Genomic DNA, 60,948 nt, shown 5'->3' with positions numbered 1-60,948 from the left:
ATGTTATTTCTTACAGGTTCATGTGAATCCTCAGATATATCAAAATAAAAGGCTTAATTAACAAAAGAGAGAATATGAGGCAAATACAGCAAAATATTAACATCTGTTCTAATGGGTCTTGGAAATCTGTTCTATTTGTTCTATTATTTGTTTCATTATTTTCTCAATGTTTGAAATATCTAGTAAAAAAACACCCTCTGGAGTTGTGGGAGGAGGCACTCAGCTGTGGAGCTGACCCTGCTGAGTGCCACGCCTCTGACTTTTTACGTCCCTTGTTTAACCTGGGAAAGCATCTAGCGCCCCTAGAGGATGAGGACTTCCTACTCCCCGGTAGCTCCCGCTGTGCTCCATGGAACCTCTGGGATGTGCTAATGAAATGGGCAAAAGGACACAGCCACGTTGATTCTTGGCACACCTCTAGACTACAAGGACTGTTGCAAGGAAGGCTTGCTAGGATTCCCACTAGACTCCTTCAGTCTGGTGTACTATAAAAAAAAAGAGACCTCTATACCAGAATTCATTTATTATTACATCACTAAATCACAACTTTACAATACGTTTGAAAGGGACTAAATGAGACGTGCAGAATAGTTTGTGAGAATAGTAAATAATGTCTGAAAGATCAGATTGGAATATAATCTTGGTAATAACTAAGGGGTAAATAAAGCATTTGCAACTGGGCATCACAGGACAGGATGGGCCGTAGCAGGTCTATTCACATGGATTCTGAATGACGATCAGAAGATATTCCTTATCTGTGGAGAGAGACGGGCAAAGTTAATCCACTGGAAGAATTCAACTTACTAAGTGAATACTTTGGCTAATCTGCGTTTCTCTTCAAAACATCACTTGGACTCTCTGTAGACCAATGGTTTCCCACCCTGGTTGCACATCAGAATCACCTGCTGAGCTTTCAAAAACTACCATGACCCGGGACCCAGTTCCAGAGGTTCTGAGTTCACCGGCCTGGGGTAAGGCCTCTGGTATCAATAACTGTTTTTGTAAAGCTTTCCAAGTGCTTTTGATGTGTAGCAGGGTGAGAACACAGTATATGGGTAATTCTGATGTCATAGATGTTCTCTAGAGAAGTTTGTTCCAGACTAGATTTGGGAGCACGAGTCCTGTCTTACACAGACATTGGTGAACACTGTGAATGTAATTCCTTCAAGGAGAGGAGTGTTTCTATGGCTGCCGTCTTTAGGCAGGCCCGGTGAATGTGTTCTTTCGCGGGGAGGGTTTAAGACCCTACAGGGCTTTGATCCACTCCCTACATTATCCCTATTTTGATTACTGGTAATAAATGCAAATGGGAAAAATTCAGATTCTTCAAAGGTTAAATCTGTCGCTAATTTCACAAAATTTCCAGCTTGAGTTTTTCAGATTCCAACGTCTTTCATTTTGTAATTGGAGAACACTACGCGCCATATTGCAGGTTAAAATCTGTGTGTCCAGTTCCTTGAAATAGAGCTTTTATCCAGTAAAGGAGAAAGATGCTTTAAATATGAAGTGAAATGCCACATTACCTGGGGCTACCATGATTTCATGTTTCTTTGACCTGATCCTGAGAAAGGTGAGGTCATTCTGAGGATCAATGTCACGGACCGTGCTCTTGGCTTTCATTGTCAGCTGATGAAGAAGACCCGCGTACTGAACCGTCGTCGAGTTGTCCAAGGTTGTTCGGATAGGAATGCCTGTTACAAGAGTCACTTTTGGGTTAAAAGTTTTAACTGTCAAAGGAATGTGCACCCTGTGGATGTACCGGAAAATACGGATGATTTTAAAGAGGAAGAAAAAGTTATGGCTGACATCACTCACTGGCAACAATTTTAGTTTCTTTCCTTCCGGTCTTTTTGTGTGTACGTGGGTCTTAAAATGTAGTTGTGACAAACCATCATGACAAATCGGACTACTGCTTTTTTCTTCATTTAAGTGATAGCATACCCGAGCTGTTCTTGTCAGTGACACGGTCCTCAAATTATTTTTAACGGCTGTGCACTATTTTATAACATACCGTCATTTGACCAATCCCTTATTGTTAGACTGGTAGGTATTGTTTTTTGGGTTTCGTGCACACATTATTTGGAAGCTGTGCCCTGATTATTTCAGAACTGAGTTCACATATTAGTCTACCTAATGCCCTCCTCCAAGCAGTCGGTCTATAGCCATTTTGCTTTGAAATGCTTGGTCCGTGACGTGGTGCTAATGTCCTCCCCTGAGGCCAGCAACAGAAGGGGATATCATAGCACACGTTGAGGAGTGTGTCCAAAGGGGATTTTAAAAATTACGCTGTGGCTCCTCATATGGTATTTTGCAAACCTTACATTTTATATTAGAGAATCCAGCAGCAAAGAACTGTGGTTTTGCTGGGCATTCCCTGGTTTGCGCTCACTCTTGGCTTAAGCATTCTTAAATTTAGCTGCTCGTGTGCTCTATTGTTCCATTATGTGATTTTAAAACTGAACCTATTAATTTAACTGGGAAAATCTAGCCAGACAAATATGCAAGTATAATTCAATTCAGTTCAAATCAATCCAGCTCAATTCTGGTCACTCGGTGCTCAGCACTTACTTGTTAACAGGTGCCGTGCTGGGTATTTTACGTATATCGTGTCTCATCTGAGAGGGCTTTCGGATTATTGTGAGAACTAGCAGACAGCCAGGGAATTGCAAGGATTCCATTTGCACACGTGCCTTTAATTTAGGGGGACACGTGAAGGTGAATGTGGGGTGGCTGTCAGATCCCACAGGCACCTGAATGAAGGCCGATCAGTGGAAGAGGCCAACACAACTCTGGGTCGTCCCTCAGAGAATGCAATTCCAGAAGCTGTTAAACAAGAGGGGATTTCAGGAGTGGAACGCTCTTACAAACTAACGATTTTACCAGCTTTTCATGAAACTCTTTGAGGACCTCCATTCTGACCGTGAAACAGTCTTTTTAAAACAACCGTTCGTTGGGGCGCCTGGGTGGCGCAGTCGGTTAAGCGTCCGACTTCAGCCAGGTCACGATCTCCTGGTCCGTGAGTTCGAGCCCCGCGTCAGGCTCTGGGCTGATGGCTCAGAGCCTGGAGCCTGTTTCCGATTCTGTGTCTCCCTCTCTCTCTGCCCCTCCCCCGTTCATGCTCTGTCTCTCTCTGTCCCAAAAAATAAATAAACGTTGAAAAAATAAATAAATAAATAAAACAACCGTTCGCTCTGGAATAGGTCTTGCCAAACGATACAAGGACAATATTTACAGGAAAATCTGTTCAATAAACAAGGTTTTATATCAAGTTTGTTAATTTCTGTATTATTATTTCTTGGCCACTTTCCCCCGAAGTCAGTTATGTCTTTCACACCTGATGAGCCATCACAAGGCATGTGTCTTTAACGGGCAGGGAGCTGAGAGGTAGCAAGCACTCACCTTTTAAGGGCACTTTCTGAGGCCTGGTTTTATTTTGCATCCTGAATAGTGACTACCTCCAAAGTCTGCACCGCTCAGTGTCAAAACCAGAAATACAGCCAGAATAAATTATTTAAAATGTAGATGACAAGATTATGAATCCAATGCTCAGGCCTATTTAGTTAGTCTATTCACGATCCAAGTCAATAAATAAAACAGCTAGCCTTTCTGAATAATAAGTGCACACTGTGGAAGCTCTGGGAGGTTTTCATATCCATTACAGACCACTTGGAAAAAATCAATCGACAAACATTTATTGAGCTCTTGCTTGGTACCCTGCAAGGTAATTAAAAAATAATTTATTAAGGAGCGATTTTAGCACATGGTATAAAATTCACTCATGGCCCCTTCTGCGAGGTGACCACTGCTCCCAGTTTCTTTGGGAACCTTGCAGAGACATTCTAAGTGTGTTCAAGTATCTTTTTGTTTGTATTCTTTGTATTGTTTGTTCTCTATTCTGTAAAAAAAAAATTATTTTTCATGAAATACACTTGGAAACTCCTTGTATTCAGTACACATAGGGCTAAGGCTAGGCGTGTTAATGACTGCATCACATGACTGTCGAATGGCTGCCTTGTGATACACGTAACAAGTATATCCTCCTGGCGGGCATTTAGGCTGTTCCCAGGCTTTGACTTTAATAAGCAAGGCGATGGAATATGTCCGTGTGCATGCCATTTCACATTTGTGTGTATGTATGGTATAAATCCCCACGATGGAACTTCTAGAACAAAGAATATGAATTTGATATTGCTGAATTTATGGCACTACTTTAAAATATGACTCTTTATGATCCCAGTAAGCTGGTACTCTTCAACTGTGTATTTGTACTTTGGTTGATTGTATTTCAAAAATGTAAGGAACTGACTGGATGGCTGATAAAGTCTAATGAAATTCAAATGATTGATGGTTAGAAATGTCAAGAATACGTAAAATTAAGAGCCTCTGGAAATCAGGCTTATATACATAAAAATATGGGATAGTTATGACCGTCTGAGAAATAATATGTATTCACCAGTATCTAATTCAACAATCAGTGCTGCAATATTGTAAACTGTGAATGGTTGTATAAATGGGAAACCGATGTTAGCAAAGAATCTAGTCTAATAAAAACCTCTACTGCTCAGCAGTGGGCTAAATTGGGAAGTCTGCTTTATTGTCATGGACAGGGCGCCTTGGTTTCACTAACGGTGAAACCAAAGGACTCTGTTTAACATGCCATATGAGATCTAAATGTATACACATGGTAGAAGGCCCACTTCGCCACAAATAAAACCTGGAGATATGTTAAAATGATTTTGCTGAGAATTACACTAAACCCACTAGTGGTGTACAAGAACACGTGAACGCCATCTTAGTTAAATTTTTTTCAGCATTTACGTTCCTGGGTCTTCTGAAAGCTGCCGGGCTGCACCATAATAAATGGCACTTTCATCTAAAATTGAGTAGGCTGCTGAAATGGAATATTTTATTAATTCTGTTCACACAACTTATACCATATGCTATTAATAAACATGCTTGTCGTACACTCTGGTTATTAATAATCTGACCACAAAAATAAGACCCTCATTTATATTTTTAGGAAAATGGTTAATTTGGTGTTTGGAAGGGTGCCCCGAATCCTAACATAATCTTATCTTAGTAAGGGTTAATTAGAAGAAGTTAATGGGTTTTAAAAATCGTATTTTGCCGCCTTTGGATAAGAAAAATATTGAGAGACTTCAAGCAAGTAAAAGCAAAGTCAATCGTAATTCCAGCGCTCAGAGATGATCGCCGTAACATAGCCCTGTCCTTTCTTCCATATTTACTGTAAGTGTGTTTGTGTGGCTGGCTATGTTTATGATTAGAAAATGTTGGCTACTGCTTTGTTCCGTGCTTTTCATCTAATATTGTTTCCCATGACTCTAAATATCTTTCAACATTTTCAATAGACTAGTGGTTCACCAAATAAACATTACATAATGAATGAAAAATTTTCCGTACCGCTGGGATAGATTTATTTACTTATTTGTCTGTTTCTTCACTGCTTTTGTACATGATGCCTCAGTGGGTATCCTTTGCACCTAGATCTTTTTCTTTGTCACTCCTTAGGATAAATTCCTAGGAGTGAAATTGCAGGTCACAGGCTATGGACATTTTCAGACATATGATGCATATGGCTAGGATTATACACTTTTGACTAAGATCTTCCAAAGTGACTCGTAAGATGAGTTGTCCTGGGTTGAAAAGTATCTTTTCCCCCCAAATTCAAGTCTATCCTAAACCTTAGCATGTGAAATAGCATGTCTTTGCAGATGTAATTAGTTAAGATAAGGTCACACTAGATTAGGGTGGGCCTGAATCCGACGACTGCGGTCCTTACAAGGAGAGAAAACAGACGCAGGGAGGAGAACGCAATGGGACGATGGAAGCAGAAACTGGCCTGATGCCTCTACAAGCCAAGGAATGCAAGGACTTCCGGAAGCCACCAGAAGCTAAGAGAGCAGCAAGGAAGGATCCTGTAGAGCCTTCAAAGAACAGGCTGTCCTTACTGACACCCTCATTCCAACTCCCAGCCTGCAGACCCGAGAATAACTTTCTAATGTTTTAAGCCACCGAGTGTGTGGTACCTTCTTGCGGCAGCTGAAGGAAATGAATGCGTTACCTTTCTGAAGCCCCACACGTAGCCCGTTGTAGGGGGTGTGTGGACTTGATGAGCATGCCAGGAGCGAGACTCATTCCAGACAGAACAATGTGCTCGCGCTGCACCGCTTCCTGGAAATACTGGGCAGAACTCTTTCTTACCTATAAGGCTGATCTTAAATCCTTTCCCTCCTGATCACTCAAGCTGGGTGAATTTATTGATTTGGTGTTATTTTTCATTTTATTTTACTATTTGCAAAACACATCCAATGTTCTATTTACACATCAAATGTTGTCGCTGTACAAATCAATTAAAAATGTCCACATGCTGAGAACTATTTAATTATAATTCTGTTAAGTGTTGGGTACTGTGCTAGGCACCCAACAATTAACATTTCATCCAACTATCATAAACCCTCAGTGAAGTAGGTTGTGTTCTGTCTTTAACTGCTAAGGGATTGAAGTCTGAATGTAAACAGGCGGTAGTATGTAGTTGCTCAATAAATATTTGCTGATGGATTTGTGCCAAAAATAATGATTAGCTGTGAGATTCTGTTGCAAAGCACTCTGTGTGCCGTGGCAATTCACCAATTCTGTGGTTGCGCCGTGAGTTATGTGAAGTAGCTACTCTTATTTCCACTAATGCTCTGGGATTTGTGGTATTTCTTGCCTTTGCAAATGCCTGAATTAGCAATGAAACTAGCAGGATTGCCACCACAGCTGAGCATATAGCAGTGTGCCAGAGAAAAGGCTTTGTGGATTGTTAGCAGGGATTGTGGGACGAAAGAGAGCAAGTTTCTGGTGTAAGTTTACGGATCTCCTAGGTGGACATGCGTTGGCCCTTTTATACTATATCCACAAAGACTATACTGTAAGTCGTATTAAAATTTATTCTCAAATATTTTATTAAGTGTGGTAAAGGAACGATTTCACTTAAAAGGAAGACTGAAACTCTGCACCCTTTATAATGTTAAATAAAAACTAACTGCCAACAATGATATTCTCCCTATCTTCAATATGATACTTTCAATGGTATCCCTGAAGTATTAGAGGAGTTACCAAAGCTTTAAAAATTAGACATGTATAGTGTTTCTTAGCAATACAGAGATATTTTTAGACATGTTTTATTCATATTTATATCTTTAACTCTTAGCAGAGTGCTTGGTATATAGGAGTTACTCAATAGATATTTGGTGAGTACATGTTATAGCTACGACACAGAAAATAAACTTTACATTTCAAATTCTAAGGTGTCTTAGGCGAGGCACAGCCAACAGGTCCTTGTTTGGCTTGTGTGTATCTAGAAGGCATCCTGTGATATATTTACCTTCTGCATTCACGACCATAGTTCCCATCACCCCTTTATGGCTCTGGATCCTCTTTAGGGTTTCTTCCACCTCCGCCTGAAGAGATCAAGAAGGCAACTAACCAAAGGGGGTCTTGGCGGTAACCCTAATCCTAAAGTAAATGTTGAGAAAGACACCTACTCCCCCGTCCCCTTAACCTAAGGTACTGCATACTATGATCTCAGACCTTCGGAAGAGACCTTTGAAACTGCCAAGTCCTGTCTCCAAGCCTGCATTAGACTCCTGCATACAACGCTGACACATCTCTTGGTGTGAACTCTTCTAGAGAAGGAGAGCTTACTACCTCACAAGAGCTCACTCAATTTTTAATGTCTCTATTTGCTGGAAAAGCATTCTCTATATTGGACAGAAATCTGCTCCCATTCATGTTTTACTCATTGATCTTTCTGTATTCGTATGAAAAATTCCTTTTCTGTATTACACTTCTTTAAATAGGTACAGAGCTATTGTCATTATCTCCCTCTGTCTGAAAGTATCCCTTAGGGGTGCCTGGGTGGCTCAGTTGGTTAAGCATCCGGATCTTGATTTCTGCTCAGGTCATGATCTTATGGTTCGTGAGATCAAGACCCATGCTGGCCTCCGTGCTGACAGTGCACAGCCTTCTTGGGATTCTCTCTCTCTCTCTGCCCCTCTTCTGCTTGGGTGCTCTCTCAAAGTAAATAAATGTAGAAAAAAAAGTATCCCTTAATGAGAAATCTTATTCTCACTCCTAAATGTTACCTACTTGGGAGTTCAGATGATTAAATTCAGGATACTCTGTAAACACAACATATCCCAGGATTCTCTTGGTAACGTGCCTGGGTCTCAGTGCAAGCTGAATATTCACCCATGAATGATTATGTTGGAGCCCCACTGGGTTTTAAACTCAGCTTTCTGAATTAATCTTATGCACAGACTATCTTGTACCAGTTTTATTCCCTTCTACAAATGCTAAAATCACAGATAATCTTTTTCAGACCTGCATATGACTCCTGAGTAATCACTGGATATTCCGAATTCAAGCAGTATCCTGAAGAGTGTCTTGATGAGGGTTTGTTTTTTTCCCTTCTAACCTCAAATGGGTAAACATTATGCTACTTTAGTCAAAAGATAGTTTTCTTCCGGAATGGCTGGGTGGCCCAGCTGGTTGAGTGTCTGACTCTTGATCTCGGCTCAGGTCATGGTCTCACAGTTTGTGATTTCAGGCTCGGCACTGACAGTGTGGAGCCTGCTTTGGGATTCTCTCTCCCTCACTCTCTGCCCCTCCCCTGCTCACACACTCTCTCCAAATAAATAAATAAACATTTTTTTTTAAAAGATAGTTTCCTTTTGCCTTTGATGTGGGCAGGAACACTGATTTCCTCTTTTCCACAACTACAGCATGTGCTTGCTGAATTTCAGGCATTTGTGTACTGGAGTCACATTTTTGGCCATTACGAATATCATCTATATTATATACCTAGCATGTTCTTTAAATTATCTCACTACTAAAAGCTACTAAAAAACAAATGGATTTTTACAAGGAAACTACAACTACACATCACTACCACAAATGGAAAGCTGCTACTATTTGTCCGAGACAGAAATAACCGCAAGAACGAACAAAATGAAGAGAGTGCATATTATTAAATTCTACCCCAAAGAAAGGTCTGAGCCTGAGGTCTGATATTCAGGTGAAACATGGAAAATACCAAATGACAGTGGTACTAAGGACCTAACAGTGCCAGGAGCTTTCTTGGATACAGTCTCCAGGCTGGGGGGAAAAATGGGAGAGGAGTAACTTCCTCAGGTGTGATTCGCTCTGTGTGATTTGTTATTTCTGAGCTATTTTACATAGCAACTACTGTTTGCGTCTCACTTTGGGAAACACTGCACCAAAGCACAAGAGTGACACAGGGGATCCGGTATTACATTTTGGCCGTCTTTAACACAATGTGCATAGCTCCCTACAACCACTAACCCCCCTTTATCTTTTTTTTTTTTTTTTTTACTTCTTTCCCAAACGGCTCTTTCTGCTGTCAGCCTCTCCCTCTCTCCTTCCAGTTGTTTCTTCCGTGATTTCTGCACCCCTCCAATACAATCTCTTAATCCCCATCTCCAATCCCCTTTCACCTCTCTTGAAACACTCACCCTGCTCCTCTTCAAGCTATCCCCAGTCTCCGCTTTCTGTCTGTGTTTACTGATTTATTATCTCTCTCCTCCCTTTCCTCTTTATTTTCCTTTCTTCTTTCTCAGTATCGCCTCCTTCTCCCTTCTCCTCACCCCCCTGGTCTCCCTGGGGCACCTTTCTTCCTTCCCAGGATCTGACTTCTCTCCCTCTCGCCTCTTTCCTTTTCAAACTTCCCTCGCTCTGGAGATCTCTCACCCCCTCAAGATCTTTCATCCCCCAGTCTCTCTCTTCTCCTTCTCGGCATCCACACCCCGCAAGTTCCACTTGCCAGAGCCACCCCCCTTGATATCTATCCCTCAAGACAGCTTCCCCCATCTAGGCATCTTCTCCCCTCCAAGGTCGCCCTCTCCCTCCTTCAGGGTCTCCCCGTCGCCTCTCCAAGAATCTTCTAGAGCCCCCAGCCTTCGCCACGGCCCCCGGACGGGCTGGCGAGGGACGGCCTCGGGGGCAGGGCAGCGAAAGTCCCCCCCCCCTCCCCAGACGTCGGCTCCCCTGAAGCGCCGGGTCGCAGACGGAGGCTCCAGATTTACCATCGTGCGAAACGCGGCTCAGTCCGGCGTCACCGCTGCCCGGGAAGACAGCAACGCTTCCAGACGTTGCTAGGCGACGGGGGAGGAAGTGACCTCCCGGAAGTGCGGGTGCACGCGCCTGCGTGTCCGCGGGTCGGTCGGCAGCCTGGGGCGGCTCTTCCGCCCTGAAGTGGCGTTGACGCCTCCCGGCCGCCGTAGGCGGAGGTTGGGGGCCGGTGGCCCCGGGCGCCCACTTGGGTGCCCCCAGCCCCGCGGGGCCGTGGGCCTGAGGACGCTCGGCGGGCACAGGCCTGGTCATTCGTTCGTCCATTCATTCACTCACTCCTTGAGGTACGCCTTAAGGTAACAGCCACTTCCTCCCTCACGAGCGTTTTCTTGACCGCCTGCCACGTGCCGGGCGCTCTAGGCTCGAGTGCATTCTAGCTGGGGGAGACAGGCCAAATGCGACCGGCGAAGCAACACTTTCCAAGTGTGATACGTGCTGCGGAGCAAATAAGCAGGGGATGGGTCCGTCTGACTCCCGAGCTTGGGCCGCCTTAGAGATTTGGTGATAGGCTCAGCTGCTTGGCGAGGCCCAGTGTCCTCGCTTTCTCGGTGTCCTGTGCAGGCGGATACGTGTGTCACCCCCCCCCCCCCCGTCCCCCACCGATAGTTTTTTTCCGGAAAGAAAAACATGTTGCAGCATCGAATTGTACAATTATATATATATAATATATGTTATGTATATAATATTTATATTATGTATATAATATATATTATATATTATATATGTTATATATAATATATACTATATACATTATATATATTATAATATTTTATATTAATATATATTATATATATAATATACATTATGTGTATATATATTATATATATAATATATATATAATATTGTTGATGTATAACTCCTTACTCCTTACCCCCCAAACAGTAGGGTAAGCTACATCTTAGACTCTCATCAAGCGATAACATCCCCTTATCTGCTCCTTACTCAGTTGAAGAGTTTATACTCACCAGTGTATTTGTTGAATCCCTTAGGATCTTTCTTTTTTTTGGTCACTATCTGCTAGAAGTTCTGAGTTGCTGAAAAACCGCAGGTGGCAGTGCTGGAGGCTCCACAAATTGCCACAGAAGAGCATATGGCTTGGTATTGAAGGACCTGATGGAAGGAACCAGTTAAAGATCAATTAGGGATGGTCAGAAGTCACTCACTTTTGAAGGGCATTGATGATGTCTTTGCGGCCCGGGGAGGCAGAGACTGACTGTTTTGTGACGGGCAGCAGAACGGTGTGGTGGCTGGCGTCATGAAGTCCTGGGGTTTGAAGAGGGCAGACCCTGATCACTAGACACAAGGTATAGGATGGGAATTCCTCCCCCACAGGACCATGCTTTAACGACTCCCTGTACTACTGATGCGGTTTGTGCTTCCGTTTCCGGAAAGCGGTCTCCAGCCAGACATGGCATGCTTACTGCTAAGAATGTCAGCTAGAATCTGAATGGGCCCTCGTCAGGGATGCTCTGAACCAGTTTTGAAGTTGGTGGTTTTGGGGCTAATTGGTCCATTTCAACTTAGAGCCTGTCATTTCGTGACATTGTGGACAGAAATACTCTGAGAAGCTCTAGCCGTGCTTCCTTTTCTTGATGGTGGGGGAGGAGATTCTGGTCACTGGCAGTCTCTTCTTCTGCCTCCAAGAAACTTAATGCCTCTCCAAAATCCAGCTCACAATAGCTAAATGATCCCCCTTTTAACAAACCCCTGTAACTCCAACGGAGATTATTTGGAATGGACAGCTAAGATTGTAGGGGAGGGGTCAGGTGTGTGTGTGTGTGTGTGTGTGTGTGTGTGTAGCTGGCTCTTGACTCACTGCCCATATCTACCATTTTAAGTAAGCGTAGGTATTTCCAGTAATACTGGCTGAGCTGTATAAAGACTGATTCTTGCTCTCTCTGGGTGTTTCTGATCAAGGAGACTCTTCCTTGATTGTGTAGCCATTTGTTTTGCTTATAAAAATCAGTGGCAGTGCACCCTATCTGTTATGTCAATCAGCTTTAATGAAGGAGCCCACTGCATATGCATGCAGTGTGAATCCCCTCGCTTCTGGAGTCAGGGTGTCAAACTCGTTCGATAGCTGACAGCTGTGATTAGAGCCAAGCAAGACACCAGCATGAAAGGAACTGACAGGAGTACCCAAGTGCTGAAAAAGTAATAAGAAGTAGCCAAACTGACTTCTAACCAACAGTCAAGTTTGACTCACTGTGCATAGGAAATCAATGAGGAGAATATGAGCCATTTTCTCCTTATTGATTTTCACTTCTAATTATTCCTTGGAGGTAGCTTGGTTTAATTTTTATGCCCCCCCCCTTTTTTTTGGTGAATTATCCCTTTCCCTTCTCCCCCTCCCATCCCCTTACCCCTCCTTTTAACCTACAGTAAGTGCTAAATAACTTTGAACTTAAGTGAGAGAATTAATGTATATTCCTTTTTTCAAGTACTCTGAAGTGACCCCCAAATTTGTGGTACATACAAAGTCCACTGTTCTTCACAGAATTTTTGTCAAAGTGAGATGATTTTTTTCCCGAGGTCTCTCTTTCTCACTGGTGGTTTGCTAGTACTTTCTGCTTAGCCTGAAGAAATTTGGGTAATTTGATAATTTTGAGTTTTCTCTTGGAATTTTCTCTAGCACCCCATACATCTGTCTATCTTTGGCATTCATGCTAAGTTGGTAAATACTATAAACTGGACCATGGAATATACTTTGTGCCCATTTTCTCCTAAGATAAGGCATTCTTTGTCAAACAGAACGTCTAGTACTTTTTTCACTCCAGAAAGTGTAATATTAGATTCTTTCACTGGATTCTTTGAAAATGCCCCTTAGTAGTAAGGCAAAATTAGAGGATGTCAATGATCTCAAGAAGTATTCCACATAATACGACCCGATGCCATAGAATTGCAGAATTATAGGCTTAGGGTTTCAGAAGATCAACTATTTTCTACTTATTAGGACAAGGGCACCCTCTAGGGTAATTCTTTCCAGGACTCAAGTGTCACATAAGCATTTGCTTGCCATAAAGGAATTCTCCCTGTTGGAATTAAAGGGTTTCCTTGAGCCCAGAATTTGGAGTTGCGTGCAGCCAGGGTTGATGTTCCTAGGTGTGTTTCCTTGACTAAAATCTCAGAGCTTTCATTTCCTCATTTATAAAAGAGGAAAGATAATATATACCTTACAGAGTTGATATGAGATTTAAATCATGTGGGTAAATGCCTGGCTTCTACCAGATGCCCAGTAGGGATCATTTTGCCACATTTCTTTCTTGTGTCTTTTCCTTTCTTTAGTCCATCCTTCCTTTTTCTTTCCCTTCCTTTTCTCTCCTCTCTCCATCTCCTCTCTTTCTCTAACCTCTTCCTCCCTACTTCCCTCCCCTGTTGGTTTCCTCTCTCCTTCTCTTCACTCTCCTTTATTCAACCTCTTTTTCCTTCATGCCCTTCCTAGAAAAAAATATCCAGAATTCATATTGTTGAATTTCTCACTAAAAGACCTCTTTCCCTTTCTTCTCATTCCCTTCCTCCTGTCATTCACTTAGAATTGTCGTTCATTGACCTCTAATCTCATTTTTCCACAAGTCCCATTTTTATTTATTTATTTAGTTATTTGTTTGTTTGTTTGTTTGCTTTAAGTAATCTCCACACCCAAGTGGGGCTCGCACCCACGACCCCAAGATTAAGAGTCACGTAATCTACCAACTGAGTCAGCCAGGCGCCCCAACAAGTCTCATTTTTCAACTTCTGGCTCCAGTAAGCAGTTCCCACCTCAGTGAATTGCACTTAGTAGAAATTCTCAGTCTCTCAGGGTTGAGGACAAACTGTACATATTTCCCCATCTATTAATTTTGTTCAAAGAAGGTAGCACGGAAAGGAGCAATAAATCCCATGTACTTTATGTACCCCTTCTTTTTTCTGATAATCCATTCCCAAAGTCTCCCATCTATTTTTCAAGCTCTTGGATCTATTTAGTTTCAAAATGACTTTCATTGGTAGGTATCCCACACAAAAAGTTAGATGCACAAAACAAAAGTTAGGTTGGTGAGTTACTACAAAGTGAACTCTTATGTAATTCTCAACCAGGTGAAGCAATAGAACACTGTCTACATTCCAGAAATGTCCACATGGCCAATTCCAGTCATTAACTTCCATAGTACATGGTCTGAAAAGCCTAAAATATTTATCTGGCCCTTTACTGAAAAAATTTGCTAATCTCTGTAATAGCCTGTTCCTTCTCTCTTTAGTTTTCAAATGATAGTTGAAAACAACAACAAAAAATTATTGCTTCTCAGCCTTTTGGCTAAGATCAAGTGAAAACAAAAATAATTATAATATTATTCAGAGTTTTCAAAGTATATAAATATAATATGTAAAATAACTATCATAGAAAGTGGGGGAGGGTGAAGGGAATCTGTCTTAAGAGTGAAGATCTTATATTCCGCTTGAAGTACTTAAGTATTGATTCTATGTAGACTGAAAAATGAGGGATATAATCCCGAGAGCAAGCAATAAAAAAGGATACAAATATGTCAAAATAAAGTCCTAAAAATTGTTCAAATAATCTAAAAGAGAAAAAGGCAAACAGTAAAATGGAAAACAAGTAGAGCAATCAGAAAGCAAGTAGTATATGTGTAGCATTAAATCCTGATATATTGATGATCGCATTAAATGTAAACAGTCTAAATACATCAGTTAGAAGGCAGAGATTGTTATAATTAATTTTAAAAGATTATCAATGATTTTTGTTTCTGGAAATTTGGAGTAGATGTACTTTCCCCTGTTCCTCCTATTGAATATAACTAAAACCCCTAGAAATTATACCAACACAAGAAGACTCTGAAAGATAGAGAGAATCAGTCACACTGTCTAGCCACCTCGGGACCCAAGGAGTGACATGATTGTAAGTTACCTGGGTTTCCTTTTGCCTCATGTATTCTAGACTTGGAACTGAAGAAGCTGGTAACCCCAAAATCTGACAAACATGGAAATTTTAAAAAGCCCCAACAAATGCCTATTCTTTAGCCAAAGGACCAGGAAAAGGCCATTGAACAAGGCAGAAACTTGTAGAAAATAAACATTCTACTCCATCTAAATAGCACGCGCGTGCGTGCGTGCACACACACACACACACACACACACACACACAGACTAGAAAGGCCAGGGGGAGAGTATAGACTTCCACTCTCACCTTGTTATAACTGCCCCTCATCCTCTACCAGGATGATGTCAAAGAAGGCTCAGTAAGGAATCAGTTCTTTCATCCTGTTCAGAGTTAACTAATTAGGCACCTCCCCACCCTCTGCAGCAGTTTCAGTGAAGTCCATTGGGGGAGCCTGGACTTCCATCTCCACTCTAGCATATGAATAATTAAATATAAACAGCTAAAATATACCAATAAAAATGTATAGATAATTTGATTGTATTAAAAGAAACATGACAACTGTATGATGCCTGTAAGTAACTGACTTCAAATATGATAATATAGGCATATAGAAAATAAAAGGAGGGAAAAAGACATATCATGCAAACATTAATCCAAAGAAAGCATGAGTGGTTATATTAATATCAGATAGAGTTTAGACCAAAGAAATTCGCCAGGTACAGAGAGGACCATTATATAATGATAAAATGGTCACTTCACTAAGAAGATATAGCAAATCTAAAAATATATGCACCAAACAACAGAGCTGCACACTATAAAGCAAAAGTGACAGAACTGAGAGGAGTAGTAGGCATTTCCTCAGTGTTAGTTGAAGTTGAGAAGATCTTTCTCAATAGCTGATACAAGAATCGGGCAGAAAATCACCATGGATGGAAAAGTCAACATCATTAACCAATAGGAAATATTTGACATTTATAGAACAATCAATATCAGGAGAATCCATATTCTTTTCAAGTGCCTACAAAGCATGTACTAAGATAGACCACATCCTGGACCATAAGACACACCTCAACAAATTTAAAAGAATTGAAATCCTACAGGGTATGTTCTCTGACTACAGGTAGGCTAGACATCAGTAACAGAAAGATAATAGAAAAATATCCAAACACTTGGAAAATAACACTTTCTAAATAATCCACGAGTCACAGAGGAGATCTTAGTGGGAAGCCAACAAATGAGCAATGAATTAAATGAAAATGAAAATACAGCATATCAAAATTGGCTACAATTAAAGCAATGGTGAGAGCAAAGGTAGCAATACGTGCTTACATTAGGAAAGTAAAACATCTTAAATTAATAATGTGAGCTCTCACAGGAAGGGCGTAGAAAAGAAGAGCAAAATCAAAGTCAGCAGAAGAGTCTAAATCATAAAGATAAGAGCAGAAATCAATAAAATTTAAAACAAAAACAATAGATAAACAAGGAGTCGGTTTTTTGAAAAGATCAATACAATTGACAAGTCTCTAGCAAGATGGTCAAAGATAAAAATGGGAGAAAATACAAATTAGCATTATCAGGAATGAAACATGGAATTGCACTACGTACTCTACAGACATAAAAAGGACAGGGAATGCTGTAAATATCTCCACATACATACAGTTGAGGACTTAGATGAGGTGGACAAATTTCTTAAAACTGCCTACCACAAAATTTACCCAATATGAAATAGGTAATTTGAATAGCTCTATACTATTAAAGACATTGAATTCATAATTTGAAAATTCCCCAAAAGAAATCTTCACTGGAGATTCACTATACAATTCTGTGAAATGTTTGAAAAATAATTAATATGATATATACACAGTGTCTTTCAGAAAATGGAAGGGTTTGGAAAACTTCCTAATTCATTTTATGAAGTTAGCATTAATGCTGATACTAAAACCAGACATTGACAGTACACAAAAATTAATAAAGGGAAAGAAAGAAACTATGAGCCAATATCCTCTGTAAATGTACATGCAAAATCCTTCAGAAAATATTAGCTAATAGCATTAGCAATGTATAAAAAAATTATACACCATTACCAACTGGAGCTTTTCCCAGAGATGCAAAGCAGGTTCACCATTCAAAAGTCAGTCAGTGTAATCTGCTGTAACAGGCTAACAAGAAAAAAAACATAATGTGATTCTATCAATTGAGGCAGAAAAATAATTTGAGAAAATTTAATACTCATGATTTTAAAAAACACTTAGCACACTAGGAATGAAAGAGAACATCTATAACTTTACAAAGGCCATCCCCCCAAAAAGCTACAGATGACATACTTAATGTTGAAGGACTGAATCCTTTCCTCCTAAAACTGGGAGCAAGTCTTCTTTCATTACTGTGGTTTAACACGGGGCTGGAACTTTTAGCCAGTTCAAAAAGGCAATAAAGGGAAATAATAGGCAAACAGATGGAAATGAAGAAATAAAACTGTCCCTGTTTGGAGATAACACGATTGACTATGTAGAAAATGCCAAGGAACTTACAAACAAATAGAAATGAAATTCCCATGTATCAGTATAACAAAACATGAAGAAGACTTGCATGCTGAAAACTACAAACTTCTCATGAAAGAAAATGAAGAAGATCAAAATGAATGGGGGAGAGTATCAATTCTCTTCAAATTAATATACAGACTTACCACCATTTCTGCCCAAATCCCAGCAAGGTATTTTATAGATATAGAGAAGATCATTCTAATATATATATTGAAAAGCAAAGGAAATATAATGGGTAAAACGATTCTGAAAAGAAGAATCAAGTTGGAGGAATCATGGTACCCAATTTCAAGACCCATCACATAGTTACAGTAATCAAGAGTGTGTGGCATTGGTAGAGGGATAAACATACAGGTCAACGCAACAGATAGAGAACTCTGAAATAGTCCCACACAAATATGCCCAACTGATTTTTTGACAAAGGTGCAAAAGCATTCAGTGGAGGAAATACAGATTTTTCAATAAACGGTGCTGGAGAAATTCAATATCTGTAAACAAAACAAAATCCTTGACTTCAGGCTCACACCTTATATACAGATGAACTCAAAATGGATCACAGAGTTACATGTAAATGTAAAATTTTTATAGTTTAAGAAAAATAAAAAACGTAAGAGAAAATCTTTCTACTGCAGAGTGAGGCCAAGAGCTTATAGACTTAACCCCAGAAGTGCAATATGAAAAAGAAAAAATTGATAGGTTTAATCAAGGTTAGTAACTGTGAGAAGTCTTGTTAAGAGAATGAAAGACAAGCTACAGACTAAGAGTGAATATTTGCACATCATATATCTGATAAAGGTTTAGTATCTAAAGTAATTAAAGAACTCTCAAAACCCAACAGTGAAAAAATGGATGATCCAGTTAGAAAATGGGCAAAAGACATTTCATTGAATAGGATATACTGACGACAACTAAGCACATAAAAAGCTGTTCAACATCATTAGCCATTAGGGAAATGCAAATTAAAACCACAATGAGGTAGCACTATACATCTATCAGAATGGCTAAAATAAAAAATAGGGACAACACCAGTGAGGATGTGAAGAAACAATCACTAATACACTGAAGTTTCATTTTGTGTGGTTTTCTCTGTTTTTTTTGTTTTGTTTTGGCGTGTGTGTGTGTGTGTGTGTGTGTGTGTGTGTGTGGCTTTCTTTGTGTTTATCCCCCTAGGGGCTCGTTTTGCCTCGTGAAGCCTTGGCTTTATATCTTTTGTCAGTTTTAGAAAATTCTCATCCTGTGTTTTGCTAGTTTCCAGTAATTTAAAAAACCTTTTTTTTTTTTTTTGAATGGCCAAAGACTCTGAGATTTATGTAAGGGACCTGGCTGAAAAAAACATTTTTTTTTTAACGTTTATTTATTTTTGAGACAGAGGGAGACAGAGCATGAATGGGGGAGGGGCAGAGAGAGAGGGAGACACAGAATCGGAAGCAGGCTCCAGGCTCTGAGCCATCAGCCCAGAGCCCGACGCAGGGCTCGAACTCACGGACCGCGAGATCGTGACCTGAGCCGAAGTCGGCCGCTTAACCGACTGAGCCACCCAGGCGCCCCTGAAAAATGTTTACTTATGGTACTCAGCATGTATGTTCCTGTGTGCACAATTATGAGTATGAAAGTAAACAAAATAACACAACTATATATACTATTTCCCCTTTATTATACCCTAAATGATCTCTACTTGGTTCTTACTCTCAGTATCTACTGATTATCACTTCATGTATGTTAGGCTAATTTGGCTAGAAGTTCTATCTTCCAACTAAACCTAAGTCAGGATGTTAGCAGTGAAATATTCTGTTCAGATCTTTAAAAATTGAGGATAATGGCTATGGGATGATGGGGCAGTCTGTGGTCGTTCTGTTAACATTAATAATCTCTCCTTTTTTGTTGGGTGGGCGTAGTTTTCTAAGCACTTTGTCAGGGCCTGTCTCAGTTGCCCTCGCAATGACCCCTTGAGCCTGGCCGGTTTACTTCCATTTTGCGGATGTAGTCTCAGGCGAAACACATGACAGAAAAGGATCCAGAGTGGTAAATATGTTATTTCATCACAGTCTGGAACTTCCCAGGATGGTTCTGACTCTGTATTTGGGTGCCACACTATACTCTTCAGGTTACCTAGATGGCCCTATGCTGTTCTAGTTCTGGAATATCATAGTCCTTCCATGGACACAATAAGTAGTTGAACCAGAAACAAAGGTGAACTTCCTTGTTTTCCTTCTGTGCTGTTATGTCAACCGCATACAGTAGAGCATAGGACTTTGTTACCTGCTTGGAAAGACGAGCCGGGGGGGGGTGGGGTCTCATCTTCCTCCCAGTTGACTCTCGCTTCATTAGAGCTCACCAGACGTCCCAGAAAGATCCCTACTGTAAATATTTTGGTTGGCCGCTTCTCTTGCAGCTGACTCAGGAATAGAGATGGGTTGTCTGCGGATCCTAGAACAAGTTCTGGAGATGGTGAACAGATGGCCAAGCAGAATTGCCATAATCCTCGATAGCAAGAGGCAGCTTACCTTGTGGAAACTTGGGCCTCTCTTCTGACGACTGTAGGGATTAAGAGAACAAGGTAAGTGAGGAAGAAAACCAGTGGGTATTGAGGCCCATGTTTTTGGAAGGCAAAGAAATGCAGGCTGTGTGCCTAACATCAGAGTCCTCCCCAACATAAATCATACTTATATAGGGTGATCATTCCTTGATGGAGGCTTTGAGCTGAGACTATGGGGATGCAGGGAATACAACTGTGAATAAGATAGAAATCCCCCCAGCTTTGATGGCATCTGCAGCCTAATGGGGGACATAGTTAATAAACAAGTAATTACATCAAGCTTCCTCATGGGAGCAGTATGGGATGCAGTTGAGGCACGTAGGAGGTCATCTTGACCCAGTGTAAGGGAGTCCTGGAAGGGTTCCTGGAGTTAGTGATATCTGAGCTAAGTCACCAATGAGAACCAGACACTTACGAAGTGAATAGGTATGGAGGTAGAAGAGAGGGAAAAGCCTGTGCAAGAACATGAAGACATTTGAAAGAACCAAAATTACTGCAGTTTGCTATGACTTTTAGTGATGGCTTTAGCATACAGCATGGGGAAAAGGTCTCTCTAGGCAAAACCTCGCATTCCTTTGGTCAGTTGGGCCCAATTGCATTTACTTCAAGTATAGAGAATCACCATGAATGACCCACTCACTGCCCATCTCTGACCCTTTACTAGGGCGCTCATTTGAGAACCCTGACTTCAGAATGCAGGGGAACTCAGATTTCTGCAAATTGGCCTGGCAAACTGTGACTCCGTCGCCTCTCCCTGAGGTGGACAGTGCCCCCCAGTGGAAATGAAGGTGAGCGCTCCTCCCGTCCCCCACCGGCAGGGGCCACACTGAATGTACATGTTTGCCATTTCCCTGTGAGGTTGCAGCCGACCGAGGGTCTGCACAATTGCCTGAAATTCTGAAAGCAAATAATGTAAGGAGAGGACTAGTTCCTATGAATAGCAGACATATTTTATTATCTCAATTGTAATCCTTTTAACATGACTCCAAAGCAGTTCTCTGGTTCAGAAAAGTTACAGAAACGATAGGGGAATGAGAACTATAAAAAAAAAAAAAAAGTGAGATGTTTTATTATTTCTCTTTCAACCCACCCCAGGACATTGATTCAGCTTAGGCCAATGGAACGGAATTAGTAAGTGGATGTGCTGGTGTAAACAGTTTTAATAATAGAAAGTTTATCATTTTTTTCTCAACTCACGTAAATACACAGTGGACAGTAGCTCAGGAATGGTATGATTTTGAAATGTTACCCGTTGTCCAGTCTTTGGCATGGATATGTCTGGGATCAAGATAGAACAAGGAGGTGTGTGTGTGTTGGGAGGAGAGGGGAGTCATGGCCCAGGTCACAGTGTCCCAGGGCCTGGGATCCTTCAGCACACACCCAGTACTGCCTCCCCAGGAGGACAGCTGGGATCCTTGTTCTAATTGCATTACGATTTCGAGAATATTCCATCTCATTGAGCCGTTCCATAAACATTTCAAGATTTAAGATGATGCTAAATGATGTGGACAGAATTAAAATGCTTTAAAATGACATAAGATGGTGAACTCTATAGCTGCCTTTCTTTTCGCCTAAACAGGAAGAATGGCAAGTTGGGGGAATGACCCTGTGTTACTTTTCAGAATCCTCTAGATGGTGCTGCTGTGATAGCTATTGGCCAGACTTTCTTTCTTTCTTTCTTTTTCTTTCTTTTTTTTTTTTTTTTAGCACTTAACTATCAAACCAAATATTTAACTTATTAAATGTCTTATACTTATAGTTAATTGCTAATATGATACTATTGGTAATTTATACCATCACATTTACATTACATTCTCTTAACAATAGTCTATGCACATAAATCATACAGCAGAGTAATTTCAAGAATTGAAATACGTGTACTTCTCCGGTCATTATTCAATAAAATTAAAGACTTGCATGTGTGGATGGATTTTTCCACACACGTTAAAACTGGCTATAGGATTAGCTCTTGACTGCCTCTCCTTGTGTTGGACAGTACAGGACAGTGGCTTGTACATAGTAGTTGCTAAGTTAATGTTTATCAAAGGAATTGATTCTAATTTGTTTTTTCCCTTCCACTACTGATTGGAGATGAGGTGACCAACTGGATTAAGCTTTTCAGAACCCCAGTTGGAGATTGCTGCTTATCTTTGCTTATCTTGCTAACGAAAATATTGGGAGGCCATTTTTTTTCTGTATTTCTGAAAATGGCTTGGTGGGGGTGGGGGGAATGTGTGTATGTGTATAAAATCACTTCTTTATTTTAAAAGAAAATTGGTTTTCAGGTTGGTTCCATTGAAATGCAGGAATGGTATGAAAATTGTGTTTGATAATTGCTCGAGTCTTAATCAAGATTTTATTAAAATCAATATTTGATATGCTGCTCAATTTAATTAAATTAAACCATAGAGAAACGAGTAATAAATGAGTTTGAAAATCAATCACGGATAAGGTATGTTTCTTTTAATTAGTTTAACGTAGAGAATGTTGGGTTAAGCAATTGCTGACCACAGAAGGAACAACAATGAAAAAAAATCACCACTTTTGTTTATGCAGTATGAGCAACTAATATTAATGAGCACATTCTCTGTGCCAGGCACTATGCTAAACATTGTTTATTAAGTTTCTTCATTAATTTTGGGACAAATTTTAGGAGGTCTGTCTCCTTAGTTGATGATTCAGACCTGGGTTTGAGCTATCATGAGGGTCCTGGGCCATTTAGCCAGGAAATGGCAGAGGTACATTTTAACACAACAATCAAGCTTTTGCCTCTACCTGGAGTCACTCAGAAATAGGAAGAAAAAACATACTTTTATTAGGAAGAATTTTAGAGAAGTGCATTGGTGGTAGTTTTCTTTCTAAAAGTAGTGTTGCCTTTATAGATGAGCGATAGATGAGAGGGGGGAGAAATCCTAAATCAAAAAGCGTGAACGTTGACTTAGCAGCTCAGAGTCTCATAAAATACCAGAGAAAGGAAAAGAAAGAAAGAAAGAAAGAAAGAAAGAAAGAAAGAAAGAAAGAAAGAAAGAAAGAGTGTTTTATTTTTCTGGACAGACACAGAATACAGTTATTTACCATATAATTTATGCTTATTGGGAAAGGCAGAGATTTATGGCTTTAGTAAAAAAAGCGTTCTAATTGGGATTAGCTAATGAAAAAATGGTGGCACTGGAGAGGGAGAAAGGAGGAAATTGTGATTTCGGTTGAGGTGTTTCTTCTCTCCTGGGATGTAACAAAAGGGCTAGTGTTCCACACCGGGGCAAGAATCACACTTTTAATTAGGCCGTCGGAGTTGGTGCCTGTATTTTTGGTTCTCAGTCTTTTTAGTCATCCGTGGATTCAGCTCTAGGAAACTAAGGCTATTCTTGTTAAATACTGTCGTTGATGAGGACGAAACTTCAGCTTGCTGAAAAATCTCCCTCAATTTTATTCAGCGCTTGTTTGGTGGGATGAAAATAAAACCCAGCAACAATCACAACCATACAACTGCACAGCTTCCCTGCCATAGACCTAGAAGAATCTGTCTCAAGGCACTGCTTGCTAAACTTCAGTCACGATTTTTGCCTTCCCTGCGCATCTTGTGTTACTTAATATTTTCCTTGAAAATGGCTCATTATAAAACATCAAAATTAAACACGGTTGTTCTCGAAGGAAGCTTTGTTTCAACGCCAAAAATGGGAAACCAGAGTTCCTTTCTCTAAGAAGGATAGGAGTGAAAAGAAATACAGTCAAATCGAAACACGTTATCAAATTTTAACTCCAGGAAAGTGTCCAGAGGTCATAAAGACATACTTGCACCAAACTGAGACTTCCTCTTTGACTATATCTGAGCAATAAAAAAAGATTGGAAAAGGGAATAATGTTATCATTATGTGAATCAATTTCATCCAACAGTGTCTATTTATCACCTAAAATCATATTTCCGGGCCCAGGTGCATCCGTTAGCTTTTGTGGTCAGTAGCCCGTGTATCTTTGTCTGTTGCTCATGCGAAGCTTTGCCCCCTTTCTTTTCTTCCCTGATTCCCCACAGTCACATCTGAATCTTGGTCTCTGCCCAGATAATTCCTCTTACCTCATTTCTGAACATATAGAGAATTCTGTTAAGCTAACACACGGGATGGAGGGCAGATTATAAAATGAATAGTTTCCATTGCTGGTTAACGCTACCTTTCTCCATCTATACTGTTTGAGATACTTTTTCTCTAACTAGATGTGGCAAATTTCCAATAATAGTAAAGTAAATGTAGTGAGTGATATGTCTCTTTACCAACCTGACCTTCGTACACCTGGTTCCCCTACACAGGCGACCACCGTCATCATGTTTTATGTATTTTTCTGGAGATGGTCTATGTATGTGAAACTGTACTTGAACCTCTGTGTCTCTCCCTAAATTTCACACAAATGGAAGCACACCCTACATGTCATTCTACAGTTCACTTTTTTTTTTTTTACCCAACAATATTTTTTGGATGTAGTTTCATATTAGTATATGTAAGCCCTCATCCATTCTTTTGAACGTTGCATAGAAGTACTCCATGCATGTAACTCTTCCCCTTTTGATGTGTACTTAGATTATTACTGTTTTACAAATAATGCTGTAATGTCCCTGCCTAATTCTCTTTGGGTCCATGATGGGCAGTAAGAAGTAAATCTGCTGCTGGACAGTACTCACTCAAATGGTTAGAGATCTAATTACAATAATTAGAGAGGGCAAACATGATCATATTTCTTCCCATGAAAATCCCATGCTCTTTCTTTGTCCTCACCCATAATATGACCCTGTCTTTGTCACGGTGCCCCCCCCTGCACAGCATGAAGCATCCTGATTTGTACATGAAGTTACGGGCTCTAAGTTATGTTTGTTGTGTGCGTCTAATCCTATTTAATCTTCCCTTGTCGCCATCACGTTTGAAATTAGTTGTGTAGTTTTGTTCTCGGTGCCTGTCTTTGATGGATGACAAGCTCCATGAGGTCAGGGAGGGACTTGATGTTATGGAAAAACCTTAAACTTCTCTGGCCTTAGGAAAAATGACCGCAATATCATTTTAATGGCAAATAGATGCACGTTCCTAAGGGAGCTCGAATGGGGAATATGGAGGGGAAAAAAAAAAAAAAAGAAAAGGAAAACAACCCATGAGAGTTGGGGTTGCTATTTTTGATCAAGTTGGAATTGGGAAATACCAGGAGTCTCCTAGGAAATCTTGATCTCACTGGAAGATGATCCCGCTCTCTTGGCCAAAGAGCAGGTCTGTATTTCTATGCGCATAAAACTTGGCAGACCCAGACAGAGGGCCAGTCTACCTTCTGGCTTCGCCTGCCATTTATTATCATTCACAAGGTGGTGTTAGATGCTCAGCTTTTAAAAGAACTGGCTTTTCAGCAGTATTTTTACCCTTGAGAGTGTATGGAGAGAGCTCTGTGTTGTATATTAATCAGAGCTTCCACGACTCTTTGAATGGTATTCGAAATGTGTCTGGGAGTGTGGTGAATGAACTAAGCCCAAAGTGTGCTCTATTATTTATTACACAGGAGTCTTTCCATCTGAGACATAGGCTGAAATTAAAGGAACCTAATACCTACTTTAATAACTCAGCGTTCTTCCCAGTTTCTGCTCCTTATGCACTCCTGCCCCCAAAAGCTTTCTAGGATTTGATACCTCTTAAGAGTCCGTTTGTCTCTCAAATCGTACTAAAATTTGTATTTCTAAATTCCCCACTCTTTCTGTGGATGTGTAGCTCTCAGTGCACCCCATGCTGTGCAAACATTGAACAATCACGCCTAGAAGCTGTTCCTTCTAGAACTCCTTCCATCCTTTCCCAGATGGCAAGTCTTACTCATCCTACAAAACCTGGTTCAAATGTCATTTCCTCTTCTGCCCTCCCTGACTGTCCCAGGCGATGAGTCACCCTCTTCTCTGTGCTCCCACCATCTTTTCTGTGTACCTCGACCGCAGGCATCTCAAGAGAGCAGTGTTGTCCCCAGGAGGGCAAATGTGCATTCTTGGGGAACAAAAAATATTATTCTGTTTATGCATAAAACACAAATACACACAGCACACAGCCAGACAGCATATAAATTTCCATGCTGGCGGACAGATTAGGAAAAAGATGTCTAAATATGCTTATAGAAAACACAAAGCGTACATACATGCACAGCCCAAACATCTGCCGGCTGCCTCGGTTCACCTGGGTGGTACCATGCACCCATCCCCTTTCTCTTCGATTCGGGTGGCCCTGCTTCCTCCACCCCAAACCAACTCACGAGCCATAGCCCTTCCATTGCCCGTACTTATATAGGCAAACCTCAGGTCTTCTTCAAGGTCAGGTGCATCGTTCTGTAGTACCTGCGTGTTTCTTTATTTAACGTGTATAAAACCACTTAACATGCAACCACTGTTATTAGGTTCTTTTTTCTGTGTCACTGTCAAAGTCACTCGGTGTCGTGCCCCCTTGTTCCACCTTCCCCGTAGGCCCTGTGGTTTTGGCTGTGCGATTTTGCGGAGCGAGCTGACTTTTTAGGAATGCGTATGTTGTGTTACATCAGAACTGACGGTACTTAGATGCTTGCAACTCTGAACTAATGACTCAGTTTGGATTTCAGAGAAGTAAGTTGATCTTCAGCTGAATAGTATTGAGGCTTTTTTTTTCCCTAGGGGGCATTTTGAAATAAGGGTGAAATGAGTACATCGATACATATGTGTAGAATTGCCTTACTGTAGCAGCTCAGATGTGGACCAGTGCAATTGAGCCCTGCTAAGTGACACAAACAACCAGTAGGGGCACTGTTACAAATGATGCGGGTTTCTAAAAAGGTGAATAACTTCTAAAGTTCTGAACAAAACAAAGTATACCTCTGTAGTTGCTTTCCTGGAAAATTCATTTAAATTAACCCCGTGCACCCCCCCCCCCCGCGTATTCATAACTCAGATGGAATTTGCTTCTGGCCGGTTATGTATAAACATACTTTTCATCTATAGGAATGGCATGGGGGACAGTCCCCTCTAGGGGACAGGCAAGCCCCTGCCCATCATGTGACAACCCACCTGCCCCCACAGATTTCCAGCACGCCTTCTGGTGAACCACTGGCCCATTTCCACGCACTGAAGATAAGCTATAACTATGTAAGTTCCTCACGCAGGCTGAAAACATAAGTATACAGAGAAAGGAAGGGAGAAAAATGATTTAGCGCAAGGAAGGGTAGGAAAAGTTCAAATGTTTTTGCTGACAGTAAGTGAAATAGGAGTAACTAGTTTTGTATGACCTAATATCCTTAGGCTGATTGGAAGAAATACAGCAAGATGAGTGCTGTCCGCTGGATGTGAGTACATTCATGACTTCAGACTTTCCGGGAGCCGCATTTAAAAACAAGGTAAAAAGAAACACGTAGAATCAACTTTGCAAATGACAGTATTTAGTCCAACATACCCAAGGCAATGTTTTGTCAAGAACGTAAGCAATATGAAAAGTATGTTAATCAGCTAGTTTGTATATATTTCTTGTACGAAGTCTTTCTAATTTTGCACTTAGAGCACCTCTCACTTTTCAAATGCCCAAGAGTTCTGTATTTGCTCCCAGCCAAGGGGCTCCCGATCCTATTGGGTTATGACCGTGCTTTAAAGTTAAAACATTAATTCTGTAGTTTCTAGGACACTATTAAGGGCGAGCTGAGAAACCCCGACTCAGGCCACCTTAAACAGTAAGAACGTTTGTTCTCTTTCTTAAGTCAGGAGGGAGGCTGTGCCCCAGGGGTGATTGTTCAGCAATTCGTGCCTTCATCAGGGATGTGGGTTCTTTCCGTCTTTCTCCACATGGGCTGTTCCTCTCATGGTTGTTAAGAGGGCATCTAGGAGCAAGATGGTGGCTTCGGTTTCCTCGTTTGTGTCCAAAAGGGGGAGTGGCGCTCTCCCGCAACTTGAAATATCCCTTCTTTCCTTCAGTCTTATTGGGCCCAAATGCCACGTCCCATGTGGCTCACACAGATCACCAGGGTCAGGCTATTGGCCGTTCTTGTGACGGATGCGGGGATGCCTTTGGCTGGGCATTTTCTCTTCATTTGCTCACAAAAGGGACACCGTTTCTTATCCTATTCTTGCTTTCTTCACTCATTTACCGTACCTCACTGTGTCTGTGACGTCCTTGTAAAACCTGGACTCCCATAATTTTTGGCCAAGCCACACGTGCAACATTGCATTTGATTCTGATTTAAGGGGATAGATAGGATGGAATGCATTTAAGGGACAAAGAGAGATGAATCATAGTATGTCAGGAATGTTGAAGGGAATGGGGGTGTAGACCCATGAGAAGTGGGGGCTGGATGTGGGGATGAGGCATCTTCCACGTCTTAAGACGGTGTGCCTGCTCGTAGCAGTGTAGCTGCCTCTAATTTGTTCTGGAACTGGAAGCCAGATAATTAAGTCTGTTAGAATAACGCCTATGAGGAGAACAAATAAGCTGTGACCGAGGCCAAGGTGCTTGTCTAAGAAGAAAGTATTTCAACATCAGTCTGTGAACTTGGTTACCCTCCTTCCATCTCTCACCTGATCCCTCCTCCCATGGCTTGAGGCCTTGTGCTTAGTTCTGGGCACATAGTGCAGTTCTTAACCGTTTTTTAGAATGATAACAAATTTATGAATGATCGTTAGTAAATGACAACATTAATTAATCTTCATTGATGATCTGAGCTAAGTACTAATTCATCTGTTGTCTTCTTAAGTCCTCACCAAACCCTATGAGTAGGTGCTATTTGTGTCTCTGGCATACAGATGAGACACTGAGGCTTGTGAGATAAACGAACTTGCCTAAGGTCACGGAGCTGGGATCCATGCCAGGACTGACCAGCCTCTGAACCTAGGATGTTAGCTAGCCCGGGAGATACTAGAGGACTCTCTGCCCTCTCGATGTGCAAGGTATTAGAAAGAACCAGTGTTCTTCCTGATTCCCTGTGATGCTGCTGGGGCTCGTGGCTGAGACTCAGGGGTCATGACTTGGATGTGATGTGGCTTCTTTTTCTTTTTCACTTTCAGAGTGGTCTGCTCCTCTCAGGGATGTGCGGGATTATTTTACCAGGGGTGACGTTCTTAGTTCATTTTGTGGGCTCACACCTGTCTTCACCCTTGTCCGGTTCTGCTTCTTTGAGCACTGTGTGCCCTCATGTGCCCTCACAGAGTAGTGCACACCGTGGAAGCGAGTCCACATTTATGAAATCAGGCTTTATCTGAGGGCAGTGGGATGCCAGTCGTACAGTTTTCAAGAAGGGGAGCGCTTTATAATTTATAAGCATTGCTCTGGACTGTTTTGGGGAGATGGAAGGTGAGAGTGACCAAGGGTGACAGAGTTCAAGAGGAAGCTCTTTCTTGGGGGATGTCGCTCCATCATCTCCAGATCTCAGTCCTGTTCCTTACAACGCTGAAGTCCTCTGCGTCATATGTCAGGGAGATGGAGAGAATGTGTTCAGAAGAGAGGGGATAAATCAGCCAGTGCAAGCTCACTCTTTGACCTGGGAGATGTGTGTTCATTTCCCTAAGGCACTCTTCACTTCTTGTGTCTCTGCCCATCAGCCCTGAAGCACCCAGATTTTAACACGGTTTTGGCAGTTCATGATCCAGTGAATAACTGGGGAGAAATGAGAAAGTAGAAATGCTAGGAATTAGGAGCGCCTGGGTGGCTCAGTCAGTTAAACGTCTGACTCTTAATTTTAGCTCAGGTCATGAACTCAGAGTTTGTAAGATTGAGCCCTTCATTGGGCTCTGTGCTGACAGCCAGAGCCTGCTTGGCATTCTCTCTCTTTCTCTCTCTGCCCCTCCTTCTCTCTCTCTCTCTCTCTCTTTTTAAAATGTTTTTATGTTTATTTATTTTTGACAGAGAGAGAGAGAGAGAGAGAGAGACAGAGCATGAGTGGGGGAGGGGCAGAGAGAGAGGAAGACACAGAATCTGAAGCAGGCTCCAGGCTCCGAGCTGTCAGTACAGAGCCTGATGCAGGGCTTGGACCCACAAACAGCAAGATCATGACCTGAGCCGAAGTCGGATGCTCAACCGACTGAGCCACCCAGGCGCCCCAGTCTCTCTTTCTTTCTTACAATAAATAAATAAACATTAAAACATGCTAGGAATTATAAATCCTTCCAGGACAAAACTAGTGTAGGCCATTACTATTTTATGGAAGGAAATTGAGGATAGAAGGATGAAATCTTGCTCAACTCCAGAGCAGTTATAACACCTAATGCTGACCAGGCACTTACTACATGTAGAGCATATCATACACATTATTTTACTCAATTCCCACTACAGACATGCGAGGGACTATTCCTGTTCCCCTTCTTTAGTGAGTGCTTTGAGGCCTTGAGAGGTCAAGTGAGGCTCTCAAGGTCACAAGGTAGTAAGTGGCAGAGTGTAATTCCAACCCGAGCTGTCGGACTCCAGAGCCAATACTTTCCACTCTGATGACTTTGGATCCCCCAATGTTCAATTCAAGAAACCCGAGATCGTCCCTTTCCACAAAACAGTCGATGCCGTGCTGTGAAATGTGTAGCAACGTTGCGGCTCCTGCCTAATCGCCCGGTAGCCCTGGCCAAGTGTCACGTAATCCAGATCACATCCAACATGGACATCCAACATGTAAACGCATAACGTCGACATTCCAACGTGAGGAGCGCCATTGGGCAGCACCATCAGTTGTCAAGTGAATGGCCTAGCAGTTGAGTGCTATAGCATCTCTACAAGGTCTAAATAAATAATAATGTGGAAAGAGAGCCGTTTGCTGGATGCAAGATGCCAGCTGTAGTTTCAAGGAAATGTTGATTGCATGCTTTAGGAGCTACTCCACAAAGCCATGCTCCAGTGTGTGTTTTCCTTGTAAGGTAGCAGGAGAGAAAGAGACACTTTTATTTTTGCCTGCAGTTTATTGTTTCCTCCTCAGCAGCTGTGCCGACGTGGTGTTGATTATGCAGAGAAGAATTATTTTGATTATTGACAGTTGGCATTCTTCTCGTAATTTCGAGTTCTTCATCTCTGGTTCACTTCCTCACCTCCTCTCCTGCCCGCACATGTATAAAAACCTTGGAAGCTCTCGCTAGGATTCTTACGCATGGCAGCTGTGAGCAGCGATGGAGTTGAAAGTTCAGGGGCAATTTGACACGACACTCTTCCTCCTGGTCCATCCCTTCTCTGAGCATCTCTTTAGAGCAAGGGAGCCGGTGGGCTCGTGAGGTTCGTGGTGAGCGTCGGAAAGGCCTGTCCGTGAAGAAGCCAGGTTCCCTCGTGGGCCGCCTTGCCCCTGCATCTCTGTCTGCTGGCAGGCGCCCCCTCTGTCCCAGCCACGTCCATTCAGAGCTGTGTGCCAGTGGAGTGCTGGTTGGGGCTGGCTCAAAGGAATAGCAGGTGGGAAGGATCTTGTAGTTTTCCTTGGAACAAAGCCCGCTTAAGAAACAACGATGATCTCAACAAAACAGAAAAGATCCCCCCTGGAGGTAATCTTCACATGAAGCATGTGACTGATTCCTGTGGAATCCTCTGTCACCTCCCCTTGCCTACCTGTATTTCAGCCTCAGATAAGACACACTCAAGTGGCAGACTCCCACCTCAAAAGCTTTCTCTCTCGGCCAGGAGTTAATGCCCCTGGGGATAAACCTCCATGAAGGCGATCAGAAGAAACCAGTGGGAAATGGCCCAGCTTCTCTTCCTTCAGGTGGGCAGTTCTGAGAGGCACTTTGTTTGCTTCTCAGACACCCTGGCCAAATCAAACCATGTTGCCTGCAGCAGTGACCCCAATGTACTTCCTTGTCTCAGCTTTTTCTCTTTCCCTGGATCACCTCCCAAATGAACGACATGTACCCGAGTCCTTGTCTCAGGCTCTGCTTTTGGGGAAATACAAAATAAAGCAGTGACAATGAAAAGATTATTCTTCCCTGAACTTATCCCTCTTTTTTCCTTTCCCAGATCTTACTCATTTGTATTGTTTTGGGGTAAATACTGAAATCAATTCTTAAAAAAAACGTAGGAGTAACATAGGTACATTGAAAAAAATGTTTTCTCTATTTGTACACATATGTATGTGTAGGTTTTTATTTTATACATGATTATATATGTATGTATATGTGTATATATATTATTTATGTTACAATCATCCCTTCGTGGAGACAGTACATCACGGACAGAGCACAGTTTTGGATCAGACAGACCTGGGATTGAACGGTGGCTTCGTAGCATTCAAGTCTTACGAATTTGGGGTCATTATTTACCCTCCTGAGGCCTTAGTTCAAGCTCCTGTAAAATAGAGTGAGCATTATTTACAGGGTTATTATGCATATTAATCGATGTTGTATAGGTAGCACGCTACCATGTCTCTGAGCATTTAGCAAGCACTTAGTGTATTTCAGTGATTATTATAAAAAGCAAAGCAAAACAAACGTCTCCACCAAGCTGTACGTACTCCCCCTGCTCCCTGAGGGGTTGGGGCAGGGAGGAGGAGGAAACCACTGTATCTGCTATGTATCTCTCCAGAACTTTTCCCATGTTTATACAACTTTCTAAAAATGTGCGCGTGTGCACACACACACACACACACACACACACACACACAGGAATCAATAGGGGAAGCATTAATACATCGTACATTAATAGAGGAGAGGGCAAAGCCATGGTGAATTAGTCAGGCTTCTCCAGAGAAACAGAACCAATACATATGTGTCTCTATGAGGGGAGTTGGTGAGATGTCTGTGGTCTTGTCATGGAGACTCTTTGACTCTCTCGATTCACCAGAGACTTTCCCATTCCCACCAGCACCTTTAAATAGATCAGGCTTCTTGGGCTCAGTCTTCCTTCTTGATATCCAGGCTCACAGCCTTCCGTTTAAGGACATGATCCCCAAGGATACCCTGGTGATGCAGGATAGAGCCCCTCTCTGCATAACAGGCCTGGTCCAAAGCTGACCCAGGGCAGCTCTTAGAACAATGCTCTTTGGAAGTGCTTGTGTCTTCTCTGAAGGTATTAGGCAACCAGGAGCTAGACACATTTGCATAACCTCTTACCAATATGCAGGTCCTTCAGCATAGGCTTTCTGTGGACTGTAGACAGACTACCCAAAGCCAAAACTCTTTATATGTGATTTTAGCTGAAAATTTTGTTCTGGATGTATCTCATGTCCAGCATCAGCAAGGACCCTGGACATAGGAGCTTTCCCCCTCAAGGAAGGCAGAAGTTAAAAGGGAACTATGCAAATTTAGGATTCCCTAGCTCCTCTCCTACCTGGAAATAAAAGGAGATTCCTGGTGTTGGATGCTCTGAACTGAGGGTCTTCTGGGGAGGGGGGACTCCTCCACTGCTGAGTGGCCCTGTTTTGATCTACAGTCCAGCATGAGCTGCTATGGCTGTCAGGGACCAGCTATTCAGACAAGCCCTCCTTTTGAATTCTGTAAGTATAAAGAAATGATAATATATCAAAACAGATGTCGGGCATCAGTTTTCTTCCATTCTTATCTATGCTGTTGTATTTAATTACTAGACATTCTAGTCTATGCAGTTTCTTTCCATTTGAACTTGTGACATTTTATTCTATATTATTCTGCTCTATTACTTTCTATTTCATTCCATTCTGTTCTACAGCCATGTATTGAGTTCTTGCTCAATGCAAGGGATTTTGCTGAATGTTACAAAAGAAACTCTTGCGTATGTGTGTGTGTGTTGGGGGGGCAATGCACACACGTGTGTTTTGAGGAATAGTTTTCAGAATATCATTATATTTGACAAAATTTCCACATTTCTTGTACCCCTCTCTAGAAATACTCAGGGGGAAATCTCAGGTGAATCTGAAATACTACAGAATAAGGCTTTACCTAGAAAGCATTGGTACCAGCAGTGAGTTCAGGAGAATTCAAGGTTTTAAGCCCTTTGTGTTTCTCTGCCCATCGTTTTTTAGAGACCATATTTACTGACAGTGCAAATACAAAGTAAATTGAGATACATTGAAGTCTTTTTTTGAAATTTGGAAGCTATCATGCAACAAGACTACAAGGTGAATAAAAACAACATCTGCTTTCAGATTTCTCAACCATCGTTGGCTGTGATGTGTACCTTGACATCTTTTTGTCAACTGAGAGCCAGTTATTCTAGGAATAATGTGTTCTTGAGAGCCAGTTTAGTGTCATGGTTAAGGTCACCGGCTTTCTAAAGAGCTAAGTTAGAATGTCAACTCCACCAGCTCCAGCCATACGAACATGGGCATGTTCTTTAAGCATTTGGATAATAGTAGTATCTCCTTCATGATGTTCTTGAAAGAATTAAATGATATAATTCACATAAAGTGCTTAGGGTCACACTTGCCAATATTAAGTGGTCAATAAATGTTAGTCGTTAGTTGGGAAATAGGGACAATGTAATACTCTTATGGGGATTTTGAGGATTAACTGAGATGCTTGTAAAGCATTTAGGTCATCATCTGACACAGTAAGCACTCAATAAATGTTCATCATTGACATCATTGTTTCTGCTATTATGTGTTAAGTGCAAAATGTGGATAGTGTAATTAACTAAGCATAGTTATAAATACTAATTGAGATAATGTGAGTGAAGTATTTAGCACTGTGCCTGGCATGGAGTGAGAACCAAATAAAAGTTAAGTTCCTGAAGGACAGGAACTATGTCATTGGCTCTTTTATCCCCAGCATCCTGGCCAATGCTTAGTACATAGAAAGTATCCAATAAATATTTTGTAAAAAAATAAGTGAATAATTGTATTATTCATTAGGTTCTACTCTATTGCAAATGTAAAAGGAAATCTTGGAAAAGAGTTCTGGTCTCCTTTAGAAATCTGATGACCCCTGAAAAATGGGGAATAAAATAAACCCGAGGAGACAGGATGTTCCCAAACTCTGAGATCATCGTCATAATCCCCTACATTACAAAGGTCTTTATGGTTCACAAAGAACTTTCACATCCATTATGTCATTCAACATAAAAAAAAACAACAACAAAAAAAACAAAACAAAACAAAACAAAAAAAACAGGCAAGAAATGTCCTTAGGGTTGGCCTGGACAAGGAACTCAATCTCTTACAAATGATTTAAAACCCATTGCGTCTTGCTACAGATATTGCTTACAGAAAACTTCAGGCACAGCAATGCTACCCAGCTTGATTTAGCTTAAAGAAACCTTTCGTGACCTTATAAACAAACACAGCCCAGTGGGAACCCAAGTGGAATTTCAGAATTTTGAAGATGAGCTGAGAGAATTTGCTCAGAAATGGGACATATTAAAACAATCTCTACCAAAGGAGTGAAACAATAAAGAGATTGACTCAGAAGAGAACAAAAAGGCCAGTGCCACTTACTGGTGAGCAGTGAGCTCCTGACTCATTGTAACTGTTGACTGCGTAGCATAATGTTTGGGAACATTGCAATCTTGAGAGCAGGCTTATAATGATGTTCATCTGCTCATATGGATGGATGGCCTTACATAAACTCTGATTGTTCATGGAAAGAGCTGCTTCCCCTGAAAGTACACTACCAGAATTGGAGTGAGCAAGGCTGATTAAAAAATATTTTTTTGAATATAAATGTCAGCTTTTAAATGCCTGTTCTCTGATATAATGCTGTGTGTTCATGCATATATTGGGTGAATGTGTTTTGACCTTATGTCATGAGTGAGTGGGTTAGGCTAGTTGGTTAACTAAGTGAGTTACTGAAGTACAGACAAGGGCTGTATTGGTCAGGGTCCCGGCAAGAAACTTGGTTCACATAGAGTTTCAGAGGGTTCAGTTGGTGGGACGTTATTAACCTAGATATGGGCAGGGTTGCTCCCAGATGATTCAAATGGAGGGACAAAACAACTGAAATATGGGCAGTGTTATAAAAATGGACAAGGGATGGTGAGTGAGGTCATTACTGACTAGCCATAGGAAGAAGCTCTCTCAACCCCTAGGATGTATATGACATTATGGGAACCCGGTGAAAACTGGCAGTATAGATGGGGAAGCCATCTGGAAGGAGCTGTGATAGTAGGAAGACAGGTACCATTGTAGATTTGGCAAAGCAGGGAAGACATACTCTGGCCCCCCTCTCCTTCCACCCTCTGATTTCCTGAAGGTACTTCCCATTGATCAAACCCAAGTGGATGCTGGCAGGAAAGGGGATATGGGAGTTGCAGTCTGCTTGGTCTCCTAGGCACAGATTAGGGCAGAAAAGGGTGGCTCTGGGTGTGGGCCTTATTATCTTTGTTGCAGCTACTCACCTCTGCCATTATAGGGTAAAAACGGCCATAGATGATAGGTAAATGAAAAGGCGTGGCTGTGTGCCAATAAAACTTTATTTCCAAAACAGGCAGTGGGCCAAACACACAGTCATAGTTTGCTGACCCTTGGTCTTAGAAAATCGTTTATATGTTGAGTCCAGCATAAACACAGTCATTCAGTTTCGGGTAGCCACAGTATCCTCAGATGTTTTTGGTAAGGGCTTGCCTCCATGGTTTCTGCCCTGAGTGTCGCATAAATCGAAACAATTGCGCCAGTATAGGCTTAACACACAACAGGGTAAATTTGGGTGGGAGCCTTTAACAAGCTTGAAATGAGGACATGAATAATTCAGTTGAATACATAAATGATTCAAGCCAAGTCTTCCAGTAGTGTGTGTGACATACACAAGTGTATGTGTTATGTTGTATGTCATGAGTGAAAGGACAACCTAAAAATTATGTGCAGATAGATCACCAAAGGCAAGTGATCTATCTCCTACTTAAGCCAGTGGACTTTGAGATGGATGTGGGCCCTGCTCAGAATTTTAGGCAGTTTCAGATAACAGTAGAAATAAAACAGTGACCATCCAAATGAGAACAAACGGAAGCCCAAACTAGTGTTGGGCAGAGGCTCCCAGGCAGGCAGGGGAGAAGGGATGTTGTATAGCGAAAACAAGGGACGTTTCAAGTATGCCCTTCTTGGAGGCTGTTCTTCTGGGGAAGATGGGGGTGGCTGGAAGTCGGGCAGCCTATGTGATTGGTTTCCAGAACATATGTGGCTTTCTGAAGTTGGTCCTGAGTTGGAGAAGGAGAAAAAATTAGGGAAGCTGGGTGTTGTTGACCAAGCCCTGCATGTTTTGGATTGATAGTTGCAGTTTGTGGTTTGGCTTCCTGGTCTGGCTGCTGCAGAGCTTGTGGGTCAGAGCTCTCTTGTCACATACAGTCTGGCCATCGGTTGCTGTATATTCACTCTCTCAATAGGTTTCTGTTGACTCCGTGTCCTAGCTCAGCCACATCCTGGGTGATGCTCTGCTTTGCTCTTCTCCTCTTCAGGCCACCATGACAGTGAGCATTTCCCTTTCTATGCACGCAGCGCTGCAGGGACTCAAAATGGATCTGTGGTACCTGATTATCCCAACCCTGGCTGAATTATCACAACAGGAGAAGTCACAGCCCAGTTCTCTGAATTCCTTACGAAACTCAAACTGCAGTCAACCCTTCCACATAAATCTCAAATTCTTCTCTTAATGACCTCGTCCTTGGTGGCATATCCCTTCCCAGATCTCGCCATGAGGGAGACCCAGCCAGGTAACATGTGGATTCTTCTCCCGTGATCCCTTGCCTCATTTGCACGTGGGTTTTCTCATTACACTTTCATCACCGGAAGAGGCATCCTTGAGCCAGGAGGACCCAGAGTGGAGTGTACCTGCGGGACTCTCCATTCAGGCCCAAACAGATGTTCCTCTGAGCCCCAGGTTGCTGTCTTCTATGCCATGAAAAGATTGCAAAGCCTCTCGCAGAACTACTTTTCCTTCATACCTTAGTTCTTCCTTCCTCCAGGGTTTACCTTTCTTTCCTCAACCCTCAGCTGAACTATACGGTTTGTTGTGAATTTGCTCAACTACTAGAAGGCTTTCTCTCCTTCTAAACTAAAATGTATGACCTTCTGAATTTTGTTTCTGATCAGCGCCTCTCTCTCAACAGAAACTACCCTCTCTGCTCTGAAGCAGACAAGCCCTGTAGGCAGTACGTTTGTGTGCGTGTTCATTTGCTCACCTGAGTCAAGTGATAAAATTCTTTTTCATAGACTTGCAAATCCCTGGAGCAGGAAGGGAATCTTAGAGGTCAGGGAGGCTAATATTCTCCAAATGTGATACATAATCCATTGGGGTATGTAGGATGATGTTAGCTAAACGGTAAAAAAAAATTTTTTTCATGTTCTTGTTTATTTTTGAGACAGAGAGAGACAGAGTATGAGCAGGGGAGGGGCAGAGAGATAGACGGAGACATAGAATCTGAAGCAGACTCCAGGCTCTGAGCTGTCAGCACAGAGCCTGAGGCGGGACTCGAACTCACAGACCGTGAGATCATGACCTGAGCCGAAGTCGGACGCCCAATCGACTGAGCTACCCAGGTGTCCCAATGTTAGCTAAACATTTTAAATAATTTTAGTTGTTTTATGTTTACTTTAATTCTGTTGGAAAAAAAGTGTACAACCTGTACACGAAACCACATGAGTTCATAAATATTACTGTTCAGGTTGAGGCTGAAGCAGATGGTACCTCGGAAACCTGTTGTACTCAGTATATATGAATTGCAGGTGCAAACAGGTAATGCCTGCATGTGACAGAGATCTCGTGAACGTTGAATCTTTGGAAGCACCAATCTGCTCTGATCTCCTCCAACAAGAGGAAACGGAGGTTCTGGAAAGGGAGAAAGTTTGTCTAAGGCTACTCAGTGCGTGGAAGCAGGACTAGGGGCAGGTCATGATTGCCTAGATTCTCCGTGCTCTTTCATTCGGTTTCCAAGGACCCCTTCTTGGCCACGGGAAGTTCACCTGGAGATCGGATACCACGATCAAGTCCTCAGAAGGTGCCTTGAGGATGAATTTTCAAAAGCACAAGAAGCTGGACAAAAGACTATTCTACCCACATGGTGAATTACCTGAACGAATCTAAGAGCCTCATTTTCAAAGACAAAAATTGGTCGTTTACTGGATCTAGAACAACTGAAACTTCGCTGGATAACAAGGTAAATGAATGCATCGCACCATTCACCAAAGTGGAGGCCCTCAAGCTGCTGGTTGTTTGGCGTAATGGGAGATTCAGAATGCAGTTAATGGGTTAGTGTAGTTTTTATTGTAAAAGCAAACTAAATTAAACTGATAGTTTTAATTAAATTTGAATTGGCTGTGATTTTACTCAGTTTTACAGGCCACTTGAGACACTAGTGTTGCACTTAAAATCTAGTGTTGTAATTAGTGACATCTACATTTATTATAATGGTTACTGCACTTTATTGAATTTATTCAGGAGCAAACAAAAGCTCAGCATCTAAAGAGCTTGGACTCCAGGCTAGGTTGGCTTTGGGAGCCTGTTTTGTTTCTACTGGAATGTCGGGCGATGATGCTGATCTTGAGAAGGGAAGTTGGTGAATTAGCCGTCCAGCCACAGGGTTAAGACCTTGGGTTACCTCGAGTTGAAACTGTCCCAGAACATCGTATTTATGCTTTCACTGTACTCTTTCTTCGTCTGGAAAATCCGCAATGGTGCATGTTTGAGCATCCCTCATTCCCCCAGTACCTTTAGAGTGCAAGGTCCGCAAGTCTAGATTTGGTGACACTGTCAAGCAACCATTAATCTGATCTGTGCGCCAGAAATGCCGTCTGGAGCTTTGGCAGGTGTCAAGCAGGGAGGCCGCCCTCTTCCTGAGGAGGGCAGTGCCCCATCGGCACAGTCCTGGCAGTCGTCTCAGACCGAACTCGGCTCCGATGCAGTGGTTCACACAAGTTTGGTGTGCACGGAATTACCAGAGAGGCTTATGAAGATGCAGCCTCCAGAGCCTCATCTTAAGGAATTCTGGGTATGCGGGCAAAACCTATTTCGAGAAGCTCCGCCCTGATGCGTTAATTCAGCATAATGGAGTCCTCAGAAAGACCAGCTGATGGACAGAAATAGGAGTACATTCGCAGAGGGTCATCATATTCCGTGTTTTGTTGAGAGGTCTGTGTGGCAGCGGTCTCTTGGCAGTTGTTTGAGGAGAATGAGTTAGAGCAAGGATTATATTTTTATTTCAAACTAATAAATGCTAATCAAAATAGTACAGGAATGTGTAACATGAAAGATGAATTATCCATAGGTAATTCATCCAGTCCCTCTCCCCAGAGGCAAATAGTTCACTGTCAGGTATGTGTTCTTTCTAGACACTTGCCTTTTTACTTGTCAGCATAGATATGAGTAGATGCTTCCCTTCTAGATTTTCTCTACTTATTACTTTGTTCTGAGTTTTGAGGGATTTCCTCTACTGTTTTTATGTTCTTGGGATATTCCTTTTATGTAACATCCCATTCTTGTTTTATGGATAGAAATAAATACTTTGCCTTTGTCTTTGAAGATGGGGTTCAGGGTTTTTTTTTTGGTGGGGGAATAGGGGATACTATTTCAAATATTTTGTCTGTTACCACATTTTAAAAATTTATCTTGATCTTTTTCTGGCAGGCTGGAGGCATGGTGGTTCTCATTCATTCATGTGTAAGAATGAGGCTGCAAGAAGCCTCAGGGGGACTCTGGGATCGCTGGGATGGTTGGTTGTTGGGTTTTTCTTTTAAGGCGGTAGGCAAGAATCTGGACATTCTGGTTTGGAACTTCTAATGCCAGCATGTGGAGTGCTGTCTACGTCCACACTCATCCTAGCTGCCCTGGTTTTTCTGTTTATGTAATATTTTTAGAGGAAGAGTCCTTGTTATCACTGGTGTGGTGTGTGTGTGTGTGTGTGTGTGTGTGTGTGTGTGTGGTTATTTTTATTGCAGGTAAACACTTGCCTTTGGGATGTTCTGAACATGAGGGACGGGAGTTGACTACTCCCAGGTGTAGAACTGTAATTAATCCTACTTTCTTCCTTCCTAATCTCATTTATGGCCTGATGTTTATGAGTTCCCAGCCTCACTGGAGTTCTCTCCTTTTGAGATAGTGTAGTTAAAACTCAAGAGTTTTTCAAGACTGTACTCACAGACTTCCTAAACAATCTAAAATTCAAACAAGTTGATTAACAAACAACACTACCAGGAAACAAATCTGTGCATTTTAATAGTAACCAAGGGTTGGGATATTCTCACATCATTCACATGAATTTGATGTTTGAATCTTTAGGAAGTGTCTACAAAGACACTACAGTGACTTTTGAACCAGGATGAAACAAATCTGAATCATTCGCGTCTGATTCCTTCAATTCAAGCTCGTTGATGACTTGGAATCTATAGAACCTAAGAGTGCTTAATAATCATCAATTAAACAATCAAACAAACAGCAAAGAAAAATCCCAAGCTCGATGAACATGGATGTGTTGGGAAAACAATTACGTGTGATTTCTTTTTAATCAATACAAATCCAATTACTCTTATGCCTGTTGTCAATGTAAACCTCTGATGCATTGAACACCAATTTCAGAATTCCACACTTATTCACGAAAGCTATAATATCAAAATATTTTAGACCTTGGAAGGGCCTTATAGAGCAATTAAAGTAAACTCCTACTTACAGAGAGAAAGAAATGAAGGAAGCCATATTGGGAAGAAGTTAAAAATTTGGGCTTTGAATTTAGGTAGGCCTGGGTTCTCATCTGCCTTGGTCTGTGCCTGTTGCCTGTGTTCATGGTCTGCTGGTCAGAAATAATTACATGGCCGTCTCTTAACTGCAGGAGAGTTTGGGAAATATGGGGTCACACACAATGGTGATCAGAAGTTCTCTTTACCAGTATCATCATCATCGTCACATCCAAAGAGGTGAATGCCTTTTGTCTAGGTTTACGGTCCATTTGGCAGAATTAGGACTAGAAGCAAGATAAGTTTTGTGCCACACTGGAGGATTCTGTTCACAAAAGTCTTTTATCTTACAAAGCGTTATGCTTGGGTTCTGAGAGGCTGAGCAGACATCTTAAGATGGTTGAATTAGGAGCAGAACTGAATTTTGTTCTTTCTACCTAATCACGCTTTCTCTCTTCTGGAGATTTCTGTAGTAGTACCCTCTCACCATTATTTCTGTGACGTTTTTCCTCCAAATTACTGAATTGTTTATTATCACCTAGAAAGAATAAGTCTTTCATGAAATGTATGAGCATGTAAATTTTATGATAATGAGAAACGTTTCCTCCTAAAAGTAGGATAGAGCATCTGGAAACATAAAATGCACATTAAAATGACTGAAGAGACCCCCCCTCCTCTCAATCAAAGTAATTAAAGTTTGGTTTCAGAGATTTGTGTTAAGATCAGAAAATGCTTCTTTAGATTCTGTAATGGTGAAGTCTTGTCACAAAACAGTCTTCTAACACGTGGATCTCATCGATGCTTCACTGGTGAAATGCATCCTTCTGGCACAGTGATTCTGAGCTATGAGGTATCAGTAAACTTGTGTGAAGTTAGTGGGCACCATCTCCAATGTAGGTTGGACTTCCACTTTGGTGGTTAGAAATGGCCACGGATTCTTAACCATACTCCCCAGTAAGAGGTAGGGTCCCACTGAGAGCACAGGTTCTGTGTCTGTTTAGACCAGTAGAATATGGTGGAAGTGACCCTGTGTCAGTTCCCAGACCCAGGTCAAGACCGTTTCCATTTCCTGTTTCTTAAAATCTTGTTCTGGGATCTCTATGACCTTAACCTTCATGTGGACCAGCTTGAAACCATGTGGAGAGACAGGGCTCCAGCAGTGCCCAGCTTTCCAGTCAATCCTGCCAAGACACCAGATGTGGGAAAGACGAAGCTGTCTCGGAAGCAGATCCCTCCAGCCTCGATCGCCCCACCTAAGGCCACGTGAATCAGAGACAAACTGCCTGGCTGAGTCCTTTCTGAATTCCTGGCCAACAAAACTGTGAGCCAAGTAAAATGGTTGTTTTGTGAGAGTGTTTGGTTGCATGGCAATTGATAACTTGCACATCTGTTGTCTGTGGTTCCTATCTAGTTATAAGTATAAGCTCTGGATCCAGACTGCTTGGGTTTGAATCTTGCCACCAACGCTTAGTAGCTGTGTGATCTCAGGTAAATTATTTTAATTCTCTCTGCCTCAGTTTTTTAATCTATAAGATTAGGATACTGGCATTTATATTAAAAGGCAGTTGTGAGAACATAAAGTACATAAAGCAGTGCTCAATAAGTATTCGCTCAACAGGTACTTTTTTGAGGACCTACTGTGTGGCAAGCACAGGTTCTAGGGGCACGTCAGTGAAAAAAATAGGCAAAAAGTCCTGCCCTTATGACATCTACCTTCTAGGTAAATATTATTATGCCATATACATTTAACATTAACCACATGAGCAAAACTGGAGCTCATGAAATCAAGGACCTTTTAAGACTCAGGATACAGCAGTCAAATGTGTGATCCCTTGTCACGTTTCTGTACAGCCCCACTTTTTAATGTGGATAATCTTTGATTAAGTGATGGTTAAGTCACTATTGTAGTGATTATGGTGACTTACGGGGGCGATCAGGAACAGCCTTCAAAGGGAAAGCCGCTGTGTAACCATGGCCATATTGAGCTTCCTGAGTCTGTTTCCTTACCTGTAAAGTGGGCCAGGTACACTGAAGGATATTTAAGGTGTCACTTACCCTTGATAATTTGCATGTTCAGAAAGGGAAGTGGTAGGAGGTCATCCAACGGTTGTGTGGAGAGTGAGGTAAGGGCACCCTGCCCGTTGGCAGAGGCGAGGGGCCTAGTGCTATGGGGACCGTATTTTCTAAACTCTGAATCTACATACATGGTCAGATATGTATTAGTGCAGTTTCAGGGGCAGTAGGAAAGTGTTTCTTAAATTATGTTATTTTATTTTCTATTTTTCATCATGATCATAGTACTCCTTAATCCCCATCACCTATTTAACCCATCTCCCCTTACCTCTGGTAACCATCAGTATGTTCTTTATAGTTAAGAGTCTGTTTCTTGGTTTGTCTCTGATTTTTTCCCTTTGCTTGTTTGTTTTGTTTCCTAAATTCCACACATGGGTGGGATCATGTGGTATTTGTCTTTCTCTGACTGACTTATTTTGCTTAGCATTATACTCTCTAGCTCCATCCACGTCATTGCAGATGGCAAGATTTCATTCTCTTATATGGCTGAATAATATTCCATTGTATATACATCACATCTTCTTTATCCATTCATCTGTCGCTGGACACTTGGGCAGTTTCCATAGTTTGACTACTGTACACAATGCTGCTCTAAACATAGGGGTGCGTGTGTCCCTTCGATTTAGTGTTTTTGTATTCTTTGGGTTAATACCCAGTAGTGCAATTGCTAGTTCCTAGGAAAGTTCTATTTTTTTTTTATTTTTTTAAAAAAAAATTTTTTTTTTTCAACGTTTATTTATTTTTGGGACAGAGAGAGACAGAGCATGAACGGGCGAGGGGCAGAGAGAGAGGGAGACACAGCATCGGAAACAGGCTCCAGGCTCTGAGCCATCAGCCCAGAGCCTGACGCGGGGCTCGAACTCCCGGACCGCGAGATCGTGACCTGGCTGAAGTCGGACGCTTAACCGACTGCGCCACCCAGGCGCCCCAGGAAAGTTCTATTTTTAATTTTGGGGGCAAGTAGGAGAGCATATCTACAACATGGTTTGGATAAGGTAAACCAGGTGGCTCTCGCGTAGCAGAATCATTTGCACGTAGGCGGCCGTGAAGAGAATGTTTGCACCAGAGGAGACTTCTTTGTTCTTACGCTCAACTCATCCAGCAACAGCACCCTGTCTCCATCTCTTTTTCAGACTCATAGACTCATTTCCTGCTTATAGCATGGCAGTCCCCCTCCTTCACTGAAGTTACTGATGCCTCTACTTGGCGCTTCGGAGGTGGTGTTTATTCATTGGTGCATTCGTTCCGTGAACACATGCTACGCAACCATTTAGTGCTGGATGCACACAGACGACAGTGATGTGTTGTGTTTATTGTACAAGTGGAGGTTTGCCCCGGACTCTGTGAGGGCTGGGGAGAGAGGCTGTCCACCCGGCCTAGGTGGCTCGGGACAGGCGTCAGGACAGCTGTTGTTTTTGTCTCTCTAGTACCTCTTCCTCCTCTGCAGATAACAGACCTCCTCCCAGTGAGGAGTAAATCCTACATGTTCCAAGTGGGACTGACTCAGCAACCCCTGGCCTGTGACCCAGACAAATAAACATCCCCCCTCAGAATTTTATGACACAGCCATTGGTGGAGACTGATTTTGTCAGGGTTGTATACCCCAATCTGATGGGGTATATATTTGGGGTGGCCGCTGTCATCTTTCCTTTCATTTGGAGAAAGTCTACCTGTGAATGGAACATATATTAAGACAGCCCTCCCCGCCCCCCCCCCCCCCCCCCCGCCGCCCGAGTCAATCTAAGGTAATTAAAATTTGGCTGCAACGATTGATATCCAAATCAGAAAATACACCCTTAAATTTTAGAGTGCTATTGTCCTGTTACAGTGATGACACTCTGAAACAGTGGGGACATATGCTTAAGAAGGAAACCAGAGAACTGGGGAAAACAGCCCCAAGAGAAGGAGTGATTGACAAAATCTATTATCATCCAAGCTCCTAGATCCAGTCATACCTGAAGCTAGGCGATAGGCCTGTACATATCTTGTTATCTGACAAAATAAATTGCTTCCTCCCCCCACCTTTTTTCTACCCTAAGCTAGTTCAAGAGAGATTTCTGTTGCCTGCATTTACAAAGGCTTTCTAGAATATATAATGCCTGAGCTGAGTCATAATGGATGAATAGGAATTCATCAGGCAAAATGGGGATGGCAGGTGAGGTGGGTAAGATTTTCCAGGCAGAAGAAACATATAAACAAAGCCTTGTGGAAACAATTTCTAAGGAAAATATCTCTGTAAAGTAACTATACAGTGGGCATTGTCATTAGCCCAGGCTGTTCTTTTGGAAAAATACTGTGATGGAGTGGCCAAAATTAATTTGGAAACAGTACCCACAAGACCGTGGCCTTCTGAGTAAAATCCACAAAGCAATAATGAGTTGGGAAAACTCTAGCTCATAAGATTCACTCAGTAGCCTTCTGGGATGAAGTTATAAGTGTGATAGACACAGAAGAAGTGACAGAAGAAAATACCTTTAATCAGAAGTTCAATTCAGTCCATTAGCATACTCACAGAAGTTGGGGGAAATCAATTGCATTTACTGTATGCTCTTGTTTATTTAGAATGTCTGAAAAATGAGAGGTTTCTCCATAATTGCTTATGAGTTACAGAATTGTTTTCACCTGAGTTCTTCCGTTTTACCAAAGATGCCAAATTTAATAATTTGATAATTAAAATGAATCCTCTATATGGCTTGCTCAGTGATAGTAAAGTCATACACAATATGAGCGTATCATTCTCCTTGCTTGAAACAAGTCTTTGTCTCCTTCTCTTCCCTACTGTCTAGATTGACGTCTCCTTTAATGCCCAATTTCAAATTCTATTTCCTCCAAGTAGTTGTTTCTAAGTATTAAAAGAGAATCAAGCCCATCCTCTTCTGAATACATGTCTAAGTTTACCACGTGGTCTACAAACTACTTATTGTCTCTTTATGACATTAACTTGAATTACAACTTGACTTTGGGTTATAGGTCTACTTGGATATAGCATCTGGGGTAAAGGGGCTTTAGTACCATTCATGAATTTTGTGTGTGTGTGTGTGTGTGTGTGTGTGTGTACTTTGTAGACACAAAGTAGATTCTGTCAATAACTCTCCAAGAGTCCCACCACTGTGCCCCTGCCTTGTATGATAGATATCTCCAGGAATTGTAGTTTCATGAGATATTAATAAGTGTTATGAAAAATGGCTCTGTGACAAAATACATTTGGGCATTTCATGTATTAGATGAAATACTCTAAATTCAATAAGTCTCTGTATTGCAGGACTTATCAGGGATTTTAATATGTTCTATTATTCCTCAAAGGAGGATATAGTATATAACTTCATATACTGTCTTGATCGACCTATTTTCCATAGAATTTATTCGGGAATACTGGACTCGTTGGCTTTCTAGAGGAAGATGTGTTACTCTTCTGTTGTTGCTCCTCAATAAATGACTTCTAGAAACATCTTTTCTTCCCAGATACCTGTTTCACTTAGAAGGCAGAATATCTCAGGCTTCTCATTTTACAATAAGAAACAGTCTTGGCCCAAGAGACAATGAGGTGTGTGCCATGGACTTCTAGTCTTTTCCTTTAGGGTGAGTCAGCAATTAACATTGGAAAAGCTTATTTCACTAAATGCTGAATTTTACCTCCATCACTTACCAGACAGATTCTTTTTCTCCTCTTTCAAACCTTAGTTCAGAAGGAGGCCAAATGTTTTGTTTTGTTTTTGTCTTTTTCTGCTGAACCCATTCAATCATATTTGGATGTAGGAACAGTTTTAAACACAGAAATTCACTACACCTACCCCAAGTTCTCTTCATGGTGTGTAAGAGTTGGGCATATTTTAAGCTGATTTCATGAACAGTGGTTTCTGTCCCTGTATTTGGAAATGCCTCGAAAGACTGTTCATTTCTTCTTTTCATCCTTAGAACTGGTGGCTCTGGGGGTCGTGATGTAGAAACAGTGGGGTCAAGAACACACCGAACTTGAACGTGAATGGCTGCTCTATTTCTTACGTTGTGGCTTTTGGAAAAGAGTTCACTTTTCTGAACCTCCATTTCTCCACCTACAAAATTAGAATGTTAACATACACTGGCCTCACCGGAAAGTTGTGACCTTTCCCTGTCTTGTCTTTGCAAGCTGAAATGCCAGATGATCCAAAGTGAAGTTATTCCCCTTAATCCAACTGTTGCTTGTGTTGTTTCCTTCTTCCACATAGGTGACACTTTTGTCCCCATACCAACCTGCAGTGGCTGCTCACATCAGTTTAGCACACAGACCTTTCCCACCTGTCCTCTTGCCAGTTTGTCTAAACATGTGATGTCTACAAACAGCAGGTGCCATCTGACTATTTCAGAATATCTTTGGTCAACCATCATCTGAAATAAAGTCTTGGATTATTTCGGTCAAATGAGTTACGACTACCCCAAATTGAGTCTTATATGCCTAATATAAGATATATTTATAAGATATATATATCTTAATATATATTAATATACATATTAATATAAGATAAGATAAGATAAGATATATAATATAATTCTGAGATACACCTTGGAAACAATCTTGACCGTAAGAGAAATCACCCTACATTTATTCTGTCAATCTTTATCCAAAGCATCAAAGTCAAATTCTTGATCCCCTCTCTCTCTTCCGATCTCTCTTTCTCTCACCTTTTTGATGAATTTATTTTAACTTCCATTATGGAAAAGTTCAAACATACAGAAAAAGAAATAATAGTATAATGAAGTCCCACATACCCCGCACCCAGCTTCGACACTTGCCAGTTTATGGGCCATCTTCTTTGATCTGTGTCTTGTACTGTCTCCTCACCGTTGGATTCTTCTGGGATAAGTCCAAACCATCTTGTCATTTTATCTACAAACATTTCAGTATGTATATTTCAAAAATGATAAAGGCACCTTATAAAAATATAACTACAATACAATGATCACATTTAAAAAATTTAAAAAAATGTTTTAATGTTTATTAATTTTTTGAGTGAGAGAGAGAGAGAGAGAGAGACAGCATATGAGTGGGGGAGGTGCAGAGAGAGAGGGAGACACAGAATCTGAAGCAGGCTCCAGGCCCTGAGCTGTCAGCACAGAGCCCAATGCAGGGCTCGAACTCATGAACCGTGAGGTCATGACCTGACCGAAGTCAGATGCTTAACCAACTGAGCCACCCAGGCGCCCCCACATTTAAACAATTTTACATAAGGGTATTTATTATGCCAATTATTTTGAATGGCGGAGGTGGGGGGAGACAAATGGTACCGTAGTTGAGATTCAGTCCTGAGCCATTGCAGATTGAGAAAACGTTGACTTGGAAAGCCTGAGCACTTTGTGATCTTGGCCTCCATGCCCTCTGCAGATTTTAAGAATCTAGGAATTTCTAAAACTGTGAAAAGGAGAGAAGTGAAGTCTATGGAGTGAACACATAGTGGTCCTGAATTCCTACCCAGCGAGGTTACCAGGGGCCAGAAGTTTCTGGAGACCTGCAGACTCATTTGCTGGGCTGCACCAATTGTCAGTAAATACTGTATCATTGGCAGAAGGTGATTTCTTCTATTTTGCAATTGAAGGGGTTTGCTGCAGTGTGGATTTTGGACCCAAATGGGAGATTCAGTATGTTTATGATATTACTATACCTTTCAGGAGCCAACAATTAAGAAATAGGAAGAAAGAAAATCTCCCAGAGAAGTCCTAAGTGTGCTGAGGACCAATAAGTACCCCCAAGTGGCAACATTTCCTGTCAAAGTGTGACAGAGTTCTTTTTTTTTTTTTTTTTTAGAAAGGTGCCAAGTTAATTAGCACCTCAGAGGACCTTGTTATAGCCCAGAACGACTTTCCATCTGCTGATAATTTAATCGTTATACATGTGACACAAGGAAATCGAGCTTCACATTCCGTTACATAGTGTAAATTGACGGTGAATGCCGCTCAATAGCTTGATGTCATTACTAAAGCTGTTTCTTAAACTCATAACAAATATCAAGTTGTTTTCTTGTAGGCTAAAAAAAATAGACCCAACGCATGTGACAGTTTTGTGACGTGAAACAGCCCAGGCACATCTGTCGTACTTCCAGAAGTTGTGGGCTACAGATGGGAAAGATTGTGTGGGCATTGATCTTTGTTTGGAGTCAAGAAGTTTCCAGAAGGATGAACGGCAGGGGCAGGGCAAAGGGCTGTGCAGCCACTGTTCTCCCAGGTTGTCTTTGGCTTCTGACCAGGGGGTGAGGGCGGGGTCCTGTTCCTGCTGTAGAGGACTCCTGCCCGGCCAACGTGGACATGTGGCCGAGGCAGCGCCATGTTGGAATGAGGGAAGGAGAGCTTTGTGAACAGATGCCAGCGGACAGGCTTCCTCTGATGCTTCTGTAGCCTTTCCACATTGGGTCACAGGTGCTCTGGTGAGCACATTCTTGTTGCTTCAGGGCTTCAGTGTTACTGCAGAGTGGCCCAGGAAGTAACCGTACAATCTGGGGATAGTAGGAACCGTGTCTCCATTTTGACCACCAGCCCAGGCGGCTGGAACAAGTTCACACAGAGTCAGCCTGCCTGGTGGGCCCTGCATTGCCTCAGGAGGAGGCTTTCTCTCCAGCTTGCCCCATAATGCCACCCTAACCCTTGCTCTTGCCTGGAGTTTCTCCATCCCTGACTTAGTTCTATTTCTCCTGTCAAGCATCCCATTGTAGGTGAACAGTAGAAGCCTTTCCACATCTGTCAGGTGGGGTAGGGTTATGCTTGGAGTTAGGAAGCAAAACCAAAGCAGACAGACACAAACAAAACGCCAGGCTGGCCAGAAACGGGGGGCGGGGGACAGGGGTGGGGGCAGCGAGGATGCTAACTGTGGAAGGTTTGGGCTCATGGAGCAGAAAGGCTGAAGATACTGTCAGCCTGCTCAGGGAGGGGCTTACAGACAGCAGGATTCTGGAAGGCCTGAGGGGAGGGGCCCCACATGCAGAGGATTAGATTTGAGGAAGGGGGTCTGAGCCCTGACTCCTGCCATGTTTGGAGAGTGGGGATTGGAGCAGTGCTCCCCCTCAGGGCTCCTGGGTTAGAAGGGCCCAGAGGAGTATGTCTGGGTAACTGTCCTCAGGGAGGTGGGCACCACGTGAGCAAGTGCAAGGCAAAGTGCAGAAGCGGGCCCCATTGTCAGACTGGCTGCCAGAGGGGGTCCTGGACAGCGGTCACTACCACCGCCTGGTTTTCACAGTGTGAAGAATTAAGTCGCATAGTGGGAGGTGTGGCAGCTAAGTGATCAAACTAAGTAAGACAGACTCCGAATCTGGCTTGTTTTGTGTCTTTGGAATAAGGAATTGCCTAGCTTTAAACCTAAGGTTCCTCCCGCATCCTTCCTAGTAAACAAATTCATGGCATTTATAGAAAATCAGAAACTTTAGGTAATAAAAATAAAGAGAAATATAGATAGGCAACCCCCAGTGCTCTATACTTATCTAGAGATAAGTCACTATGATAAACTTGATAGATTCTTCCTCTTTCCTCCTCCCTTCCTCCTCTTCTTCATGTCTCCTCCTATATGTATGTGTGAATATATAAATATAAGCATATATATATATATATAAATAAATACATACATATATGATATTCTATTTTGGAGCATACATTTTCTCTCTAGTGCTGAAAATAACTCTTCATGTGTCTACAACATTTTCTGTGACGGCTGAGTAGTACTCCACTGGGTGAGTGCATTCAGTCTGATTGCCTGATGATTGACGTGATGCTCTTAGTATTTTCTTTTGGGGGGACTGTATTGCCTGCACTGTGCCTCTAACAGTGAACTCCTATGGTTTTCTGGGGAGAAGAAAGGAGGAATGCGCCTAGACTCACGGACTCTCAGGGCGGGACGAGAACTGGGCTGAGGTTTTGGGAATCCTCAACCTTGTTTTACTTGGTGCCATTTGTAACCACTTCTCCCCTTGGGTGGTCCAGCCTCTATCTGACAGTGGCTAGGAATTCACTATGTCAGAAAGCCACCGATGAGCTTATTAAATCTCCATCATAAAACATTTTTTTCCATGAAATGGTCCAGAATCTGCTTTAGAACATGGGGGCCAGGAGTCAGATAGATTGAATGTGGAGTCCTGGCCTCTCCACCTACCGGCTCTGTGAACTTTGGCAAAAGTCTTAACCTTTTTGATCCTTTGTTTTCCTCATATGTAAAACATGTATAGTAAAAGAGAACATGCCTCAGACAGTTGTTAGAAATATCTAATGAGGGGCGCCTGGGTGGCTCATTCGGTTAAGCGTCCGACTTCGGCTCAGGTCATGATCTCACTGCCTGTGAGTTCGAGCCCCGTATCGGGCTGTGTGCCGACAGCTCAGAGCCTGGAGCCTGCCTCGGATTCTGTGTTTCCTCTCTCTCTGCCTCTCCCTTGCTCGTACTCTGTCTCTCTCAAAAATAAATAGTCATAGGGGCACCCGGGTGGCTCGGTCGGTTAAGCGTCTGACTTCGGCTCAGGTCATGATCTCACTGTTCGTGAGTTTGAGCCCCGCGTCGGGTTCTGAGCTGACAGCTCGGAGCCTGGAGCCTGCTTTGGATTCCCTGTCTCCCTTTCTCTCTGCCCCTCCCCCATTCATGCTCTGTCTCTGTCTCTCAAAAACTGAATAAAAAAAATTAAAAAAAAAATCATTGAAAAAAAATGATCAAATGAGACGAAGAGTGGGGAGTGCAGAGTAAGAGCTCACCAAAAGTCAGCTTCAATGATGATAATGCCTGACATTATTGTAACAGAATGTGTTTAGTCCCTGCCTCTTGGCGGGACCTGTGGCAAAGCAAAGCAGCTGCATGTGGCAGGTCTCCTGTGTCAGTCTTTCTTCTCTTTTGGGAGCAACTTCATCGGCCAGCTACTCATGACCCTTCACCCCACCCAGCTCCTCTCTCCTAAATAGACTAATGTTTTCACCCATTTTGACTGGCGATAGCTTTTCTCTTTGTCTTCTCCCCGCCCCCTCCACACTTCCCTGGACAAAAACCTACCTTTGTGACTTGACTCCCAGTGAGTCCTCCACTGACTGCACAGAGGTGTTCCCTTCCCAGAGCCTCCACTCCAACCTCAAGAGGCAGAGTTGAGGGATACGACTCTGCAGATGAAATGTGAACGGTTTGGATATTCAACATCATTTGCTTCCCGTGTCCTTCTTAAGGGTGGATTTTGGTGGAATTATCATCATGAAAACATTCTGTGTATGGAGATAACACCGAACTTCTTGAGATGAGGGATCTTATTGTGCCCCATCCTTTTTCGTTCCCCTAGTTTATGGAACATGTTATTAATAGTCATTGTGTGTGGAGCCCTTACTAGGTGCCTGACTTTGTATCAGGTGGCTCAAATACATTGTAATTCTTCCAACAACCCTCTACTGTCCCCACTTTGACAGTTGAAGAACCTAGAATCCAGGGGGATTAAGCAAAATATGCAAAGTAAAACAGCTGTTAGGTTTTGGAATTTTTAGCAGGTCAATAAACGGCAATATTTTCTTGCCCTCACAAATTCAGGATGAATTGATAGACACAAGAGTCAAATGGGTGAAGATAAAACACTACCTTTAGTTCTTTATTTTTTATTTATTTATTTTTTCAACGTTTATTTATTTTGGGGACAGAGAGAGACAGAGCATGAACGGGGGAGGGGCAGAGAGAGAGGGAGACACAGAATCGGAAACAGGCTCCAGGCTCTGAGCCCTCAGCCCAGAGCCTGACGCGGGGCTCGAACTCAGGGACCGCGAGATCGTGACCTGGCTGAAGTCGGTCGCTTAACCGACTGCGCCACCCAGGCGCCCCCTACCTTTAGTTCTTTAAAGCCGACCGAGGGGCGCCTGGGTGGCGCAGTCAGTTACCCATCAGGCTCACGTCATGATCTCACGGTTCGTGGGTTCGAGGCCTGCATCGGGCTCTGTGCCGACATCGCGGAGCCTGCTTGGGATTCTCTCTCCCTCTGCCCCTCCCACGCTTGTGTGTGCTCCCTCTCTCTCTCAAAAATTAATAAAGAAACTGAAAAAAAAAATAAGCTGACTGAAGGCTCCCGTTGTAGATTTATGGCCAAGAGGGCCTGTAGACACCTTCTCCTCCTCAGGAGTTAAGATTTTGGGAGAGCCCACTCAGGGGAAAACTTGGGAACGAAGAGCAGTTTGCTATCCTGCGTCGATCTGAGATCAGGGAGGAAAGAAAAGAGAGAGAAAGAGAGGGAGAAAGAGAGGGAGGGGGAAGGGAGGGACGAGAACACGAGTTCCCAGAACTTGTTTCCTTTCAGTAGATTGACTCTACCCCCACCGATCCCAGCGACTCTTGTGTGGGCAGCACCAAGAGAAGAGGGAGGGCCCTCTGGTATCCTCCACCTGGATTTGAACCCAGACCAGTTTGACTTTGGGGTGCTTGCACCTATCAGCAGGCTTCCTTGCCTCTCTGTGATTTGCTTACCGAACAACTTTGATTTCCTGTTGAGAATATTTTAGGAGGAAAAAAAAATCTTTGGAGGCTTTTCCATGCATCAGTATTTTTAAGCAAAATGAAACACACAGTATAGTTTTGGTTGGCAGAATTCCCGCTCTTGACCCAACGGAGGCCACTGCTTGTGCCAGCAACCCAACGTGTTTCCACAACCCATGTGACTGGAGCTGTTCGCTAAATACCATTAAGTGACCAAGAAGGTTGACAGATTTTCCAGGTCTTCCCACCCTGACCAGACATCTTCTTGGCCAGACTGATGTCTCGCTCCCATTAGAATAGATCAGAGAAAATGGTGTCTTGCCTCTAATTAAATTCTCATCTTTGCCCAACTGTTTGAAAGGGCAACTGTCTTAAACCTTTGAACTTTATTTGTAATACAAAACTTCAATTAGATAAAGGACAATAATTAGCAGATCTTTTATCTTTGGGCATAATTAAATCTTTAAGAAGGGACGTTTTAATCAATGAATTGTAATGACAAGTTCATAAATTAATTAATCCCACCAATGGAGGCTTGGCAGTAATCAATGGGTCTTTAAAGAGGTTCAGGGTGAGGGGACGTGGCTGTGGGGACACAGATGCTCACTCAGTTCAGTTTGGTGTAAAGATTCTAATTTGTTAAGGATTAGCTGGTTCAAAAGATTACCTATTTATTTAAGGGAAAATCATTTAAAAAATTAACTTTTAATAGAAGAAAAACCTTCTTCTTGCAAGTTTTTGCCTTCAAAACTTTCTTCTTAGAGCTCTCAATTCAGACCATAGCTGTGGACGTACATTTGTACCCTTGTCTTAGAGTTGTTGGCCAATTTACTGATTTGATAGCTAGCTTGAATTAGAGAGAAACCAAAACTAAAGTTGACTATCTTTAGCTACTTAAAGGTGTTTCTTCTAAGACAGGAATCAGCAAACTCTGCCCCCCTTGCTAAAACTGCCTGCTTTTTATAAAGTTTTATGGGAACATAGCCACGCCCAGTTATGTCTCTATTGCCCATGACCGTTTCACACTACAAAGGCAGAATTGAATAGTAAATATAGAAACGATATCACCTCAAAGTTGAAAATATGTACTCTTTGACCCTTTTTACAAAAAAAGTTTGCCAGCCCTGGTTTTAAAACATTATGTCCTTCTCCCAAATGTTGAAGGTTTTGATGAAATTTTAACTCAATATAGCACTACCTAGACAGCATTTAGTGTAAGAATGTAAATTAAATATTTTCACATCTGAAGTTCTGTGGCTTTAGTGGCCCATAAACCAGGCTCCTGGTGTTTATCTGGGAAAAAAACAAGGGAAAAATGATTTGGATGAGGGAAAGGAACTGGCACATGCAAAGGTCCTGTGGCAAAAGGAAGCATGGCTCTTTCAAGGGATGGAGGGAAGGTCCAAATGGCTTAAAAGGAGGTGGGGGGGCAGGTTGTATGTAAAGGCCAGAGGTTAGGCAATATTACCAAGGGCTGTGAAGGCCATTATAATAATTTCATAGTGCAAGTCCAGTCAGGTCCTCCTTGCCTCAGGTTAAAACCCTTCAGGGACTTCACCTGTCTGTATGATTAAACCCCCGAGAGCCTTCCTTACATGGGATCCAGATCAGTCTGCTTTGGGGCTGGGAAGGGGAGTTTGGAGGATGGTGGGGGAGGGAGCATGGGGGTAGGGGAGTGCTGACAGGGTTAGCAGGCCGCCTCCTCTGAATCCTCCACATACTCTGGGGACCCCCCGAGAGAGAACATGTCTATATTGGCTTATAATGGTCACTGTTCCTATATTCTTCCCGAATCGACTTAGCTTTTCCAGGACAGACACCTTGTCTTGTTTAGCATCACGACCCAAGCTGCCGCGGTGGAGCCTGGTGCTTGGTGCCTCCTGCTTAAAGCCGCCGGAACCTGCAAGAGGGGGTGTTCCAAGATGGCTGCCTGGCGCCCCACCGCTCTGGAGCGGGATACTCCCGGTCAGGAAGAGGTCCTGCCCAACCTCTACTCTCCAGGAGGTAGTTCCCATTACCGCCAGCCCCCCCCCCCCGCCCGCTCTCCCCTGTGTCAGCACTGTCGCCCCTGTTTCCGTCAGCTCTCCTTAGTAGCTCTTGCTGGAGCAGAGAAACACTCACGTCTGGAAACAAACGGGGGCCCTTTTCACACCCCTCAGACACGTATTTGTTCCCCAGAGGGCTTTCAGTTATGGATGGAGAATATGTCGATGCATCCTTCGTCCCATACACCATCCCTGAAGAAGCAGAAATAGAAAAGAGAGAGGAAGCGGGGCCCCTTTGCCTCCCTGCGAACCTCCAGTCCATGGGAATTGTCTCATTAAGTCTTGACAGTGTCTCTGGAGTGGGTTCCTCCAGAGAAACAATACCAGGAGGAGATTATCTATCATTCGATCGATCGATCAATCTGTTTGTCTCTATCTCAGGATAACCCCCAAGGTAAGGTGCTCCTCCTTGCTGGAGGGGCATACGAGCTGAAGCCTGAAGGAGCAGTTCAGGGAAGAGGGTTGTTGATGCCGTTTGTGCTCTGGGCTGGGGGACGTCATGTGCAAATGCCCCGAGGCAGGAGCTGGCTGTGTTCCACAGAGAGAAAGAAGGCCAGAGTCATGAGTGGTGGCAAGCGGGTGGGTGGTAGTGAGGCATACATTGAAGCTGAGGCTGCTGTCAGGGGTCAGGCAAGGAGGTTGGAATCTGTTCCAAATGGGAAGGGAAGCCATGGAAGGAGTCTGAGTTGGGAATATTCATTTCCTGGGGCTGCCACAAAAAAAATCACCACGCATTTCATGGCTTAAGACAACAGAGATTTATTGTCTCACAGTTCTGGAGGCTAGAGTCCAAAATCAAGATGTCGGCAGGTCTCTGCTCTCTCTGAAGGCTCTAGAGAGGATCCTTCCTGGTGGCTCTGTGTGTTCCCTAGGTGCCTCTGTCTTCACACGGCCATCTCCCCTGGGTCCGTGCATCATCTCCTTGCTCTTTATCTAATGCGGCCAGCAGTCGTTGGGTTGCAGCCCACCTGAAATCTGGGTTGATCTCCTCTCAAGATCCCTAACGACCTCTGCAAAGACCTTATTTCCAAATATGGTTCCATTCACAGGTACTGGGGATTAGGACATGAACTTCCCTTCTTGGGGGACACAATTTAACCCACCATACAGGACATAACTTGATCTGCTTTCTTGGGGCAGGAGATTGGGCTGAGGATGCCCAGGCACAGAACTGGAGCTGAGAGGCCACCAGGAGCTTCCAGATGGGAGGTGACAGAGACTCCCAAGTGTGGCGGCCCCTGCCTGGGAGGTGCTGTGGGTGGGCGTTGCTTTCTTGGGACTCCTCTGCCGCCTAGAGGAAGTTACATCCGGTGGGTCTCGTGCAAAGTCGGGTGATGTTTCCTGCCCTCCTCTGAGAGTGTGTGCAAAGAGAAGGGCCGAGGGGAGCAAGAAGGTGCTTTCTTGGGGAAGGGTCTGACCCCGTACATAGAAGATGCTCTACATACAATCAGCATATGCTGCTAGAATAAGTACAAGCAGAAGACTATTCCAGATGCATTCTTCTCTGAGTGTGTGTTGGCTTTGGGCAAGGACGCAGGTCTTCCCTTTCCAAGATGTTAAAAAAAAATAGCAAACTCATTTGAACGGGGCTTAGAGGGCCTTGGCAGGGAGACATTGGACACTTGGAAATATTACTATTATTTCTGGAGCCAAATTTAGCAAAGGACAGTTCTGTCTTTAATTACTAGTTGATGCTGAGTTGTACAGGCAAATGATTACATGCACAATTAGTTGTTCCCACAAGTAGCCAATTATGGGAACGATTATTTAAGAAAATTGTGGCTCCTGCTAAAGGGACTTTACATCGTAGCCTCAAAATACATTTCTGTATAAAAATTCCTCTTATTGCATGTATTATTATTTTTTCCTCTCTGCCTGGGCTGCAAGAAAAAGTGGCCCTTGTGGTCTCATTTGCGGGGAGAGAGAGTGCTGGAAACCCAGATCTTTGGGGCACTGTGAGATCCGGGAAAGAGTGAGGTTGAGAGCTAGAAGCTCTGCCAGGACCCATCTCGTGCCGGCGACTGTGTCTTAACCCCAGAGATGCAGTCTAGGGTTAAGGCTCAGGCCTCTGGACGTTCCAGAAGGGGATCATTCGGAAGTACATGGTGCCCGATGGCATAACCACGTGCCACTGCAACTCTGTCTTTGCCTTTGGCCCATCAACATGCTTTCCATTGCTTCATGATGACTCTGCCTCTTACTAGGCCACTTCTGCTACCAGAGCATTACAGATCCCTCCATGTGGCCACATTGTCATAAAATTCTAAGTTCTCGGAATCAGAAGGGACAGAAACGTCATCTGGTTCATCTGTCTCATTTCAAAGATGGTAAAACTAGGGCCAGACAGGCAAAGGACTCACCCAGTGGTCAGAAGTCCAGCTCAGGTGTGACCCCATCTTGCTTGATTCCAAGCCCTTGGCTCTTTCTCCCATGCCATGCCTGCTGCTGAGGGTACAGCTAAGGGTCAGCACACTGTGACCATTATGGCCAAGAGGCAGCCTAATGTCTGGCACACACTGGAAACCATGCCAAGTAGAGTTGGAAGGGACTCCAGAGAACCTTCTAGCTTAGTCCTCTAATTTTGTATCTGAGTGGAATTTGGAAACTGTATTTATCTAAGCTTCTCTTCTCTCTTTGAACATTTCTCACTATGCAGGCCTTGGAATCTCCATCATCAACCCTAACCTCACTCATGTGGGAGAAGCCACAAGTCCAAATGCTGGTGTTTGGGTTGGTCCATATAAACCCTGTTCCCTGCCCCCAAATATAAAGTGTGCTTTTGTGTTACTGTGTTAACTACTATTGACCAAGAGTCAGGTTTTTTTTTTTTCTTCTTATTTTCATAGTGATATCCACTTTTCAACCTTAATATGGTATATTCTACATCTGGTCCCAATTCTTCAGTACTCGGTACTAGTATTTTATAGCCATATCCTTGCCAAGACCTCATGATGGGTGAAATGTACTTTCCTGCTTCTTGGGTTTGGATTTGGCCACGCACTTTGTTTTGGCTAAAGAGTTGTTAGTACATGTGACATGAGCAGAGCTTTGAAAAATGCTTGCACCTTTAGGCTTGCCCTTTTGTGACTAGGCTAGATCCTTAGTCACCCCATGCCTTGTTTACCCTTTGAAATCTGGAATGAAGAAATGAATGGGTAATTTGGACTTGGCAATAATTCACTCTTGTAGCCTGACTGAAAATGTCTCTCAGTATAAGAAAAAGACTCCTTTATGTTTTATTAGGAAAGAACAAACATACAAGTAGTTTTTAAACCCAGCGGTCTTATTTTCTTCCCCCTCAAGTTGAAAGAAACCAGCTAGCAATGTTCCATAAGCCTCAACTGGCTGCCTGATAAACTCACCTCTGGCAAGATCTGATCTAACAGCATTTTTGTGTATCTTTCAAATGCCACCTGGTGACCTTTATTAAGTAAGCTGAAAGTAATAAATGGATCTGCTCACCACAAATTTCTCTTGTTGGCTGCTCAGGGTTCTTTGCCTTTTCTGGAATCAGGGGCTCAGGCTCCGAAAAGATGCTGGTTTCACTTCACAGGAATGCAAACCCAGTTTGTTCTGTGGCGGACCATGACCTAAGCCTCCTTTCTCCCAGGACACCAAAACCTTTTGGCTCTAGAGATAATGTCTTTTGTGACCTTGGCACATTTGAAGATCAGCGACCAGTTATTTTATAGATTGTCCTTCAATTTGGGTTTCCCTGATGTTTGCTCACGATTACTCTGAGCTCACAAGTGATGCTGGGTCCTTGTCACCGGCAGGCAGGTGGTGTGGATATGTCTCATTGCTGTGAGGTTAATTTTGATAATTTGATTAAAGTAGCATCTGCAGATCTCTCCACTCTAAAATTATTCTTTTACCCTTTGTAATTAATAATTGTCCTGAAGGGAGATCCTTTGAGGTTATGCATAACCTCACCTTTTTTTGCATAATTCTTTTCAGCCCACTAATTTCAGCACCCGTCATTCATTCTCCATCTACCTTTTAAACTTGTGAGTTTGTTAGGGCCTGGCCCCAGGCGCTTTTGTCGTTCTCCAAGTCCTCCCGGCACATCTTGTGCACTCCCTGGCTTCAGTTACATGTAAATGCCGCCAGCTCCCGTGGCCGCACCTGCAGCCTGGCTTTCCCCTTGGGAGGATGCGGCATGGATTCAGGGGCACGTCACCTAACCACTCCCAAACCCATCTTGCCATCCTGGTGCATAGTACGTCCCAGCAGGCCTCTCCACACTTCCCTGCCTCATCAACCGTCATGGCCCGCACCCACTTACTCGTGTTACAAAGCTGGGACGACCCATTCTCGTCCTCTCCTTTTGATTGGTCACTGAAACCTGTTGATTCTGTCTCTGTACTCTTTCCTTCCCTTTCCATGTCCACAGCCAGTACCACGCATCAAAACCACAGTCATCTCTGCCCAGAGCTGTTGCTTTGCCCTTGTAACCGGTCTGATGGCTCTCAGGGGTTCCCTTGGGTTAGGTTGTCTCCGTACCACCCAGCACAGCTCTGTTCATGCCTCTTTCCCATTAGGTAGGAAATGCTCATGTAAATCTCGGTGACTCACACTTTGAGATATTACATAGCCATTACTAACAAGGCGCTAGTCGCATACCAGGGGACTTAGGAGTACTAAATGCATGCATGAATGAGTGACAGTGGAAGAAAGGGAACCACTTTCTCCTTCCTCGTGTTGATGGCTCCAGAGGAACCTTGCCCAGTGCTGGGACTAAGGGGTGACAAATGAGATACATACCTCAGGTGCAAAACCAAATTTAAGCGAGTGCCAAAACACTCAGTAAG

General features: G+C 42.7%; 1 protein-coding gene and 1 long non-coding RNA gene across 7 annotated transcripts; one reads left to right on the top strand and one right to left on the bottom strand.

Moving 5' to 3' along the window:
- Positions 1-508: 508 nt before the first annotated feature.
- Positions 509-10,419, bottom strand: DYNLRB2 (dynein light chain roadblock-type 2). Of its 2 annotated transcripts, none has more exons than XM_045439820.1 (4): positions 10,069-10,419; positions 7,388-7,463; positions 1,524-1,691; positions 509-755 (listed from the first exon to the last, which is right to left on the bottom strand). In XM_045439820.1, the coding sequence occupies exons 1-4, from the start codon at positions 10,414-10,416 to the stop codon at positions 712-714; spliced, it is 636 nt and encodes a 211-aa protein (XP_045295776.1). In that variant the 5' UTR covers positions 10,417-10,419; the 3' UTR covers positions 509-711. The 2 variants fall into 2 exon arrangements, with proteins under 2 accessions (XP_045295776.1, XP_045295777.1); XM_045439821.1 differs by having other exon boundaries at positions 10,107-10,213.
- Positions 10,325-39,223, top strand: LOC123577670. 5 transcript variants are annotated; one of them, XR_006702004.1, is made up of 5 exons: positions 10,325-10,436; positions 19,961-20,125; positions 27,081-27,224; positions 27,378-27,472; positions 38,645-39,223. It is a non-coding gene; the product is annotated as an uncharacterized LOC123577670 (long non-coding RNA). The 5 variants fall into 5 exon arrangements; XR_006702007.1 differs by lacking the exon at positions 27,081-27,224 and adding an exon at positions 26,574-26,708; XR_006702005.1 differs by lacking the exon at positions 38,645-39,223 and adding an exon at positions 30,575-32,015.
- Positions 39,224-60,948: the final 21,725 nt, after the last annotated feature.

Source organism: Leopardus geoffroyi, chromosome E2, assembly GCF_018350155.1.
Source record: "Leopardus geoffroyi isolate Oge1 chromosome E2, O.geoffroyi_Oge1_pat1.0, whole genome shotgun sequence".
In the NCBI taxonomy this organism is placed as follows: domain Eukaryota; kingdom Metazoa; phylum Chordata; class Mammalia; order Carnivora; family Felidae; genus Leopardus; species Leopardus geoffroyi.
This window is presented reverse-complemented; position numbering and strand designations above follow the sequence as displayed.

Excerpts from the sequence above, each read along its gene's own strand:
- DYNLRB2 (XM_045439820.1), bottom strand. The coding sequence starts at position 10,416 with ATGGACGAACGAATGACCAGGCCTGTGCCCGCCGAGCGTCCTCAGGCC. Across the intron at positions 7,464-10,068 it reads TCTGCGACCCGGCGCTTCAG|GCGGAGGTGGAAGAAACCCT; the intron begins GGGAGCCGACGT and ends TGATCTCTTCAG. Across the intron at positions 1,692-7,387 it reads TATGGTCGTGAATGCAGAAG|GCATTCCTATCCGAACAACC; the intron begins GTAAATATATCA and ends CTCTTGTAACAG.